Raw genomic sequence first — 68,757 nt, 5'->3', positions numbered from 1 at the left:
TTCCCAAAATATGGTCAATCCTTGAGAATGTTCCATGTGCACTTGAGAAGAATGTGTAACCTGCTGTTTTTGGATGAAGTGTTCTATATATATCTATTAAGTCCATCTGGTCTAATTTTTCATTTAATTCTATTACTTCCTTGTTGATTTTCTGTCTGGATGTTCTGTCCATTGGTGTTAATGGTGTGTTGAGGTCCCCTACTATTATTGTATTGTTGTTGATGTCTTCTTTTAGTTGTGTTAAGAGTTGCTTTACAAATTTTGGTGCTCCTGTGTTGGGTGTGTATATATTTATAAGTGTTATGTCTTCTTGGTGGAGAGTCCCTTTTATCATTATGTACTGTCCCTCTTTGTCTTTCTTTATCTGTTTTGCTTTGAAGTCTACCTTGTCTGATATTAGTATAGCGACACCTGCTTTCTTTTGTTCATTATTAGCTTGCAGTATTGTTCTCCATCCCTTCACTCTGAGTCTGTGTTTGTCTTTGGGGCTGAGGTGTGTTTCCTGGAGGCAGCATATTGTTGGGTCTTGTTCTTTGATCTATCCTGCCACTCTGTGTCTTTTGATTGGGGAGTTCAATCCATTTACATTTAGAGTGATTATTGAGATGTGGGGGCCTACCACAGCCATTTTATGTCTTGTTTTCCAGTTTTCTTCAATTTCCTTTGTTTCTTGTCCCATGGTTTAATCTGTTCTGATGAAGAGCTGCTACTCTCTATTGTTGTCCTTCTACTTATCTCCTCTGCTCTTGGTTTTGTAGCCCCTTTTCTTTTTTTGATTTTTCAGGAATGAGGGTTTTCCTGAGGATCTCCTGAAGAGGAGGTTTTGTGGCAATGAACTCCCTTAATTTTTGTTTATCTGGGAAAGTTTTATTTCTCCATCATATTTGAAGGATATTTTCGCTGGGTACAGAATTCTTGGCTGTAAGTTTTTCTCCTTCAGATTTTTGAATATATCATTCCATTCTCTTCTAGCCTGTAATGTTTCTGCTGAGAAATCTGCTGATAGCCTGATGGGGGTTCCTTTGTAGGTTAGTTTCTTCTGCCTGGCTGTCCTTAGTATTTTCTCCTTGTCGTTGACTTTTGCTAGCTTCACTACTATATGCTGTGGGGTTGGTCTTCTTGCATTGATAAAGTTTGGAGATCTATTGGCTTCTGTCACCTGAAGATCCATTTCTCTCTCTAGATTTGGGAAGTTCTCAGCCATTATTTCTTTGGATAGGCTTTCTGCCCCTTTCTCCTTCTCTTCTCCCTCTGGTATACCTATAATCCTTATGTTGCATCTCCTAATTGAGTTAGATAATTCTCGGAGAGTTTCTTCATTTCTTTTTAGTCTTAGTTCTCTCTCCTCCTCTGCCTGCAGCATTTCTATATTCCCATCTTCCAAATTGCTAATTCTTTCCTCCATATTATCGGCCCTACTGTTCAGTGCATCTAGGTCTTTCTTAATCTCCTTTATTGTGTTCTTCATTTCCAGTATTTCTGTTTGATTCTTCTTTATAGTATCAAACTCTTTTGTGACATAGCTCCTGATCTCGTTGAGTTGTCTATCTGAATTCTCTCTTAACTCATTATTTTAATGATGGCTGTTTTGAAGTCATCATCATTTAGGTTATATATTTCATTTTCTTTGGGATTGTTTTCTGTGTATTTGTTATTTTCCTTCTGTTCTGGAGATTTAATGTATTTTTTCATATTGCTTGATGTTGTAGATTTGTGCCTCCGCATAGAGATAGAGTTTAGTTACTGCTTCCACTTGTTTCTGCTGGTGTGGTGGAGGAGCAGCTGTTTATACTGCACCAACCAGGAATCCTATCTGCAGTTGCCAACTGGGCCTGGGCCCCTCCTCGTAGTCACAGTGGTCCTTTGGATTCCCTCTTCTGCCATGGGGTCCGTCACGGAGGGGCTTCAGGCTGCTTGTGCCTATTGTTGCAGCCCACCTAGATGTGCTCCCTCCTTGGGGTCTGCAATGGTGTTATGGACTTTTCCAGCAGCCCGGGGTAGGATCACTTATATTTGCCTCTCTGTCACTGTCAGCACCCACAAAATCTCACTTGTCCACTATGGGTCACAGCAGAGCTTTTGGCATCTTCTACAGCCTGTGGTTAGCTCACCTAGCTATGCTACTTTTTTCCTGGGGTCTTCCAGCCTTGTGGCTGCCAGATGGGTGCTCTCTACTAGTGCTGTGCAGAGGCTTTCGCTGAGGCTGCTGTGAACATATAGGGTTTCCCCCTAGTCTACGGAGCCGGGATGCTGGAACTCCACCCAGCCCCAGTCCTGTTCCCCAGGAACTCGGGGAGCCCTTTGCCCTATCTGGTGGATAGCCAGAGATCCTGATTTCAGTGGTAGCTGGTCAGCTGCTGCCCTGCCTGATATTCTCCTCTCTGGGACCCTCCTGGTGTTGTGGATGCTGGGCAGAGCCCCTCCACTAATGGCAGATGGAGAGTTTTGTCTGCTGCCCGGGCAGAACTCTGGAGCTTCACCCCCGGGCCTCGGAGGCGGCCTCTGGAGCTCCACCCAGCCCCAGTCCTCTCCACGATCTCCGGTAATCCCTTGCCCCACCGTGCAGGCAGTGGCAGCTGGGAGGCCGCTGCACCCTCTGTGATTCTCTCTGGGACCCTCTGGGAGCCATGGACACCAGACTGGATCTCCCCGCTGATGGCGGGGCAAGACTCTCCCCGCGGGCTCAGGTGTCTAACTCTGGAGTTTCCCTCTGTGTTTAGGAGTAATTGTGGGGGGTTTAGGTAGGGCTCGGGTCACCTGTTTCCACCATCGCTCCTCTGGTGTGTGTTTGCTCCTGCCTTAGGTGTGTGTTGATCTTCTGGGGGCGTCTGTTGGAAGAAAGCCGCTTGCAGCTACTAGGCTGTTCAGTCAGGGTTGGAGAGTTTTCACCTATCTCCCCTCCTCCTGGAGGGAAGTCCGTCCGCCTTCCGATGTATAGTCACATGGGTCTCTCAGACGTCCTGAGATGCTTCTGGATATCCTTTGTTAAGCGATGAGTGTCAAAATAATTGTAGACTCGAAGGGGGACAGACAAAGAGGACTACTCATGGCACCATCTTGGATCTTCTCTCCTGCCTGTAGACATTTTAATCCCTTGTTCTCTAGTGTGAGGTAAGGAGTTGTTGCTGTCATGGGGGCTTTGTGCCCTGGGAGTTCTGTGATTGTGTAACTCCCTCCTGGTTCCCGGTCTTAAACTTTTCAAGTGCCTATATGACTCCATTGGACCTTATATTAGAGGTACCAGGTCAAGTGCCAGAGTACCTTGACCATTCATTCATTCACCTAATTCTTAATAATTGCCTAGTAACAACGATGACCTTCTGCAGACTGAGATTTATCAAGAGCCTGCAATAATGACCAGGGAAATAACTTCAAATAATAATGACTTTGACTATGGTTGCAATGATCACCCCTTTTCAGGTGTAAAACACTACAGGGACTCTCTTATTTTCTCATGACAGCAGCAGTCTTTCAGTGGGCATGTTGTTGGAGGCTACCTTTCTAATACTTCCATTTTAGAGAGGAAGATATAGAGGCTCAAAGGAATTAAATGTCCTATGTGAGAAGAGAGATCAGCACATCTAACAATAGAATACATGTTAGCTACTTCCAAGGAAAATAAGTAGTTTTTCCCCGATATCTCTTCACTCTGGAGATGTTTTACCCTTTTGACTCAATGCTAAAGAAAACATCTCAACATGACATTTACTTTGTTTCATGGATCGAATTCATGATTTGAGACTTACATGTGAATGTGTGGATTTGCCTGTTGCATTGTTCAGGGAGCAAGGTAAACCTCTAGATCATATCTACAGTCTCTATGAATTTGCAGGGACAGAAGTAACAAGGAAAATGCATCAAGGCGGCCATTTCTCCCAGGTTCATCCCAACTCAATATTGAAGGTTTTGATCATTTTCATGTATCTGTGATTTACAACAAGGGAATATATGTCTCAAACACCATGGAAATCCTTAGGGAACATACGTATTTATCATGTGACAAAAATCAAAGAACAAGAAGACCTTGAGTCACTGCTTTGCCACGTATGAGCTTGTGTAACTTGGACTAGTTTTGAAACCTGTCTCAATTTTAGTTTTCTCTTTTGAAATATGGTAATATTAGCTATTTATGCTAATGCCAGGGTTTTTGAGAGTATCAAAAGGGGTTTCAATTTGAAAATTTGTTATAACCTGGAGAGCACATAACAACAGTAATAAAAAAGAGAAAGAATGAAGAAGAATAAATGAGGGGAAACCAGGCTATTAAACAAATTATAACAATGCGTTGAAGGAAGAGGTGTAAATATCACACAAAATGGAACAATTTATAGGAATGAGGAGATTTGGACTCCATTTATAATTCTGAAGATTTACTGGCATTGGGCACTCAGTTCACTATTAGATGAACTGACTGGTGGACTATAGTGTAAATGAGGTTATCTTCCCATCACACTCACCTGAGGAATTGAAAAACAATGCTCTCTGCTTGGGAATAGAGAATGAGAATATCCCATAATAATCATTAGTTTATATGTCTGTCTTCGTTTACTACACATCCTGAGGCTAAGGAATGTGTTTTGTATATCATTGTAGGCCTTAGAATTAGCATAAAACATGATACACCGTGAGCACTTACTTAGTACTTGAAGAGAGAACGAATGTTATATGAATGTCTGAACAGATTCCAGCCCTTTATTGGCTTAAGATTAGTGTTACTTAAAAACTATGTTCCTTTTAATTGTAGAAGGATTTTTTATTGGCGGGAAGGGAGAGGAAGTTGATTGCAAATATTTATGGATTTGGTTCTCATTCAGCTGGATTCAGAAAGAACATTATTTGCTCAAATTCACATTAGCTAATAAGTATATTTGATTCTCAAGACCATGATTTTTAATTCCCCACCTGGATCCAAATGACATTACAAACATCAGTCAGCCATGAATAAGGCAATATAATGAGTAACATTTTTGTGTCCAGGTCTGCGATAGGAAGTTTAGATTATATGTCACATATTATGGGAATATTTCTTAGTGAGTAAGCGCTCAGGCTTTGATTCAAAATGACATGGTTTCAAATTCCAACTCTGCTGCTTGCTAGCTTTCTGGTCTTTAGTGTGTCATTCATTGTCAGCAAGCTTCAGTTTTACCTTATGTGAAACAGTCATCTCTCACATGGTTGCCTGATAAGTTGATAGAAGTTATTATGCATGTGGTGCCCCCAAACTAACTAGTGCACAACAAATCCTAGCTATCATAGTTTAGGTCATTATTAAAGTTCTGATATCCTCTGACAGTGCTGATCATCTATGTAAGAAGACAAAGCTTAAATTAGATAAGGCAAATTATTATGAGTAACAAAGTGATAAATGGTTCTCTACTGATTATAATGGCAAGCCAGTGTCTAAGAGGGGAAGATACTGAAGACTGCATGGAAACTTTGAAATTTGTGCTAGTCTTTGAATAATAAAAATGAGATGTGTACTGGGAGTGCAGAGCATCTTGTCAGGAAGATTGCATTTTTGAATTATTTCCTGAGCACCAATATGTGGTGGTCTGATCCATAAAAAGTTTCCCATCTTGCAGCAAAGAATGATAAGAGATCAACAAATCCCTCAAGGGATTTTTATTCTTATCATTAGATTAATTTGATCACAGGAGTGTACCCAAAACTACTATATTTTCCCCAGGAAAATGCTGGATTAAAATAAACTTCTTCACTGTGTGGGGAAGAAAGATCGTAAAAAATAGAAACGCTTTTCAGTACTTTGTTTTTACACATTTAGGATCTTCTTGACAAGAGTATTGATGGAGGTAAGTAGTTGATGAGAGACTGTGAGAGACCACGAGTATGCTCCTTTCTGGATAATGGTGCTCTCCAGTGGCCTCCACACCACCAATAGCTGAAGTAAAGAGGAAGTGGGCAATTCTGCATGCTTCTATCAATACTTTTACCTTCCCTTTCCCACTCCCAACCTCATAGTCTGATTGTCGTCATCCACTTGGAGGCCTTAGGACTAATCTCATTGTTCTATTTCTAGCTGTGTCACTCACCATAAAGCTGAGAAACCTAAGATCAACCCTCAATCCCTATTAAATAATGTTCATATCTTTTCACATCCTTTTTTCAGACCTCAGCTTCCACTCCTACTCAACTCCTGAAACCATTCCACCATGCCCACTGGAATTTATAGGCAGTCATCAACACAACCCAAAACACACTTAACCTCTCCCCTGAGAGTTCTCTTTATCTACTGTTCCAACTGGAATCTGTGTCCTGGGATAGTGTTTCCCTTGCAGTCACCTTGAATGGTGGCAATTTTCCCTCTCAAGTTCCTCTTAACACTGTAATGCCTCATGTTCTTGACTTTGTAAACAGTATAATACTCTCACTTTTATTTTCTCTAAACTCTTTCCTTTGGTGATGTTATTTAGACTTGTGAGTTTCAAATGATATATATATATATGGTGAAAATTATAAATTACCAACAGAGTTCAAATTAATGTAATCTAATGCTGCCAGTCCTGTCCTCTGAATTCTAGACTTGTATACCCTATTTTTATGTAACACTTCTTCTTGGATGGCCAAAAGAGTTCTCAAACTCAGCATCACTAACCTGCAATGGTCTCTCATTTTTTCCCAAATATCTGTTTCTTCAATACCATTACTTCTATCACTACAAGAAAAATGGAGTTATCATTTTTCCCTCTCTCTAATGCTCTACATTCAATATACCAGAAAGTTCAGCCAACTCTACTTTTGAAATGTACCAAGAATTGCATAGTTTCTCATTACTTCTCTCATTACCAGCCTGATCCAAGTCATCACCATCTCTTGCGTAGATTAATGAGATTAATGCAAAGGAACATGTAATGGGTGAGATCACAGGATTCCAGATTTCATTTTCACTTGGAAGCCCTCCTAAACTTACCTACAATTTGGACCCCTGACACTAGATAGAGCCTGTCATTGTCTTGAAACATGATGTATTACTCTAGCTTTTAGATATAACAATATCTACATTTATAGGATGCTTTTAAAGTGCCAGACAGAATTGTTATCTCCATTTTAACAGGTGGGGAAACTGAGATCCAGACACACTACTTGATACTCAAGATGACTCATGAAATAAATAGACTCTTACTTGACATAACTGGACTGGCCAAAATATAGGTAGGAGAAGAATATTATGTGAAAAATCAAAGGAAGGTATGGAACAAATATGAGTGTGGAAAGAATCTGAAACAGAAGCAAATGGAATAAGTGAGGATATAGGACAAGAGATTTCACACTTATCTGAAATCTCTCTGTTACAACATCTACCCCTCTAATTCATACATAGATCAATAACTCTGTCCTATTTATAGTGTGTAAGAACTTACAATGTCAGTTTGCATTATCAATCCAGTGTGATGATGAGTTCAAGGGAAAATTGATGGCCGAGTGATATTGAGCAACACCCAAGGTCAGCCATCCAGTATATGGTGGAGCGAGAGTCCAGTCCCTAGTCTGGACTCATACTTTTAACTTTTATTCTCTAGATGTTTTTATTCCTTGTACATGAATTTCTATAGTATCCCACTGTGTGGTAATTACACATTCTATGGGTCCTATTATCCTGTGAGATATTGAAGACTATAACATGATATGTTAAACTATCTTTTGCTAGCATATAATTCAGAGCTTGACACGATGGAGATGATTGCAAAATGGTGATTCAAGTAAAACAAATTACATTATAGTAAACCCACTTTATTGAATGAGTAATCTGTGTTAGTGTTTGAAAATCTGAATTGAGAGGCTAACATAAACCCATCAGTGGTATTTCTGTGATTTTTGCATGTAAATCCATCTCTGCACTTTTGTTCAATTATTTGTAAGGATAGAGATATATTATCTCCAAAATACTTTTAGCTAGAACAACCTTTTAAAATTACAGTTTATTGTTATGCCCACGTTAAATTCAGAGAATACTGATAGAAAGCATACATTGGACATAATGATGGCTCTAAGCACAACTACTATCCAGATCCTCTTTTCTCATTGCTATAGGGCATTCACCTAATCCACAAATGACCCCAATCGAAACAGTACAGATGTGACTGAATTTATTCTTGTGGGGATAGCTGATGACCCAAAACTGCAGACTCCACTCTTTATAATGTTCACTCTCATCTATCTCACCACCCTGGTTTGGAACTTGGGGATGACCATGTTGATCCTGCTGGACTCTTGTCTCCACAGTCCCATGTACCTCTTCCTCAGTAATCTCTCTCTAGCAGACTTTCATTATTCCACAGCTGTCACTCGATAGCCGGATTCCTTGTAGGAAACAAGGTCATTTCCTACAATGCATGTGCTGCTCAGATAGTTTATTTTTCAGTCTTTCTCACTGTAGAAAATTTTCTCTTGGCTTCCATGTCCTGTGACCATGATGCAGCAGTGTATAAACCACTACATTACACCACCATCATGGCAACAAAGGTGTGTGTGTGTCTGGTCATAGGTTCCTATGTCCTTGGTTTCCTGGAGACTTCCATCCACACTGGGGACTTATTTCAGTCTCTTTTTCTATAGATCCAATGTGATCAATCACTTCTTCAGTGATGCTCCCACTCTCCTGGCTCCCTCATACTCAGACAACTGTATCAGTGAGATGGTTTTATTTGTTTTGGTGGACATCAATGTCCTCCTTACTATTTTGGTCATCTTGATCCCCTACCTGTTTATGTTTGACATCACCCTGAGGATACACTCATCTGAGGGATGCTAGAAGGCCTTTTCCACCTGTGCTTCCCACCTCACTGCCATCTTATATGGGACAGACATCTTCACATACTTACAACCCAGCTCCAGCCATTCCATGGACACAGACAAAATGGCACCTGTATTTTATGCCATAGTCATTTCCATGCTGAACCTGCTGGTCTACAGCCTGAGGAACAAAGAGTTAAAGAGTGCCGTTCAAACGGCTTTTGGGAAGGGAAAGTCCACTCTGATAGCCAATAGTGCTTGCATTCACAAGTCCCATAAGAGTGTAGCAAACAAAGAAACAATTTTTAACCAGCTATCCTTCCAGGGCTCAGTGCAGAGGGAACAGACAGAAATGCCCATCTCCCAGCCTTTCCTCCAAAGAGATGTATTTATATTCTTTAACACTGATGGTCAGTTTTCTAATTTAGCATGCATCTAGAGGATGACTGTGATTTTCCCCAGAGACTGTGGATGCCAGCAGATAGTACTTCTGCCTTCTCACTCGAGATAGCTACAAATTGTCAGTATCTCCCTGGAAGGAGCTGGTACTCATGTCTGGTACCCCAGCTATTGAAACTGCCACCCAAGGGACAGGTCCCTGGATAACCTGGCTCTGACAACCAGTGAGACTTGCACTCATGAGTCCCACATGACTATAGCAAAAAAAGAAGCAGTTATTCATCAGCGCAGGAGCATCTCCCACCCCTAGCTATACATCCAAGTCCAGCACAAAAGGAGCAGGCCAAAAAGCTCATCTCCAGTTTCTACCTGGAAGGGCCCTAACTATATACTTTTCCAGCTACTGCCTAAGGAATTGGCTTCCAACAAGCCTGCATCTAGGTTCTAATTGACATCCTCCCCTTTTGGAGACTGACAGATTTCGGCACACCAAGCATAACTAGGAACCACTAAGAACGAAGAAGGAAGCTTGGACTATCACAAGGTTTGAGAGACAACCAGGAGGTCACACTGGGCTGATCAATAAGGTTCATCTCCTACATGAGACCACCTGTCAAGATGAGGAGAGTTGGTTATTTTATCCTCTGTGTAGGAACCAACAAAGAGCGTCAGGGGAAATGATGAAATAGAGGAATATGTTCCAAACAAAATTAGAAGACAAAACTCCAGAAAAAGACCTTAATAAAATGGAGACAAGTGATTTACCTGATAAAGAGTTCAAAATAATGGTCGTTATGTTACTCACCAAGGTCAGAAGAACCATGAATGAACAAGGTGAGAATTTCAACAAAGCAATAGAAAATATAAGAGTGCCAAACAGAAATCACAGAGCTGAGGAATATAATAACTGAACTGAAAAATTCAATAGAGGGGTTCATCTGCTGACTAGATCAAGCAGAAGAAAGGATCAGAGAACTCAAAGACAAGGCAGTAGAATTCATCCAATCAGAGGAGAAAAAGAATAAAAGAATAAAAAAGAGTGAATATAGTATAAGGTACTTATGGAACACCATCAAGTGGACCAATATATGTATTACAAGGATCCCAGAAGGAGAAGAGAGTGAGAGAAGGGCAGAAAGCTTGTTCAAAGAAATAGTCACTGAAAAATTCTCTAACCTGGGGAAAGAAACAGACATCCAGATCTAGGAAGCTCAGAGAGTTCCAAATAAGATATATCTAAAGAGCCCCACATTGAGACACATTATAATTAAACTGTCAAAAGTGAAAAACAAGGAGAGAATCCTAAAAGCAGAAAGAGAAAAACAGCTTGTTGCAAACAAGATAACTGCCATAAGACAATAGGCAGATTTTTCAGCAGAAACTTTGCAGACCAGAAGGGAGTGGCACAATAAATTCAAATTGCTGAAAGAAAAAAATTGCCAACCAAGACAGTCTACCCGGCAAAGCTGTCATTCAGAATTGAAGGAAAGGTAAAGACTTTCACAGAAAAGCAAAAGCTGGAGTTCATCACCACTAGACCAGCCTATAAGTATTGGTAAGGAGACTTCTTCCAGGTGACACTTTATATTTGTATTCTTCCCTCCCACACATATCAGTTATCACTGACATTGCTTTAAGTTGTTAAAATAGACAGTTAAAAATAAAAGATATTTCAAGTAAGCCTTATGGTAACTGCAAAGCAAAAGCCTATAGTAGATACATAAATGATAAAGAGGAAGGAATCTAAGCATACCATTGCAAAAAATCATCAAATCCCTAAGGAAGAGACAAAGGGAAGAAAGGAACAAAGGAATTACAAAACAGCCAGAAGACAATTACCAAAAAGGTGATTGTAAGTCCATACTTATCAATAATTACTTTAAATATAAATGGACTGAATTCTCCAATCAAAATACATAGAGTGCCTGAATGGATTAAAAAACAAGATCCAAATTTATCTTGCACAAAAGAGACTCACTTCTACTTTAAGGATGTACACAGACTGAAAGTGAAGGGATGGAAAAAAATATTCCATGCAAATGGAAACCAAAATAAAGCTGGGTTAGCTATACTTAGAATTTTTAGGGCAGTGAAAATGCTCTGTAGGATACTATAATGATGGATACATGCCACTGTACATTTGTTCAACCCTACAGAACGTACTACACAGCAGTGAACTTTAAGATAAACTATGGACTTTGAATGATTATAAGTTTAGGTATGTTATGTCCTCATCTTCAATCATCTCAAAGTATTTTCTACTTTATCTTCTGATTTCTTCTGGTTATTTAGGAGATTGTTAATCAATGATACATATCTGTGCATTTTAAGGATTATTTCAAAAATCAAGAATAGTATTTACTTCATGGGAATAAGTGTGAGGGAATCAAGGAACGCTTTGATGTAATGCCCTATATTGGCTCTATTTCTGGAAGTTCAATATAGATATATATGCATATAGAGTTAAAATGCATATTTATGTTTATATATAAATTTTTTTGTATATATACAAATATATACATATATACACAGATATAATATATACATAGGTTAAATATAAACTATGTATATAATGTATATAGAGAGTTCATAAAACATATATGTCATATAAACATTTTATGTATCAATAGCTTAATTTTTAATAGATTTTATTTTTTAGAGCACATTTAGGTTCACAGCAGGGTTGAGCAGAAGGTCGAGAGATCTTCATATACCTCCAGTTCCCACACACGCATAGCCTCCTCCATCATCAACATCTTTCAACAGAGTGGTACATTTGTTACAAATGATGAACCTACATTGACCCATTTTGAGTCATTTTTGTTTTGCTGACAGAACCACTTTAGTATAGACTCGTTGGAAAATGGTTGTCTCAATTTTTGTTATCCAAGAAAGCTTTATTTTCTCTTCATTTTTAAAAGATATACTTTTTATAAGATTCTGGCTGCATTTACTTTCAGTTCTTTAAAGGCATCATTTCACTCTATTCTGTATTCCATCACATTTGTTGAGAAATTAGGTGACAGTGTCACTGCTACTGTTTTTGACAATACTATTTATTTATTCTGTGGCTGCTTTTTCGCTATTTTTAATTGTTACTTTTATGATGTCTTTAGGTGTATTTTATTTTTATTTTTGAGATTATTTCAATTATTGAGTTATAGTTGACTTGTAACATTGTTTAAGGTGTATGTGTTGATTTGATACATTTACATATTGTAACATGATTATCACAATAGTGTAACTTAACACTTCTATCACATCATACAATTATCATTACTTTTTTGTGGTGAGATCATTTAAGATCTAGTCTCTTAGCAACTTTGGAGTATATAATACAGTATTGTAGATTATAATCACTAGGCTGTGAATTACATCTCCAGAATTTATTCATCTTCCAGTTACAGGTTTGTACTCTTCAAACATAGACCTTCTTGAAAAATGCCATTTAATAAAGATACTTTTTTCTGTTTTGTTTTGGAAAAAACTTGGCAGGTACTCTTTAAGTATTGTTTCAACCATTATTATCTCTCCCCTATCTTTCTTAGTCTCTAACGCATGTACAAACAACCTTTTCACCATATCCCTTAAGGTCTTTTCTTTAATTTCTATCTGTATTTTGCTCCATTTTTTAGCCTGGATATTTTCTACTGAGCTCTTTACTAGTTTACACTTGTGTTGTATCTAATACAATTTAAGCAAAATATTGAATTCTTATACTTAGTAAGAAAGTAGGGAGTTTACCCCAAACCATTTATTTCCTCTCTAGTACTTTGACTCTTATATTCATGAATCCCTCAGTTATTCCTTAATGCTTTTACATGGGGCCTGCCTGGTGGCACAGCAAGTTAAGTTCGCATGTTCTGCTTCAGTAGCCTGGGGTTCACTGGTTCAGATCCCAGGTGCGGACCTATGCATGGCTTGGCGAGCCATGCCGTAGCAGGCGTCCCACATATAAAATAGAGGAGGATGGGCACAGATGTTAGCTCAGGGCCAACCTTCCTCAACCAAAAGGGGAGGATTTGGAGTGGATGTTAGCTCAGAGTTAGTCTTCCTCAAAAAAAAAAATACTTTTACACAACTTTTAAAGAAATATACTTAGTTTCTACAATTGTTCTTACTGGCTGAATTAGACTGTTTTCTACCTGGTTACAAGCCCTGATAGTCCTTTTTACTAAATTATATGCCAGATTTCTCAGCCATGAGATGACCCATGAAAGAGTTAAGATCACTGTATGTACATCCCATAACTCAATCTACTTCTCTTCTAAGTAACAATTATCGCAACTCTATGTACTGTTTCACTTATCTTATTAAATGCTGTAAATAGGATTGTAAATAGCTTCATGAGGACAATTAGTTGGTATGTCTGTCCACTGACTTTTGAAATGAGTTGATTTGAAAATTCCCTTACATCTGGAAGAGGAAGGAGAGATGGACATCTGTTTTTTTTTTTTCAGTTAACTCACTGGATGACTAAGTATTCCAGATTATCACCTTCTTTATTTAGCAAATATAAAGTTTCTGAAGTAAATCCAGACTATTTTATCATACTACTAGACTCTATATCTGTATCTATCTATATATTACCTATCTGTCACTTATCTATAATCTATCTTTTCCCAACCATATCTCATCTCATTCTAACTGTACTATATATTGTCACACTGTGACATAGATAATATCAGTATCCCAACTTTATCACAGGTAATTTTCAAAGGTGTCACAGATAAAAAATTGAAAAGTCTGGTATTTAAAACCAGATGTATTTCTTTGCAGTCTGTGTTCACAAGCATCACACTATACTGATGCTGGTAACAACATGGACCTAGAGGGAAAAAAGTTTGTGATTCATTTACAGTAGTGAGAACAGCAGGTATTCCTGCTGGGACAAAACAAAAAGACATTAGTCATGTGGGATGGTGATGACTGAGACATGAACAGGCTGAATACCTTGGTGTAGGAGTATAACACTCACTCACATCTCAATAGAGAAGAGGTTAATTATTCAAAACCTCTAGGTAAATCATAAGAACGACTCACATTAACATGGATTTTTAAACCCATAGGCTGTAAGTAATTCTTTAAGGATATGATAGATACTCCTTAAAATGGAAATGGCTTTTCTGACAATTATCCAGGTTCCCAACAGATAGTTTCCAATTTGAAGCTAATTTTGAATTGCAATGGTTATTACTTCTGGCAGGACAATATTTGAGCTATCCTTATAACATGCCTATTCTGGTCATGTGACCCAGACCAATAACCCTGATGATTTTTTTGGTATTGAGGATAGATGTTTTTGTTTGGTTTTATTCAAGTTTTATTCTGGGAGGATGCTGAAATGGAATATGCCAAGGAAGAGGGCTTGCTGCCTATTGGCTTCTTTTAGATTCTGCCAACTTTTTTGAAATTTGGGGTCGTTAGTACATACTTTTCATTTTTCTTGGAATGATCTTTTTCACACTGGTTCTTTGTCACTTGTAGGCCTGGCTAAAATGAAAACTCTGGACTTTTTCTCTTGGCTTGAGGTTCTCCTAACATCAGACAATGGCCACAGCTAGAAGCTTGCTTCTTTTTTTATTATAACTGTACAATTTTGTCTTCATAAATGTATTATACATGCAAATTTATATATGAAATGCTGTGAGTCAATTGTGATAATTTGAATCATATTTTAAGTATACACTAAACTTTTCAATCAATCATAAAGTTATTGATCCCCTCTTCAAAAAAAAAAGATTCCTGAGACTGAGAAAACATTATAAAAAGCCAATATAAAGTAAATTTCTTCTTTTCTCTCTCATTTTCCATGCAGTATTACGTTTATTCTATACATAATTATATATATGGAATTTTGTTCTACATATAATTACATGCTTCTTCAGATGTTTCCTCGTTCAGTGTCTATCTTCTGCATTAGACTTAAGCACCTTGATTTCAAGAATGATGTTTATTTTGTGTAAGTCTGTATTCTCAGGGCTCATGATTGTGGCTGAAACACATTTGGGATCAATAAACAGTTAAATGAATTCATACTTCTTTTGAATGGTACAATATTTAAAGGGAATTAAGGGAAGCACTAATTCTTGGGGTACACTCGTCTTGTTCAATGACAGAGCCCACATCTCTATCACCCAATATTTATGTCAAATTGCAGCTTTTAGGTCATACTGTGGTTCTATTTGTATATTACCAATAAGAATAACTGCAAATAGTGTAAATACACCCCTGATCTCCCTCAACAAGCATAGCTGGATCCCCCTAGATGCTTTAATCAGTTTTTCTCTAATTAGGTGAGACAAGGAGCTTTGTAGCCCTCATAGGGTATTTGTCCCATGAGAGTTCCATGACTATAACTCCCACCTGAATCCCATTAGTTAACCTTTGAAATCTCCACATGACTCAATTTGGCCTCATATTAGAGGGTGCAGCCCAAGAACCAGAATTACTTTGGCCATTCCTTTATTCATCTCATTTGCTAATAGTTGTCTAGTAGCAATAGGACCTTCCGCCAAACTGTGATATTACTAAGAGCATTTGATAATGTCCAGGGAAAACAACCTCAAATAATAGTGATGTAGATTGTGATTATGATGATCACCCCTTACCAAGTATAAGGCAATTTAGGGATTTCCTTATTTTTTAAATCATAGCAGCAGTCTTCAGGGAGGCTGCCGTTGGGGTAAATTTTTATCATTTCTCCTTTATAAATATAGATATTGACGTTCAAAGAGCTTAGAGGCTGATCTAAAAAGAATGAGCAGCAGATACAGAACTAGAATTCTCATTAGTTGATTCCAAGGCCAACAGTATTTATCTCTTCAATTTTTCCTGCATCTAAAGAGCTTTAAACTTTTTGGCCAAACACTAAAGAAAAATATCCCAGTAGGGTGCTTACTTTATTTCACAGGCTGAATTTCTGATTTGAGATGCACTCACATATGAAGGTGCTGGACTTGCATGTTGTATTGTTCAGGGAGTAAGGTAAGTCTACAAATCTACTAGGTCAGATCTACTGTCTGCATAAATTTGCCTGGATAGAGGTAATCAGGAAAATGCATCAAGGAAACCATTTCTCTTTCAATTAACTCAGAGCTTGGACTTGAATTTTTTGAATATTTCCTGTATCTGTTTTATAAAACCAGAGGTTATGTGTCTAAACACTGTAGAGATCCTATTAGAATATGTATATTTATCATGTGACATAGAAGAAAATCACGAGAAGAATTTGAGTCTCTGTTTTGCTAATTATAAGCTTTTATGACTTTGGACAAATTATTTAGACTATTTCAATCTCAGTTTTCTCTTTCAGGGAATGTGCTAATAGTAGTTATCTTGACTACCATGTTTTAACTTTATTTTTCCTCCAGGAAGATATTATATTGAAATCTAAGATTTTACATGTGGAAAAGAAAGTTGGCAAAAAGTTTTGAAATGATCCCCAGCACAGTGGGTTTTTTCCCCCAGAATTTTAGAAATCTCTATTTGTGCTATTGACTCAAGTGGGTAGTTTTTTACAGAATCAAGAGGGTGCCCTAGTCACCCTGCTCTGGATAAGTGACCCTCATAGCACTAGTATCATGAGTGAACTCTGCCCAGAATCTCCATGCTTCTGTCATGACCCTCACCTGTCTAATCACCTTTCCAACCCCTACCCTTACCTTGAGACCCAGCAGTCTAACCTCATTATTATATTTATTGCTATGTCACTCATCAAGAAACTGAGGATTGTCACATCGGCCCTCAGTTTCTACAAAATAATGTCCATACATCTCTGTATATCCCCTTTACTGATCACAACTTTCACTCCTGCCCAACTCCTGGAATCATTCCACTCTGGACTTTATTGTCAGTCATCAACATAACCAAATATACACTTTACCTCTCCTCTGAAAGTTACCTTTACCTACCTGGTCTAATTGAAATCTGACTGTGTTCTGGGACAGTGCTTCTCTTGTATCCATCTCAAGTGGTAGCAATTTTCCTCCTTATCACCAAGTCTCATTTTTTTGACCTTGTAACATTTGTCTGTCTAAACTCCTCCTCTGGTGGTGTTATCTAATCTGGTGGATTTAATATGATACATGTATGTTGAACCATTAGAAATTGCCAACATTGTTCAAAGTAATATAATATGAAGCAGTCAGCTCTCTCTTCTGAACTTAAGACTTGTATATTCAATTATTTATGCAACACTTCTACTTGGATGGCCAAAAGGAATCTCAAACTCAATGAAATAATCTCTTTTCCTCCTTTTCCCAAACATCTGCCTCTTCTACATCATTCCATGCATCACCACACAAAAGTAGGAATCAACACTGACCTCTCTCTTTCTCTAATACCAATATTCAATATATCAGGAAACTCAGCCAGCTCAACTTTTGAGATATATGCAGGATAGAGTAATTTTTCATTTTCTCTCTCAGTACCACCTTGGTCTAAGCAATCATCATCTCTTACCTAGAATATTACAATCACCTTTAATTTTATCCCGCTAAATTCAATTATGCAACAGATATACCAGAGTGATCTTTTAAAAAGAGAATTCAGAATATGTCACTTTTTCTCCAAATCTTATGAAGCTTTCCAATCTCACTCAGAATACAAGCCTAATAACTTAAAGTAGTGTATGAGGTGATGACAGTTTCACCTTGCTGTACCTCTCTGACCTAATCTTTCCTTCCCTCTGAAGTCTTATTGATGTTCTTGTCCCTGGAACAATATCGGTTCCTGGAACAATGTTCAAACACCAGAACCACGCACATGATGTTTCTTCTTCCTGGAGCACCGTTCCCCCAAATCTACTGAAGTCTTGCTCCCCTGCTTTCTTCAGGCATTTGCTCAAAAGTCTCATTTTTATGAATAGGTCTCTCCAAGACCACCATGTTTAAAATTATATGCACTTATTTCTAACCTTACCTATCCCCCAGTTAGCTTTTTAAAAGTTTTCCAGACATATTATATACTTTTCCTATTCATTTTATTCTATATCATCCTCTTTTTCTAAAATGCAGACTGTACAAATTGCTGCTTTTCCTTTTATTTCTAGTACATATGGCAATGTATAGTAGCCACTCAAGAATTATTGAATAAAATTTGTGACTGGATCAAATATTTAATTGCTGTAGTAGAAATTAATCTCTTAACTATTTAGCTAAAATTTTAGAGTGGATAAAATTTTCAGCCTCCATTCTGGGAAGATTCTTGATTTAGAAAAATAAGTGGAAATTTCCTAATAGGACTTTATATAGGCTTCAAAAAATGCCCTTATATAGTTTCTAACTTCAGTGATAACGTATTCATATTTGTATTTTTCTTATCTGTGATAGTGGAATCCTATGTTTTTCAGGTTCTGAGAATGGAAGGTTAATGGGACAAACAAACAAAAAAAAACCCCAACTCGTCTACACATTGAATTCTCCAAGAAAAGATACATTTATTGAATGCTTGTTTAGTGCCAGACAATAGTATTATCATCATTTTACAGATGGGAAAACTGAGGCCTGGACACATTAGTTAATCAAGGTGACTCAGAAAATAAATGGATTCTTGGTTGTCCCTGCTACCAGATAGACCGAATCCTCTGTCTGAATCATTGTATCTAGCAGCTTACAGAGTCAGAATTTGCATTATCAACTTAGTCTGATGGGAAAACCGCTAGCACAGTGATGTTACACATTACCCACTTCATTGATTCTGTGCATGATGGAGCCTGGATTTGCATCTTTTAATATGGCTTAAATATGGCTCCAGATCAGGGATATCTGAATGCAAAAGTTAAAAACTGTGTAAATGAAATAAAAGTTAAAAATATTATTTTATAAATGTCTTTATTCCCTGTACATGGATTTCTACTCTTTTCCCACTATGTGGCAAATTATGTACCCTGTCTACTGTGGACATGTTTTAACTATCTTTCGCTGTCATATAACACTGTTCATGACACAATGGAAAAGACAAAAATGACAATTGAAGTAAAATCAATTGTTTCACATTAATTTTACCAAGCTATTCTAGTTTAGTGTGAAGAATAATTTGTGATTACTTTGTAAACTTTGAATTGAAAGTCTAACCTGTTCCAGTTAGCAACTAATCTGATGATCTTGCATAAATACTTTCTTTTCTTCTCTTTACCTTAATTCAATAATCTATGAAATTAGGAGATTGGGATACATTATCTCCAGCTCCTTTTATCTGGGATATTCTATGATCTGTGAATAACTTAATATTGCATTTAGTTGTCATGGCCATGATTTAGATCTACAGACTCCTGGAAACAAGTTACTGCAATACTGAAATAAGGCACAGAGTGGACATGCTGATTGATTTCAGCAGTCTTCCTTCCATTTATCATTCTGATTCTGTTTTCTCATTGCTACAGGGGAGCCACATAATTCCTAATTCATCCCCATGGAGAACAGTACAGAGGTGACTGAATTCATTCTTGTGGGGTTAACCGATGACCCAGAATTGCAGATCCCACTCTTCATAATCTTCTCTCTCATCTACCTTATCACTCTGGTTGGGAACCTGGGGATGATCAAGTTGATTCTGTTGGATTCTCGTCTCCACACTCCCATGTACTTGTTCCTCAGTAACCTCTCTCTGGTGGACTTTGGTTATTCCTCAGCTGTCACTCCCAAGGTGATGGCTGGATTCCTCACAGGAAACAAAATTATCTCCTATAATGCTTGTGTCACCCAGTTCTTCTTCTTTGTAGCTTTTATCACTGTAGAAAGTTTCCTCTTGGCCTCAATGGCTTATGACCGCTATGCAGCAGTATGTAAACCCCTGCATTACACCACCACCATGACGACAAGTGTGTGTACACGTCTGGCTATAGGCTGCTACTTCTGTGGGTTCCTGAATGCCTCCATCCACACTGGGAACATTTTCAGGCTCTCCTTCTGTAGGTCCAATGTGGTTGACCACTTTTTCTGTGATGCTCCTCCTCTCCTGACTCTCTCATGCTCAGACAGCTACATTAGTGAGATGGTTATTTTTTTTGTGGTGGGTTTCAATGCCCTCTTTTCTATCCTGGTCATCTCGATCACCTACCTGTTTATATTTATCACCATCCTGAGGATGCGCTCATCTGAAGGACGCCAGAAGGCCTTTTCCACCTGTGCTTCCCACCTCACTGCTGTCTCCATCTTCTATGGGACAGTTATCTTCATGTATTTACAGCCTAGCTCTGGGCACTCCATGGACATAGACAAAATAACATCTGTGTTCTATACTATGGTCATCCCCATGCTGAATCCACTGGTTTACAGCCTGAGGAACAAAGAAGTCAAGAGTGCCTTTAAAAAGGCTATGGGGAAGGCAAAATATTCTATAGGATTCATATTTTAATTGTATTGATTCTACAATAAAGCAGCTTCATCCACTTCAGATCCATCTAGGAAAAATATTTTCATGTCCACCTCCCAAATTTCTGAGTTCCTGTAGTAATCGCCCCAGGTATTTTTTAAGTCTACAAAGCAAAAGTCTTAAAAATGTGAGACCTAGGAATAATAGGCTAAGTAAAATTACCCATAAGCATAGAATCTTATTTTAAAAATTCTTCTTACTAAACATGTTCACCCACACTCCCACATGAACATATGCAGTCATATGTATGCATAAGTATGTTCACACACGTATATCATTCATGAGAAACTCATGTAACCCACACACATATAGATGGAGACATACATGAGCTAGACCTATTGTTATATTAGAACTTAAAACAATTACTTTGGTGTTGGAGAACATATTATTAGTATAATTAGTTTGACATTTAATGGACGTAAAATAGATATGATATACATAAATATTATGTATTTGGTTTTTAAAAAATATATTTCAATTTATCCTTTTGCATATGAAAGTGCAATAGGTTTTATAGTTTTACAAAATAACCTTTATGAAAATAGTTCCAAAGACCTTGAGTGTAGAATTATTGTTCTTTGTTTTTATTTTTATTTATTTATTTTATTAACTTTTTTAAAGATTTTATTTTTCCTTTTTCTCCCCACAGCCCCCTGGTACGTAGTTGTATATTTTTTAGATGTGGGTCCTTCTAGTTGTGGCATGTGGGATGCCGCCTCAGCGTGGCTTGATGACTGGTGCCATGTCTGCACCCAGGATCCGAACCATGAAACCCTGGGCCACCACAGCGGAGTGCAGGAACTTAACCACTCGGCCACGGGACCGGCCCCATCTTTGTTTCTATTTTTAATGAAAATACATTTCTTTACATTGGCATCTTTTTCTTAGCTAAATTTCCGTCTTAATAAGTTATTATCTAAAATTAACGTTTATTTGCTAATTTTAATTGAGAAATATGTCACAATATAGGAAGAAGAAAAGGATGATAAAGGCATATTTTAATCAACTTAGAAATATACCGTTTAAGTTTTAAATTGCAAGCACCAAGAATTACAATAGTGTTAATAATGTTTATATGTAAATGCTATGAATTTTTTTAATGTATAAACCTATTAATATTTTGAGTCTCACTATGTTAAAATATTTAAATCTATTTCTATTCCATTCCTTTCCTCACCTCTTGGAAGTCTTTGGCCATTATTTCTTCAAATACTCTTTCTGCCTCTTTCTTTCTCTCCTTTTGGGAATCCCACTATACGTATGTTGGTACTGCTGATAGTATTCCACCTGTCTCTGAGACTTGCTTACTTTTCTTCATTCTTTTCTTATTTCTGTTTCTCAGACTGGATATTCCCAACCAATCTATCTTAAAGTTCACTAACTTTTTTATTCCTCCACGTTAATTTGCTGCTGATCCACTTTGGTAAATTTTATATTTCATTCATTTTTTTCTGTTCAAGAATTTCTATTTGTTTTTTAAAAATAATTTGTATATCTTTATTGATATTCTTTATCTGGTGAGACATTTTCCCATAGTTTCCTTCAATTATTTAGACATGGTTTTCTTTAGTTCTTTGATCAAATTTATATTATCTGAGTTAAATCTTTTTTTATTAAGTCCAACATTTGCATTTCCTCCAAGACAGTTTCTATTGATTATTTTTAAAAACCTTTGTATTGGCTATTCTTTCTTCTTTCTTTGTGTGTCATATTTATTTGTTGAAATACGGGGATTTCAAATAACAAAATGTAGCATATTCTGAAATAAGATCTTCCTTCCCACCTAGGATTTGTTGTTGGTAGTATGATATTTGTTTGTTTAGTGATTTCTTAACTTATTTATGTTAATTCTGTCTTCTTTGCTGTGTGTCACAACTGAAGTTACTATTCACTTAGCTTAGTGGTCACCTAATGATTGGATAGATTTTCCTAAACACTTTAAACCATTAATTCTTCCAAGCCTTGCACAGAGGTTTGTATGTGTGTGTTGGAGCATGCCTTCAATCATCTGGAAGTTTAAATTATACCTTAATCTACACTTCCTGCTTGTCCAGAATCTCAAAGTCAGTGGAAGATGAAAGATAAACTCTTTCTCAGGCCTTTTCTATGCATGCACATAGCCTTCCACATGTGTGTGATTTTTGTGATTCCTAGAAATATATTGGAACTTTTCAAAGCCCCTTACGGGTTTTTCATTTCCTTAAAAATTATTTTTAAGATTTTAGTCTGATTATTGTTTGCCCCATTGGTGCTGCTGTCATAGGCAATTACAGTCATAAACAATTGCCACTCGATGTTTCAGCTACTATGGTTCTGAGTCTGCTGGTTTTCAAGGCTACCATAGAACTGGGAAATAGGGAAAATTCAGATGCCACAAAGCTCACTATTATTACTTAGGTTCAGCCATTTTTCTTGAATAAACATTCCTTAGATTGTCACAAGCCTTTCAGTAATTCTAGTGTTTTGAAAATTTTTAATTTTGAAAGCTTTTGGCTGTGTTTTCAACTTTTATGAAGGAGCATATTTTCAGTGGCCCTTATTCTATCATTCTGGAATTGTTTCTCCCATCCTATTTAATGTAAACTTCCTTTCTTATACCTTTCAGTACATTGTTCTATTCTTTTGGTAATACATATTATAATTTGTAATTATATATTTATCTGTGAGTTTAAGTTTTTTTTTTTTGAGGAAGATTAGCCCTGAGCTAACTACTGCCAATCCTCCTCTTCTTGCTGAGGAAGACTGTCCCTGAGCTAACATCCATGCCCATCTTTCTCTACTTTATATGTGGGATGCCTATCACAGCATGGATTTTGCCACGTGGTGCCATGTCCGCACCCGGGATCCCAACCAGTGAACCCTGGGCAGCCAAGAAGCGGAACGTGTGAACTTAACTGCTGCACCACCAGGCCTAAGTTTTTAATGTTTCTCTCCCTATTACATCAAGGAATATTTGTGAATGAAACATATCTCTTTTTCTGCTCCGTATTCTCAGGATTTAGCACAATGGCTACCACCTAGTTGGGATGCAATGAGTACTTTATTGGCTTAATATATTTATGCATAGATGAATGAATATGTCTTCTTAATATCATGATAATTAAGTTCAGTTGTTGAAAGCGGTGCTGCTTGTGCCTTCCTGGAGAATTTATTGACCTTTCTCTCCTGGTGACCATGTGACGTTACTAACGAAGGTAATGTCAAGTTGTTGTTATTCTTAAAGATGTTCTGTGTTATCAAGAAGAAATGAGTTTTGAGTGTCTACCTAAAATGCATAAAGCTGGGATCAGCTTCACTACCACTCTTACAAAATAATTGCCAGAGTCTCTGCAATTTTACAACTTTTATTGAACTCACTAGAGAGCTGAGATCACAGGGCAACTAACTAAACCAAACTGTAATAAAAGACGGGCATCTCCAAAATGAGATAGGACAAGAGCACTTGTCTATTTGTGATAGATGCTTCTGGGTTCCAGACTCACTGATAGAATTCGGCTAGCTTTTTAAATTAATTACTAAAGGCTGAGTGTGTCCTAACATGAGAACACAAATCTCTTGTGAATGCAGATACAGGGGAATTTGCACTCATTTACATGTTGCTCTCCACAGACCTCTCTTGGTGCTTGCAAGAACGATTGGTGGCAGGGCGAGATTTTTGAGAATGCTTCTTTCATGGTGCACGCCTAGGAGAGGGGAATAGCAGCCACTGCCAAAAGAGCAAGAGACTCACCCAGATTCTTCTCCCTCACCTTTCCATGGAATAATCAATTTAAGTCACTATGGCCCTTATGTGCTGATAAAAATTTATTAGAATTGATATAAGAGAAGAGAATAAAACACTCTACTCATTGAGGACAATGTCCTGGGACAAGACCATAAGGGGTCTACTATACTCAGAGTGGGTCAGGATCACTGAAAAGGACCTCATCTCTGAGAGGTAGGGACAAAGTTCCCGTGTTAGATGAAGGCTATGTCAGCACAGTAGAGAAGGGACCCTACTATCCACAACCACACTAAAACCATAGACTAATAGGTAAACATTATTTAGCAAATAAAAACAGTCTCCTGCTAGGAGAGGGCCAAGAGCACAGAGATTCTTTGCGGAAAGACTTAAAACTGAGGGGGAAGCAGATATTAGGTAATATTTGTGGGTAATTCAACTCCCATCCTGAAACGTGGTAATGCAAGAGGTACATAAAGCCTCTTCATATGTGGTTCACTGATGGTGACTATAGAAACAACAAAATCCAAATCCAGTTCAACTCATAACCAGACTGACTCAACTGTCAACACAAAAGTTCTAGCGGAACAACAACGACAGAAATAGGAGTCTTATTTTCAGCCATAAAAAGATTTACTGTTTTATACAAGATGTTTGGCTTTCAAAAAAATTACAAGGAAATCAAAGATGCAAGAAAACATAATACACTGCTGAGAGACAAAGCAATCATCAGAATCAAATGCAAATATGACAGAGATAGAGATGCTATTTAAGAGGGAATACAAAATAAATATGATTAATACATTAAAGGTTCTTGTGGAAAAGTTGGAAAACATGCCAATCAGATGGGTCATTTTATCACAGGAATGAAAACCTATAAGAAATAATCAAATGGAAATGCTACAAATGGAAAAAAAAAAGCAGCAGAAGAATTTTTTCAGTATGCTCATTCTTTTTATTTCTGGGCCATCTGGTTTATTTTTTTCTTTTCCCCCCAACATTATTGAGATATAACTGCCATACAACATTGTGTAAGTTTAAGATGTGCAATATGATGGTTTTATACATGTGTATGTTGTTAAATATTTACCAAAATAAGATTAGTTAACAGATCCTTCATTTAACATAGTTGTCATTTTGCTGTTGTTGCTGTTATGGTGAGAACATTAAAGCTCTACTCTCATAGCAACTTTCAAGTATACAATACAGCATTGTTAACTATAGTCACCATGTCGTACGATAGATCTCAGGAACTTATTCATCATAATAGAAAGGTTGTACTGTTTAATCAACATCTCTCCATTTATCCCACTTCTCAGCCCCTAGAAACCACCACTTTGCTTTCTGTTTCTATGAGTTCAGTGATTTTAGAGTCCACATATGAGTGAGATCATACAGTATTTGTCTTTCTCTCTCTGGCTTACATCACTCATCATAATGCCCCTAAAGTCCATCCATTTTGTCACAAACAGCAGGATTCCTTCATTTTTATGGCTGAATAGTATTCAATTGTGTGTATATATACCTATATACATACACACACATGTATACAGATAATAACATATATGCACACATTTTCTTTATCCATTCATCCATTGATGGGCACAGATTGTTTCCATATCTTGGCTATTATTAGTAACGCTGCAATGAATATGGGAATGCAGATATCTCTTCAAGATAGTGATTTAATCTCTTTTGGATGTACACCTAGAGGTGGGATTGCTGGATAACATGGTAGTTTTGTTTTTAATTTTTTTGTGGAACCTCCATAACGATTTTCATTGAGGCTGTACCAATATACATTACCACCAACAGTGCAACAGGGCTACCTCTTTTCCACAGTCTCACCAACGTTTGTTATCTCTTGTTTTTTTGATAACGTATTCTAATGTATATGAGGTGATATCTCATTGTGGTTTCAATTTGAATTTCCCTAATGATTAGTGATATTGAGCACCTTTTCATGTACTTTTTGTCATTTGTACAACTTTGGCAAAATATCTACTCTAGTCTTCTGCCTACTTTAAAACTGAATTATGTTTTTTGCTATTGTGTTATATATTTTAGATATTAATCCCTTATCAGATAGACAGTTTATGAATATGTCATCCCATTCCGTATATTGCCTTTTCAATTTGTTGATTGTTTCTTTTGCTGTGCAGAAGCTTTTAAGTTTGATGTAGCCCACTTGTGGATTATTGCATTTGTAGCTCATGCTTTTGGTATCATATCCAGAAATCACTGCCATGACCAATTCAAGGAGATTTTTCCTATGTTTTCTGTAGGAATTTTGTGGCTTCTGGTCCTATGTTTAATTCCTTAATCCATTTGACTTAATTTTTTGAGTGGTATAAAATAGGAATCCAATTTCTTCTTTTGCCTGTGTTTACCAATTTTCACAACACTGCCTATTGAGGAGACTATCCTTTCTCCCTTTTCAAATATTAGGTGATCATATCTGTTTGGGTTTAGTTTTGGGTTCTTGATCCTGTTCCATTGGTCCATGTGTCTGATTTTAAGTTAGTAACATGGTGTTATTTTTTTTGTTGCTTTGTAATATATTTTGAAATCAGAAAGTGTGATGCCTTCAGCTTTGTTTTTTTCTCAAGTTTGCATTGACTACTTGGGGTCTTTTGTAATTCCCTATGAATTTTAGGATTGTTTATCTATTTATGTGAAAATTGCCATTAGAATTTTAATTGGGATTGCATTGAACCTGTAGATGGCTTTGGGTAGTATGGACATTTTAGCAATATTATTTTTTTCTCATCTATGAACACAAGATATCTTCCCATTTATTTGTGTTTTTTTCAATATATTTCATCAATGTTTTATAGTTACAGGTGTACTGATCTTTCACTTCCTTGGTTAAGTTATATCCTAAGAATTGTGTTATTGCTGATGCTATTGTAAATGAGATTGTTTTCTTTTTATGTTTGCATTACATAGCTCATTATTAGTACATAGAAATGCAGTGGATTTTTGTTATTTGATTTTGTATCCTGCAACTTTACTGAATTCATTTGTTAGGTCTATCAGTTTTTTGTTGATGTCTTCAGGATTTGCTATATACAAGATCATGTCATCAGCAAATGTAGACAATTTTATTGCTTCCTTTCTGATTTGAATGACTTTTATTTCTTTTTCATGCCTGATTATTCTGGATAGGACTTCCAGTACTATGTTGAATAGCAGTTGTGAGAGTGGGCAACTTTGTCTTGTTCTTGATCTTAGAGGGAAAACTTTAAACCTTTTACCACTGAGTATGATGTTAGCTGTGTTCTTGACATATACAGCTTTTCCTATGTTGAGGAATCTTCCTTTTATACGCAATTTGTTGAGAAATATTTTATCACAAAAGAATATTGCATTTCATCAAATGGTCTTTCTGCTTCTATTGATGTGATCATGTAATTTTTGTTTTCGTTCTATTAAGTGGTGTATCACATTTATTAATTTTCATATGTTCAAACATCCTTGCATCCCAGGAATAAATCTCACTTGATCATGGTAAATGATCCTTTTAATGTGCTGTTGAATGTGGATTGCTAATATTTTGTTGAGAATTTTTGCTTCTATATTCATCAGGGATATTGGCTTGTAGATTTCTTTTCTTGTAATATCGTTATCTAGCTTTGGTATCAAGGTAATGCTGGCATCATGAAATAAATTTGAGAATGTTCTCTCCTCTGCACTAGCTTGGGAGAGTTTGAGAAGTGATGGTGTTATTTTTTCTTTAAATGTTTGGTACAAGTCACCCATGCAATCATCTGGTCCTGGGCTTTAATTTGTTGGGAGTTTTTTATTTACTGATTCATTCTCCTCACTCATTCTTGGTCTGCTCAGAATTTCTACTTTTCATGATTCAGACTTGCTGGATTGTATGTTTCTAGGAATTTTTGCATTTATTTTAGGTTGTCCAATTGTTTTGATATATAATTGTCATAGTATCCTCTTATGATCCTTTTTATTTCTGTGGTATCACTTGTAATGTCTTCTATTTCATTTATAATTTTATTTGAGTCCTCTCAATTTATTTTCTGTTAAGTCTTGCTAAAGTTTTGTCCATTTTATCTTTTAAAAATCCCCTGTCTTAGTTTCATTGATATTTTCTGTTGTTATTCTATTCTCTCATTTATTTCTGCTCTGATCTTTGTCTCCTTTCTTCTGCTAACTTTGGGCTTAATTTGTTCTTATTTTTCTAGTTCCTTGAGGTATAAAGTTAGCTTATTTGAAATTGTCCTCTTTTTTTGAATGTAGGTGTTTATCTATGCATTTATGAATTGTCCAGTTTCCTTTCTGTTATTGATTTCTGATTTCATGCCATTGTGATTAGAAAAGGCATTTGATATGATTTAGATTTTCTTAATTTGTAAAGACTCATCTTGTTGCCCAACATATATGATTTATCCTGGAAAATGGTCCCTGTGTGCTTGGGAAGAATGTGTATTCTGCTGCTGTTGGATGGAATATTCTTCATATGTCTGTTATGTCTATTAATTCTATAGTGTTATTCAAGTTAACTGTTTTCTTATTGAATTTCTGCTTGAGAGACCTATACAATGTTGGAAATGGGATATTGATGTCACCTACTATTATTGTATTGCTGTCTGTTTCTCCATTCTCCTTTTGTTAAGATTTTTTGATATATTTAGGGGCTCTTATGTTGGTGCATGTATATTAACAATTGTTATTTCCTCTTGATGAATTGAATATTTTATCATTATGTTCTGACTATTTTGTCTTTTGTGAGAGATTTTGACTGAATGTCTGTCTAAGTATAGCCACCCTTACTCTCTTTGGTTACCATTTGCACAGAGTATCTTTCCCCACCCTTCTTTCACTTTCAGCCTCTGTGTGTCCTTAAAGATAAACAGAGTCTCTTGTAGGCAGCATGTTATAGGAAGATCATCTTTTATACATTTAGCCTCTCTGTGCCTTTTCATTGGAGGATTTAATCTATTTACATTTAAAGTAATTATTGATGGTAAGGACTTACAATTAAATTCTGTTAATTGTTTATTGATCATTTTGTAGTTCCTTTTTTATCTCTTGCTATCTTCCTTTGTGATTTTATTTTGTAGTGGTATGCTTTAATTTCTTTCTATTTCTGTTTTGTGTATTTACTAGAGGATTTTCTCTTTGTGTTTACTATTAGGTTTTCATAAAACATCTTATAGAGATCAAATTCTATTTTAAGCTGATAACTACTGCCTTCAATTGTATACAAAAACTCTACACTTTTACTCCCTCCCTCACATTTTAAGCTATTGATATCATGATACTCTTTTACATTGAGTATCCATTAACAAATTATTGTAGCTCTAGTTAAGACTTTCATACTTTAACTTTTAACCAGAGTTAAAAGCAATTTATACATAATCATTGCTGTATTAGAATATTCTGAATTTTACTGTATATTTACCTTTACCACTGAATTTTGTACTTTATGTTTTCATGTTCTTATTCATGTCCTTTTGTTTCAACTTGAAGAACTCCCTTTAGTATTTCTTGTAATGTAGATCTAGTGGTGACGAACTCCTTCAACTTTTTTGTCTTGGAATGTATTTATCTCACCTTCATTTCTGAAGGACAGTTTTGCTTGGCATAGGGTTCTTTGTTGGCAGTTTGTTTTCTTTCAGCACTTTGAATATGTTATCCGACTTCCTTATGGCCTGTAGTGTTTCTGCATTTATGCTTAGAAATTCACTGATAGCCTATTGAGTTTCTCTTGTATTTGATATTACTTTTCTCTTGCTACTTTCAAAAATTTTCTTTGTCTTTGACTTTTGACAGTTTGATTATAATGTGCTAAAAGTAATCTTCTTTGTGTTGTTCTTCCTTGGGCTTCCTTGTGTTTCATGTATATGGATGTTCATATCTGTCCCAAGATTTGGGAGGTTTTCAGCCATTATTTCTTTGAATAAGTTTTCTGCCCCTATTCTCTTTCTTTTCCTTCTGGGTGTCCCATAATCCATCTATTTGTTAATTTGGTGGTATCCCATAATTCAAGTATGCTTTCTTCACTCTTTTTTCTTTTTGTTCCTCTATCTGGCTTATACCAAATGTCTTGTCTTTTAGCTTGCTGATTCTTTCTTATGCATGACTAAGTATTCTATTGAAGCTTTCTTGATTTTTTTCAGTACTCTTTTTGTATTCTCCAGCTCCAAGATTTCTTTTCGGTTCTTTTTTTAATTGTTTCTATTTCTTTGTTAAACTTCTCATTTTGTTCTTGTGTTGTTCTCCTGATTTCCTTTTGTTGTCTTATTTTCTTGCCTCTCATTGAGCTTATTTAAGATGATTATTTTGAATTCTTTTTCAGGCACATCATAGATCTCCATTTATTTCAGGTCAGTTACTAGAGCTTCATTAGTTTCTTTTTTAGTGGTGTCATGTTTGCCTCATTTTTCATGAAACATATAGCCTTGCTTTGGTGCCTGTGTATTGGAAGGAGCAAACATCTCTTCTAGTCACAACAGATTGTTTTCAGTAGGTAAAGAACTTCACTTGTTGAGTCTCTTGCTGATAGTATGCGGTGGGATTATAGTCAAGCAGAATTGGAGCTGGGTTATGTGGTTGCTTCTGGTGTTATCTGTGGTTGCTGTGTCTATTACTAATGGATTCTGTCTGGTCCCTGGGTGCACTGGACTTCCTCCAGGATTTTGGCCAGTAAGGCTGAATGGTTATAACCACTCCCAGCCTGTGCCTTGGAACTGGGTGCATGCTTCTTTTACACTGCTAGGGTAGGGAGCCAAGGTTATAAGGGTAATTAAGGATACTTCTGAGGTGAGAGAGCATACACTTTGTAGTCCTCAGCTTCCTCATCCTTAAAATGTGGAGAATAAATATATGCTGTGTTTGTCATGAGGAGCAAATGAAAGCTCGTATATACTCTATATTCAGAATTATACAGAAAGCAGGGTTTTATGCATGTATGGGGCGTCTGGCTATGATCTGTAATTAGATGAGGCTGAGGCTTTGCTCTGACATCAGGCAAAGTTGCTTACTGGGCTTTTTGATGGGACAGACTGCTAGCTGTGCTGCCATTGGACAAGGTGGCTGGCAGGACTCCTTGGTCAGGTGGAGCCTCCTTCTGTACCTGCAGGTGAGTGGGCTACAGACTGTGCTTGTGGTTGGACAAAATTGTTATCTGGGCTCCCTAGTTGGATGGGGCCACAAATTATGCTTCACAGTGAGTGGGATCACTGGCAGACCTCGGTCTGGGTTAGACTGCAGGCTATGCTCAGCAATCAAGGAGGGCCATAGTATGGGCTCTGTTACAGGGCAGGCCTGTTGGCTGGATTCTGTAGCCAGGCAGTACCATAGTCTGGGATCCAAGGCTGCCCAGGGTCATTTTTCATGTTCCCTGGTCAGGTATGGCTGGAGGCTATGCTCAACAGTTGGGCAGGGTGCTAGTTTGGCTCCTGCCTGAGCAGGGTTATAGGATGGGTTCTGAAGCTTCCCAGGTTCTCTAGCCAGGCTTCCTGATCTAGTAGGGCTGCAGGCTATTCTTGGAAGTTGGCTGTGGCTGCTACCTTGCTCTCTTGCCTTGGTGCATCCCAGGATGTGTCAAAGGTTGCTTGGTATCTCAGGGCAGGCTTCTTGGTTGGGTGAGAATGGAGGCTACGCTCAGAAGTTGGACAGAGTTTATTATTTGCCTTCCTGCCTAGAAGGGCCATAATATGTGCTCATGACTGCCGGGTATCTGTGGCCAGGCTTCCTGGTGAGGCAGGACTGGAGGCTATGCTCAGTGGTTGAGTGCAACTGCATACTTGCTTCCCTTCCTGAGCAGGGCCATAGAATGGGCTCCATGACCAGTACAGCCCATTGGCTGAGGACCCAAACCAGGGAGAATGACAACAAAGATCTTTGTCAGATACGACCTCCTACCAGGCTCTGCAGGTGGGCAGAGGTGCTGGCTTGGATCTTTGAATGAGAGGTTCCTCCAGAAGGAAAGAACCCACCAAGGTACAAGTATGGATTGCTGTAAGCCCTTCCACTCTTCTCCACTGCTGTCTTATTCCCCTTGGTACAGCCCTCCTATTCCCACAAATTGTAATTCCCATGAATTGAAACCCAAGTAAGCCTCTCATGAAGCCTCCTGCAATGCTGAGGAAGTTAGATGTCCACCTTGAGCTCTCTTTTTCTCCCTTCAGAAACCATAGGCTGATGGGAGCCCCTCTCAGTGAGCATTGTGCTGGCCTGGGAGAAGAGTGATGTGCTCAAAGTGGAACCACTCTTTACCCTTTGATGCAATCCTGCTTGGTCTCTGTGGTCCAAGGAAGTGCTTCAGCCTCACCGCTGGGTTCTGGGATTTTTACAGTGGTTCATGTCTATGGACATTTGCTGGTTGGTCATCTTGTGAGGAAACAGAAGTTGGGAACCACCCATTTTACCACCTTGATGATGTCCATTCATTTTAACCATTTTAAGAGTACAGTTCAGTGGTATTAATTACATAATGTCGGGCAACCATCACCACTGCCCCATCTCCATAACTCTTTTCAACTTATAAAACTGTCTCTAAACCTATTAAATAAGCCCCCATTTCCTTCTCCCCCAAGTCCCTGGTAACTACTGTTCTACTTTCTGTCTCTGTGATTTTGACTACGTTAAGTACCCTATATGAATGGAATCATGCAGTATTTGTATTTTTGTGACTGACTTATTTCATTTAGTATAATGTCTTCAACATTCATCCATGTTGTAGCATACTGCGGAATGTCCTTCATTTTTAAGGCTGAATAATATTCTATTCTACTTACATACAAAATTTTGTTGATGCATTCACCTGATAATGAACACTTTTGTTACTTTCACCTTTTAGCTGTTGTAAATATTGCTGTTATGAACATGGGTGTACAAATATCTCTTTGAGACTCTGCTTTCAATTTTTTGGGGTATACCCCTAGAAGTGGAATTTCTATATCATATAGTAATTCTATTTTTAATTTTTTGAGGAATCACCATACTGTTTTCCACAGAGGTTCTACCATTTTACCTTCCCACCAACATTGCAAATGGGTTCCAATTTCTCCAAATTCCCACTAACATTTGTTTGTTTATGTTTTTCTCTTTTTATAGTAGCCATTCTAATGGATGCAAGGTGGTATCTCATTATAGTTTTGATCTGCATTTCTCTAATGATTCATGATTTTGAGCATCTTTTCTTAAGTTTCTTGGCAATTTGTATATGTTCTTTGGAGAAATGTCTATTCAAGGACGTTGCCTATTTTTGAATTAGATTGTTTGCTTTTTTTTGGTTATCGAGCTTTAGGAATTCTGTATGTTTTCTGGGTATTAATCCTTTATCAGCTATACAATTCAAAAATATTTCTTCTCATTCTGTGGATTGCCTTTTAACTCTGTTGATAGTGACTTTTGATGTGCAAATTTTTAAAATTTTTGTGAAGTCCAATTTGTCAATTTTTTCTTCTCTTATCTCTGCCTTTCATGTCATATCCAAGAAATCATTGTCAAATCCATTGTTGTGAATGTCTTACTTTTTCTTCTAGCAGTTTTATAATGTAAGTCTTAATTTTATGTCTTTGATCCAATTTGAGTTAGTTTTTATATGTGGTGTCAGGCAACTTCATTCTTTGGCATGTGGATATCAAGATTTCCGAGCACCATTTGGTGAAGAGACTGTCCTTTCCCCAGTGAATGATCTTGGTACTCTTGTCAAAAATCATTTGATCATTAATCTCCATAATATACAAAGAACTCACACTGCTTAACAACAAAAAAACAACCCGATCAAAAAATGGGCAGAGGACATGAACAGACATTTCTCAAAAGAAGATATGAATATGGCCAATAGACACATGAAAAGATGCTCATCATCGCTAATCATCAGGGAAATGCAAATCAAAACTACACTAAGATATCACCTTACACCCGTTAGATTGGCAAAAACATCCAAAACCAAGAGCGACAAATGTTGGAGAGGTTGTGGAGAAAAAGGAACCCTCATACACTGTTGGTGGGAATGCAAACTGGTACAGCCACTATGGAAAACAGTATGGAGATTTCTCAAAAAGTTAAAAATAGAAATACCCTATGACCCAGCCATCCCATTACTGGGTATCTATCCTAAGAACCTGAAATCAGAAATCCCAAGAGTCCCTTGCACCCCTATGTTCATCGCAGCATTATTTACAATAGCCAAGACGTGGAACCAACCTACATGCCCAGAAACTGATGATTGGATAAAGAAGATATGGTACATATACACAATGGAATACTACTCAGCCATAAAAAAAGACAAAATTGGCCCATTCACAGCAACGTGGATGGACCTCGAGGGTATTATGTTAAGCGAAATAAGCCAGTCAGAGAAAGACGAACACTATATGACTCCACTCATAGGTGGAAGTTAGTATATTGATAAGGAGATCTGATCGTTGGTTACCAGGGAAAAGGGGGGGTGAGGGGAGGGCACAAAGGGGGAAGTGGTGTACCCACAACATGACTAACAAAAATGTACAACTGAAATCTCACAAGGTTGTAATCTATCATAACATTAATAAAAAAAATCATTTGATCATACATGTGAAGGTTTATTTCTGAGCTCTCTGCCCTGTTCCATAGGTCTGTATGTCTGTCTTTTGGCCAATCCCACACTGTTTTGTTTACTGCAGCTTTGTAGTATCTTTTGAAGTCAGGAAGTGTGAGTTCTTTAGTTTTGTTCTTTTTCAAGATTGTTTTGACTATTTGCATTTCTTTGAGATTCTGTATGAATTTTAAGGTGGTATTTTCTATTTCTGTAAAAAACCCATTGCAATTTTGATAAGGATTTCATTTAATCTTTAGATCATTTTGAGTAGTATTGATGTTTTAACAATATTAAATCTTCCAATCCATGAACATGACATGTGAAATGTTTCCATTCTTTTATGCTTTCTTTAATTTCTTTCAGCAATGTTTTATAGTTTTCATTGTTCTAGTCTTTCACTTTCTTGTTTAAGCTAATTTCTACATTTTTTGTTGCTGTTGTTGTTAAAAGTGGAATTGCTCTTATAATTTCCTTTTCATAGTCTTCATTGCTAGCATATATTAATGCAATTGATTTTTGTGTATTGAGGTTGTATCCTGCTAGTATCCTGCTACTCTGATGAATTCTTTTATTATTTCTAACATTATTATTATTTCTATTTTGTGTGTAATCTTTAGGGTTTCCTGCATGTAAGATCATATCATCTACAGAGATAATTTTACTTTGTCCTTTCCAATTTGGATGACTGCATATTTTTTCTTTCCTAATTGCTCTTGATAGGACTTCCAGTACTATGTTGAATAGAAGTGGTGAAGACATCCTTTCCTTGTTCCTGATCTTAGAGGAAATGCTTCTAGTCATTCAGCATTGAGTATAGTGTTTTCTGTGTTTTTTCAGATATGATTTTTATTACATTGAGGTGGTTTTCTTCTTTTTCTAGTTCTTTTGAGCATTTTTATTATGAAAGGATTTTAAGTTTGTGAAATGGTAGTTCTTCTTCTGTTGAGATGATCATATGTGTTTTTTTCTTTCATTCTCTTAATGGAGTATAGTACATTGGTAAACTTTTATATGTTGAACCATCCTTACATTCTAGGAATAAGCCTTACTTGATCATAGAGTATAATCCTTTTAATATGTTGCTGAATTCCATTTGCTAGTATTTTGTTGAGAATTTTTGCATCAATGTTTACAAGGGATATTGGTCTATAGTTTTCTTTTCTTGGAGCATCTTTATCTGGCTTTGATAAAAGGGTAATTTTGGCCTCATAGAATGAATTAGGAAATATTCTTCCCGCTTCAATTTTTTGGAAAGTTTGAAAAGCATTAGTGTTAGTTCTTTAAATGTCCTGTAGAATTCACCCTTGGAGCCATTGAGTCCAATGCTTTTCCTTGTCAGAAGATTTTTTTATTACTGGTTCAATCTCCTTAATCATTATACATATATTCAGATTTTCTATTTACATGATTTAGACTTGGTAGGTTTTGCGTTTCAAGGAATTTGTCCATTTCATTTAGGTTATTCAACAAAAGAGTACAAGTGTTCATAATACTCTCATATAATCCTTATTTCTGCAGAGTCAGTAGTAATGTCCCAATTTTCATTTATCGTTTAGGTAATTTAAGTCTTTTCTCTTTTTTCTTAGTCCATATATCTAAAGGTTTGCCAATTTTGTTTATCTTTTTGAAAAACCAATTTTCGGTTCATTGATTTTGTGTATTGTTTTCTCATTCTCTGTTTCATTTATTTCTGCTCTAATCCTTACTATTTCCTTCTTTCTACTCGCTATTTCTTTTGTATATTTTCTAAAGCTATTTTCTTTGTGGTTACCATGGTCATTACATTTAACATCTAAAATCATAACACACTAACTTGAATTTATACCACCTTAATTTCAATAACACACAAAAACTGTTCTTTTACATCTTCATTTCCAGTGCTTTCAGTTTTTCATGCCACAAAATTACCTCTTTATACTTTATGTGCCCAAAAGCATTAACTAATAATTTTTTAATGTGTGAGTCCCTTAAACTATGTAGAAACAAGACTTGGATTTACAAAACCAAAGTTGCAATAATACTAGTTTCAAGATTAATCATTTTTGTCTTTAAATGTACATCACTTAAGTCCTGTAGAAAATAAGAATTGTAGTTAAAAACCATTGTTACAATAAAACCAGCTTTTATAATTTGCCACATATTTATCTTTATTGAGATATTTATTTCTCCAGATGGAGAAACAATAGAGAGGATCAATGAAACTAAGACCTGTTTCTTTGAGAAAATAAACAAAATTGACAAACCCTTGGCCAGACTCACTAAGAAAAAAGAGATAAGACTAAAATGTATAATGTTAGAAGTGAAAGAGGAGAAATTACAACAGACACCACAGAAATACAAAGGATTATAAGAGAATACTATGAAAAATTATATGCCAACAAATTGGATAACCTAAGAGAAATGTATAAATTCTTAGAATTGTACAACCTCCAAAAACTGAATCAAAAGGAACAGAGAATCTGAATAGATCAATCACAAGTAAAGAGATTGAAACAGTAATGAAAAACCTCCCAAAAAACAAAAGTCCAAAACCAGATGGTTTCTCTGGAGAATTGTACCAAACATTCAAAAAAGATTTACTACCCGTCCCCAAACTATTCCTAAATATTGAAGAGGATAGGATACTTCCCAATTCATTTTATGAGACCAGCATTACCCTGATACCAAAACCAGACAAGGATAACACAAAAAAGAAAAATTACAAGCCAATATCGCTGATGAACATAAATGAAAAATCCTCAACAGAACATTAGCCAATTGAATACAGCAATATATTAGAAGGATCATTCACTATGATAGAATGGGATTTATACCAGGGATGCAGGGATGGTTCCATATCCTCAAATCAATCAATGTGATACACCACATTAACAAAATGAGGAATACAAATCACATGATCATCTCAATAGATGCAGACAAAGCATTTGACAAGATTCAACATCAATTTATGATAAAAAAAAACTCTCAATAAAATGGGCATAGAAGGAAAATACCTCAACATTATAAAGGCCATATATGAAAAACCCACAGTCAACATCATACTTAACTGTGAAAAACTGAAAGCCATTCCTCTGAGGACAGGAAAAAGACAAGGGTTCCCACTCTCACCACTCATTCAATATAGTAGTGGAAGTTTTGGCCAGAGCAATTAGGCAAGAAAAAGAAATAAAAGGTATCCAAATTGGGAAGGAAGAAGTAAAACTCTCACTATTTGCAGATCACATGACTCTATAAATAGAAAACCATAAAGAATCCACCAGAAAACTATTAGAAATAATCAACAACTACAGCAAAGTTGCAGGGTACAAAGTCAATATTCAAAAATCAGTTGCATTTCTATACACTAACAATGAACCAGCAGAAAGTGAAGTCAAGAACATAATCCTATTTATAACTGCAACAGAAAAGAATAATATACCTAAGAATAAATTTAACCAAGGAGGTGAAAGACTATATACAGAAAACCATGACATTATTGAAAGAACTTGAAGAAGACATAAAGAAATGGAAAGATATTCTATTCTTATGGATTAGAAGAATAAACATATTTAAATTGTCCAGGTTATCTAATGCAATCTCCACCAAAATCTCAATGACATTCTTGAAGGAAATAGGGCAAAGAATCCTAAAATTTATATGGAACAACAAAAGACCCCAAATAGCCAAAATAAGCCTGAGTAAAAGGAACAAAGCTGAAGATGTCACAATCCCTGACTTCAAAATATACTACAAATCTATAATAATCAAAATAGCATGGATCTTGCAGAAAAACAGACACACAGATCAATGGAACAGAATTGAGAGCCCCAAAATAAATCTACACACCTATGGACAGCTAATCTTTGACAAAGGAGCCAAGAACACACAATGGAAAGTCTCTTCAGTAAATGATGTTGGGAAAACTGGACAGCCACATGCAAAAGAATGAAAGTAGACCATTATCTTACACAATACAAAAATTAATTCAAAATGGATTAAAGACTTGAATGTAAGACCTGAAACTACTAGAAGAAAACATAAGCAGTACACTCTTTGACATCAGTCTTCATATCATCATTTTTTCTTTTTTGAGGAAGATTAGCCCTGAGCTAACATCCCCCACCAATCCTCTTCTTTTTTTGCGGAGGAAGACTGGCCCTGAGTTAACATCCATGCCCATCTTTCTCTACTTTATATGTGGGACGCCTGCCACAGCATGGCTTGACAAGCCGTGCATAGGTGTGCACCCAGGATCTGAACTGGTAAACCCTGGGTGGCCAAAGCTGAACACGCAAACTTTGCTGCGCCACCAGGCCAGCCTCGTGTCATCTTTTGAATACCATGTCTACTCAGACAAGGGAAACAGAAGAAAAAATAAATAAATGGGACTTCATCAGACTAAAAAGCTTCTGCAAGGCAAAGGAAACCATGAACAAAATGAATAGACAACCCACCAAAGGTGAGAAAATGTTTGAAAGTGATATATCTGACAAGAGGTTAATTTCCAAAATATATAATGAACACATGCAACTCAACAACAACAAAACAAACAACTCAATCAAAAAGTGGCCAGAGGATATTAAGAGACATTTTTCCAAAGAATATATACAGATGGCCAACAGGCACATGATAAGATGTTCAACATCATTAACCATTAGGGAAATGCAAATCAAAACTACAATGAGATTACCTTACACCTGTCAGAAAGGCTATAATTAACAAGACAACAAATAGCAAATGTTTGAGAGAATATGGGGAAAATGGAACCATCATACACTTCTGGTGGGAATGCAAACTGGTGAAGTAACTATGGAAAACAGTGTGGAGATTTCTCAAGAAATTAAAAATAGATATACCATGTGATCCAGCAATCCTACTACTTTGGGTATTTATCCAAAGAACTTGAAACTGACAATTAAAAAACATTTATGTACCCCTGTGTTCATCACAGCATTATTCACAGTAGCCAACAGATTGAAACAACCCCACTTCCCATCAACAAATGAATGGATAGAGAAGATGAAGTATATATATATATACACAATGGAATACTACTCAGCCATAAAAAAGACAAATTTGTCCCGTTTGCAACAACATGGATGGACCTTGAGGGCATTATACTAAGAGAAATGAGCCAGCCAGAGAAAGACAAACACCATATGATTTCATTCATACATGGAAGATAATCAAACACATGGATAAGGAGAACAGATCAGTGATTGTCAGAGGGGAAGAGGGTGGGGGGAATGTGAAAAGGGTAAAGGGGCACATATGTATGGTGATAGATCAAAACTAGACTACTGGTGGTGAACAAGATGCAGTCTGTACAGAAACTTATATATCATAACGTATACCTGAAATTTACACAATGTTATAAGCCAATATGACCTTAATAAAATAATTTTGAAAAATACCAAAAAAGTCGTATCAAGAAACTATCCAAATATTTTTATTAATAAATTGCCTGACACATATTTATAACCTTTTTTTGATAAACTTTATTTTAAAACAGTTTTATGTCCACAGCCATGTTAAGCAAAAGGTACGGAGATTTCCCATGGAACCCTTGCCTTAACTCGTGCATAGCCTCCCCCATTATCAACATTCCTCAACAGAGTGGTACATTTGATACAACTGATGAACCTGTATCGGCACATCACTATCACTCAGAATCCATAGTTTACCTTACGGTTTACTCTTGGTGTTGTACATTCTTTGCATTTGGACAAATTTATAATGACATACATCCACCATTATAGTATCAGACAGTGGAGTTTCATTGCCCTAAAACTCTTCTGTGCTTCCCCCCTTTACTATCCTTTTAAAATATACTTTGCTGAGTTCTCTTTGATTGCCTCTTTATATGGCAATTACCTTGTAAGATCATTTTCTATAATGAAATAGAAAGATAATTCTGTCTTTAGCATGGATCTTGGAATGTTTAAAATTATTATTGGTAGTTTAGGAAAGTTTCTTTCAGCTTCACAACTTGTTATTGGTAATATTCTGTAAAGTTTTGACTGCTGTCTAATTTAGAAAACGTTCCTCTGAGGGAGCACTTTCGTTTTCTCTAGAATTCGATGAGAATAAAATCTTCCACTTATCATTTTTAAAAAAATTCTCTCCTTGGCTTTAGCTTTTAAAAGTTTGATTATAATATTTGGGTCTCTAAATTTATCTTACTTGGAGTTCTTTGAGCTACTTCGATATTTATATTCATATCTTTCATCAAATTTGGCAAGATTTTCATCGTTATTTTTCAAATGACCTTTCTGACCCTTAGTCTCTTCCCCTTCTGGGACTCGCACAATGTGTGTGTTGGTCTGCTTGATGGTGTGCCTCAGGTCTATAGGATCATTCACTTTTCTTCAGTCCTTTGTTTCTGTTCCTCAGAATCAATAATCTCCATTATCCTGTCTTCAAGTAGATAATTCTTTCTTTTGCTTGCTCAAATCTTCCTTTGAATCCCTCCAGGGAATTTTTAATTTCTGTTATTGTTCTCTTTAGCTCAAGAATTTCTTTTTAGGTTTGCTTTCTCTTTACTGATATTTCCGTTTTGTTCATATGTTCTTTCTTGACTTTCTCTACATCTTCTTTTAGTTTTTTGAGCTTTTTTTAAGACAATTGTTTCAAAATCTTTATATAGTAATCTGCCATCATGTCTTTTTCAAGGATAGTTTATGTTGATTAACTTTTTTCCTTTGAATTGGACATACTTTCCTGTTTCTTTGTATGCTTTATGATATTTTTGTTTAAAACTGGACATTTGAATCTAATAATGCAGTATTTCTGGACATCAGGTTCTCCCATTCCCCAGGGTTTGCTCTTTTCTGTTATTTTTTCTGTTTTTTTGATTGTTGTAGACTATCTCTGTGCTGAAGATTGGCCTAACATGTAAACTTAAGGTCTTCTCAGGCTTTTTCTGAGCTTTTCCCAGGGCATGTGTGGTCACTTTCTAATTGTCCCTATATGTACAGTTGTTTTTCAGTGTCCTAGACTTTCATGTCTGGCTCCTACGAGGGAAAAAAAGTGAAAATTGAAGAGGGGAAATAAAAAAGGCACTAGCCTTTTAAATCCTTTGGAAGTGACTTCAGCTAAGTGTTGGGGGGGGCATGCTCAAAACAATAGTGGAGGTACAACAACAATGGCTGCCTACCTCTTTGTTTGTACCTCGGTGATCAGAAGCAGCAATAAGAGCACAAATTCCCAGCATTTGGAGGACAGAGTTCTTTTTGCCCACCCTGGCTTTTGCAAGTTGTGTGCAAGCTGTTCCAGGAACATATGCACAGCTGCTTACCACGTGGCCGAGGGTGGGAAATGTGGCCGAGGGTGGGAAATGGGTAGGTGCTACTGTACTAAGAGCTGACAATGACTAAAATTAACTATAATTTATCATCCAAGTCTTCCCCTGGAATTTTCAAGCCTTCAACAGACTCCAGAGTTCCAAAATAGTTACATCAGACAGTTTCTGCTAGTGTAATTGTCTAGGTGAGAAGAAAGATTTCTGGTGCTCCCTCTTCCAGCATCTGCCAGATCCAAAATCCTATCCTCTCTGACTCCTTCCTATAAGAACATATGGGATTTTATTAAGGGTATACACAGATAATTCAGGATAACCTCCCAATCATAAAATTCTTAATTTAATCACATCTGAATAGTCCCCTTTTTGCCATATAAATTAGTATTCACGGCTTCCACACATCAGGCCATGGATCTTTGGCAGGCTATTTTTAGCCTGCCACTAGATTATATGGAAACACTCTGTGCTATTTTTGAAAATCTTCCATAACCTGAAATAGCCATTATTATTGAAATAGTTAAAATTAAAGAATCATTTAAAATAATAATCAGAAATGGCTCCAAGAGAAGAAATATTACTATAAGGACCAAAATGAATATTTGTGTTAAACTATAGTTACTCACAAGTACCACCATAAGAATCAGCATATTCAAGCACAGTCTTACAAATATTGAGATGCTGAAGTCTCTTATTTTATAGAGACAACAAATTAGACATTGGTGCACTTCCTATGGGTAGATATTGTATAGTATTGGACTCCCCAAGAATCAAAACTAAAAATGTAAAGATTGTGCATTATACTAGCATATTGAATGCATATTGTCTTTATTACTGAGAGATACTGTCATGTTTATATTTATATGCACATTTAGAATAATTTCAGTTAATTATAATTTGTATGTATGCAGTAATTTTCCAATTAGAAATGTTTTTATTTTCCCTCTATTTTTCTTGTACTCTGGCTCTTTTATTCTTTTGAAAATTGTAATGTGAGCATGTTTGTTGTATAAAATCACTCAGTCAAGAAGTAAAAGTTAGTTTATTTGAGGTGCTATATTTATGTATCTCTAGATAAAATGTGTCAGTGAAAAAGCAAATACTTTCATTTAAAAGTTTATCACTTTATTTTCAAATTAGGACATTTACAACACTTATCCAACAAAATAAATACATAATATTAAACATAAATTTATGCTGTAATACTCCATTTAATTATTTAAATTGTTAAAATAAAAACCCAGCCACATTTCATCACATAAGGGAAATTTCCCATTCCCATATGTAAGCACCCACACAAGGTACAGGCATGCACTTGTGCTCAAAGGCCTGTTTGTGTCCCTGTTTTACATGTATATTTATAGTGGCATGTGGTAGAGGAAATGCATGTAGAATGAGTGAATGAGTCAAATATCTTTAATAAGGTTTTTGCTAAGCAGAACACAAGACATCTTATGATTCACCTTGGCCATTCTCATTCAGGTATTATATTTCTCAACAAACTTTTGAAGAGGAAAGGGTATTACTTCAGGAACTGAACTTCAGTGTGGGCCTAAAAATATGACTCAGTGCATAGAGGAGTTCTGAGAGAAATGAAATTGATTGCTGCGAATCCTACAACATTAAAATCACAAATCTAGAGGCAATTTTGACTCCAAAAGAACCTTCGTGAATACCCTGTTGATCTTCCTGTTTCTCAGGCGACAGACCACAGAATTGAGCCTGGCGATAATCATACTACAGATCATGGATGCCATTTTCTCTGTGTCTATGGACGACTGGAGCTGGGATGTAAGTAACAATGACAACTGTCCCATAGAAGAAGGAGACTGCAGTGAGGTGGGAGGAACAGGTGGATAAAGCCTTCTAGTGTCCTGAAGATGAGTGCATCCTTAGGGTGGTGATAAATATAAATAGGTAGGATATCAAGATAATGAGAGAGCAAAAAGGATGCTAAAGCTGGTTACGTAAACAGGGACCAGCTCACTCACATGCTATCAGAGCAAGGCAGAGCCATGACTGCTGGAATATCACAGAAAAAGTGATGGACCACATTGGACACACAGAAAGAGAGAGGGAACATGTCTCCAGTATCGATGGAGGCATTCACGAAACCACAGACATAGCAACTGTAATCAGACGCACGCACATACTTGTCTTCATGGTGGTGATGTAATATATGGGTTTACACACGACTGTGTAATGCTCATAGCCATTGACGCCAAGAGGTAATTTTCCACAGTGACAAAGACTGCACACAAGAACATCTGAGCAGCACATGCATTGCACGAGATGACCCTGTCTCCTGTAGTAAACCCAGCCATGACCGTGAGAGTGATGGCTGAAGAGTAAAACAAGTCTGTCAGAGACAGGTTACCGAAAAAATAATACATGAAAGTGTATAGATGAGAGTCCTTGAGAATCAACAGCATCATCTCCAGATTTCCAACCACATTGGTGAGAGAAATGAGAGTGAACATTATAAAGATGGGGATCTGCAATTTTGGGATACTGATTAGTCCTACAAGGATGAACTGTGTCACTCTGTCCTGTTGGTCCATAGATGTTATTTAGGAATCATGAGATGTCCTGTAGCAAAGTGAAATAAGGTACAAGAGTATGAAGTGGAATTAAGATTACAGTGAAATTGAAATTTTTATATATCATGTGCATTATTTCATTACAGTAATAATATATATTTCAAGATTCTCCATATCTAAAATATGAGCTTAACCACAAAATTTAATATATTAATTATCTATAGAGTTAAAAACTGTTGAGCTGGAAGAATCTTTATGGATCATCTCCCCAGTTTTTAAATTTTTTATGTTTGTAAATTGAGATTTGGAAAATTTAATGACTTGTCCAAGATGACATGTCTGAGTACTGGTCCCCCTCACCTCCAGGGTTTCCTGTTGAAACTTAATCATTTATTTGTTCAGTGACTTTCTGGAAAATTTTCTTGATGTATATACTCCCCCATAGTATGAAGTCTTTGATAGAGAATGCTTCTTTTAGCACAAGCACAGTCACCTGGGGGAGACAGTGGTTTAAGCCTCTTTGTGACTTTTAATTTCCCTAACCATACTGAGCTGCTAAGATCCACTTGTTGCTGATACATTCCTCTATTTTTTCCAACAGTGTTCTGCACAATAAATTACTCAACAGACAGATGTGATTGAATTAGGGGTAATTTTAAGACCATTGTTTGCATCACCTATATTATTTTTTTATTATCTTTGTTAGAGGAGCAGCGTGATGATGTTTCACAAGTATCATCTACCTTTCTACCGATGTAACATTTGACATTAGTCCACAGCTCCAATTTTTAGGAAAAAAGTTCAAAACATCTATTTCTGTGCTCAATACGTCATAGTAGGTACAGCTACCCCACTACTTTTGCACAAATTACAGGTTTCACTAAAAGTGTTTATTGAATATGGAAGCTTATCTTGCTGCTTGAAGAGAACTAACAGTCAATCCTGAACAGTGTGTTGAAAGTAAAAAATTTGGCTGAGAAATAATGCATAAATACTATCAGAGACGCTCTCTCAAATAGTGGTCAAACGTTCCGAGGTCTCCAAGGCAGATAATGACGGAGAAAAAACCACTAACATGGATTCAAGTCCTGAATCTAGCCTGCATTCTTTCTGTGCCCTTGGAGGGGTGACTTTCCTCCTCATAATTAAAAAAAATTACCTCTCCCACATAATCCACAGAATTGCATTTGTAAATAACAAATAAGGAATATAAAACATCTTGGTGATCTGAGGGATTATCATTTTAAAGTCACTCAATATAATTTTACTTTGGAGTGTTTCATTGGCCATGGCTGCTGGCTCATAGGCAATCTTAAGATTGAGACAAGGGCTGCATGTGCAAACAACTATCAACATTCAGATGAATACATGATGATCAAAGAGGCTAGGATCAAAGTCTTGTCCCTCCAAAATAGAGTCACCTGGAGTCATGTTAGATTTCAGAGGCTAAAGCATGGAAACCCAGAGTGAATTATAGAGACATGGAGCTCTCAGGAGATGTCCCTCATGAGAGCATCTACAGCTTCTCTTCTCACTTCCCTAGGGAAGAATTAATTAAACTGTGTGTGGTGAAAAAGTTGGATATTTTGAGTGTATACATATGTTTTTGTATTGTTATTTCATATTATTTTTATTTTTAATTAATATATAAGTAACAAACTGTAATATGTACATTTTTAGTATATAGTTCTAATAATTGGATCATTAATTTTTATGTATAGTCATGTAACCACTATCACAATCACCCATAATAAATTTCCCCGAGCTTCTGTATATTCAACCCTGTCTCTGACTCACTGCCTCTCATAACCACTAAACTATCTTTTTTCCCATATAATTCTGCCTTTGCAAGAATGTCCCTAATTAGATTCCTATAATACTTAGTCTTTGATTCTGGCATCTTTCTCTTAACATAATTCAGTTGGAGTCCACCCATTTTGTTACCTCTATCTATAGCAGAATTTTAAAAACCTGAGCAGTATTCCATAATGTGAACTTTCTATATCTTTCTTGTTTCTTTCCTCAGTTGAGGACCTTTTTGTAGTTTCCAGTGTTTAGTGATTATAAATAAAGCTGATCTAAACAATGGCTAAAATTTTTGTGTGAAATAGGTTTTTATTACCTTTGAGTATATACATACGAGTTGGACTGCTGGGTCATTTGGTAAATATGCTTAATTGAATAGAAACTGCCAAAGTGTTTATGGAAGTGGCTTTGCCTATTTGAATTCTCAATAGCAAATGCATTTTAATTTCATCACATTTTTGCAGCACTTGGTACTTTAAATTTTTAAAACTAGATTAAATTTATATTTTTGTTTCTGCTCTTTCTCAAAGATGTATCAATAAATCTCTTTAGCAAAATATTTTTATTTTTTATCCCACTTGCTTTACCCCCACAGTTATGGCCTGGAGGTTTTTTTTCCCCAACAAAGGAGACAGATTCATTCTTTCCTCTCTATAGTCCCTTCTGGCCCACATTTCCGAGAAGAATTATACTTTTCCCATTGCAGGCATGTGTAGCAGTGAGAAGCTTGTTGTGTGTCCTAAAGTGGCTTGGCCTCAAAATAGGAAAGTAATTTACCCTCATCAAACTTCAGCTTCTTGTCTGTAAGGAGAGAAATAATAATATCACTACATCTCAATAGAATTGTCAAGAAGATTATCAGTTCACGTACATACAAAGCAGAGAACAATTTCTAACACATATCAGGTATTCTGTAAGGTTAAATAACAATATTCTATTATTTACAAACATTGATATAGCATGAGTCTCAAAAATAGTGTTCCAACATTCCATCTGCTTCCTCACAGATGCCTTCCCATTATAGGTGGGCTGAGACATGTATTTTCAGTTGTAGAGAGTGAATTGTAGAAAGAATTGATACATCTCTTTTCCGGGTAAGTTGAAACATACACATGACTCTATTGTTATCTTTCTCCTGCCATGATAGTTGTGGAGTCTTCTGTTTGAGCAGTTGCAGCTATAGATGGTGAAGCCTTCACCATCCTTGAGTGACCACATAGAGTTGGCTCTAGATTCACCAGACACATGTGTGAGGGATATGTAGTAGCATAAGTGAGAAATAACTCTGTAGGGGACTGAATAATGATGCCCAAACATTTCATGTCCTAGTCCCTGGAATCTGTGAATAATTCCAATGGCTTTACAAGTGTAATTAAGTCAAGGGTATTAAGAGGGGAGATTTACCTGGATTATTTGGTGGGTCTCAAATATAATAGTCAGTGTTCTTATAAGAGAAAGGCAGGAAAAATGACAGATTAGAATATTTCAAGGGACCACTCCTCTATAAAAACATTGAAAAATCAAGCAAACTTTCTCAGAATCAACTTTTTTAGAACTCTAGAAAATAGGAGAAGGTTTACAAGTGAGTGCGGAATCAAAAATAAAATAACCTAAATGTGATGTTTAAGGAAATCTCTGTCAAACTAATATTTGACTACAAGTAAAGTTGCAGGGACTTCAGACGCTGCACCTGACAAAGAATAAAGTTTTAAAAACTATTTTAGAAAACTCACTGAGTAAAAAACTACATCCTACAGCAGGCAACAAGAAAAAATCTTGGGAAGAAGGAAGAATCTGATTTTCATTGTCATGAACCTATAATATCCAAATGTGCACTTTTCAACAAAAATTGAGACACGCAAAGAAACAACAAAGTCTGTAGCATTCAAATGGAAAAATAAAGAAATTGACAGAAAATCTCTCTGAAAAAGCATAGATATTATTTTTACAAAACAAATATTTTAAATAAACTATCTTAAATATTTTTAAAGAGGCAAAGGAATATTGGACATATAATGAAAGGAAACTAGTAGAATGAATTTTCATCAAATAGGGAGTATTAATAAAGAGATGGAAATTTTTAAAAGGGACCAGCTAGTGTTTTTAGAACTGCAAAGCACAATAAATGAAATGAGAAATGTGCTAGATGAATTCAACACTGATTTGAACAGAGAGAATCAGCGAATTTAAAGATGATTAATTGAAGTAATCCAGGATGAGGAGCATAAAGAAAGAATGAGGAAAAACTGAAAAGAGCCTGAGGGACATATTGGATGCCATCCATTGTGCCAACTAATGCAAAATGAGAGTTCCAGAAGAATAGGAGAGTTAAGGAAAGGGCAGAAATGTAACTGCATAGGTAAATACAAAAGCAAGTATTTTTTATTTTTTGGTCTGTAACTCCTATTTATTCTATATGATTTTAAAAACAATGTATAAAACAGTAATTATAAATCTATAGTAATGGTACAAAATGAATAAAGATTTGTGACAATAACACTATAAAGTGGGAAGGAAGTAGCTATATAACAGAGGAGTTTTTATAATATTGAAGATACTTTGGCACTATTCAAACTAAGTTATTATAAATTTAGTTGTTAAGTGTAATCCCAGGATAATCACTAGATAATTAATAGGAAAATGAGAAGAGAATCAAAGGGTTCACTAAAAAACTCAATTAAAAACAAAGGAAGGTAGCAATGGAAGAAGTAAAGAACAAAAAATATGAGACGTATAGAAAGCAAATATCAAAATGGCAGGAGTAATTTATTTCTTAACAATAGTTACTTAAATGTAATTGAATTAAACTTTCTAATAAAAGGAAGTAGTTGGCAGAATGTATAAGAAAACATTATTCAACAGTATACTGTCTACTTGAAATCCACTTACATCTAAAGACGCTAATAGGTGAAAGGAAAAGAATAGAAAAAGCTATTTTATACAATAGTATCCAAAAGAGAGCTGGGTTGGCTTTGCTAGCATCAGACAAAATAGACTATAAATGAAAATTTCTTAGAAGAGACAGAGAAGGATATTATATCTTGACATGAGTCAGTTCATTAAGACACAAATATTATAAATATAAATATACCTAAAAACAGAGCCCCAGGATTTATGAAGCAAAAATTGACACAACTGAAGGAGGAAATTGACAGTTCTACAATAATAGCTGGACGTATCAATACGCCACTAGAATAATAGGATGACTAGAGAGAAGATCAATAAGGAAATAATAAGAACCACACTATAAATTAACAACATTCCACCCAAGAACTGCAGAGTACACTTCTTCTAACTTGCATAGGAAACATTTTTCCAGTATAAACCATATATTAGAAAAAAACTTACAAGAAATTTACAAAGATTGAAATCACATGAAACATTCACTGAACACAATGGAATGGCACTTGAAATCGATAATAGAAAGAAATTTTGAAAACTTACATTTTATGGAAATTAAAGAAGACACTCTTATGCAATGCTCATAGGGAAATTTACAGCTGCAAGTACTTAAATTAAAAATGAAGAAAAATATCAAGTGAATAACTTAATTTACACATGAACAAGAAATAACAGTATGACTAAATCCAAAGCTAGCAAATAAAAGGAAATAATATAATTACAATCAAACAAATAAAAACACAGAAATAAAAAACACGTAATAAAAAAGTAACAGAGAAAATCAGGAAAACCTAAAGATGATTCTCTTAATATATCAACAAAAATGATGAGCATTTAGACACTCACTGTGAAATAAAGAGAGATTCAAATTACTAAAATCAGAAATAAAAGTGGAGACATTACTACTGACCTTAAAGAAATAAAAAGGATTATAATAAATACTATGAACAACTGCACACCAACATATTATATAACCTAGATGAAATATAAAAATTCTTGGAAATACAGAAGCTACCAAAACTGACACAAGAAAAAGAAAGTCAGAAGAGGCCAATAACAAGTGAAGAGAATGCATCAATAATAAATAAACTCTCAAAAATGAAATCTCAGAAAAAGATGACTTCACTGATGAATTCTACCAAACATCTGAAGAAGAAATAACACCAATTCTTCTCAAAATTTTCCAGAAAAATCAAGAAAATGAAAATACTTCCTAATTCATTCTGTGAGGCCATGATTACTGCTATACCAAAGTTAGAAAAAAATTAAAGAAAACTGCAGACCAATACCCCTCGTGATAATAGATGTGACAAACCCAATTCAGCAGCATATTACAAGCTATATAAACCATGACAGAGGATTTGTCCCAAGAATGCAAGGCTCTTCAAAAATCAAAAATCAGTCAGAGTGATGTCATCAAGATGAAACATAGGTTGTTCCTGACTTCAGTCTTCCTGACAAGAAGACCAACTAGCAATTATCCTTGGACAAGACACCATTGTGAAAATCCCAGAACACATGGTTGAGGCTTAAGCATGCCCCTGAACCACAGATACTGAGAAAGATGACATTAGAAGGGTAAGAAGAATGGCTACACTCTGACTGTATTGTACCTCCAGCAGGTTGGTACAGTGCTGCACTGAGAGAGCTTTTCTGAGCCTGTGGTTACACCAGTGGGAAAAGGAAACCAAAGGTGAGGATTCAGCTCCACCAATGTTGCAGGATGCTTCCTAGGAGGCCCACTTAGTTCTCACAGGATCACAGGGAATCTGCAGGGCTTGACTACTGGAGACTGGATTGGGACAGAGAAGGGAGCACAAGACTTAACAGACACCAGTGCTCAGATCTCAGCTGATTGAGTTTCTCCTTGCATCAGTGCCTGTGTAGAGATATCAGTCAGTATTGATGTCTATCTCCAGAGCCATACTGGTAACATCATCTGGCCAGGGGCTTGGTGCACAGTCCTGACTGATATGAGCCCATAGCCAAGGAGCAGTACAGGCTTTGGAGCCTCTTCTATCATACTGCCTGGGAAGAAAAGCAAATTTGTAGCCCCATCTAATGCTGACTATAGTCCTCAGCCCAACTCAACATGAAGTCTAAGTAGAACACCCAGGAAGTGGTGTAGGCCTCTCCATACCCCCGCTTATTGTGGCACTTGAGCAGAAAGCACAGCCAGAAACTCTGCCCATCTACAGAGGTGAGCTGATGGCCCTGTATGGACAGGGAGTTTGGTGCACGGTTCTGCCTGATTTGAGCCCATAGCCAACAAACCATACAGGTCTTAGAGCTTGTTTTACTACCCTGCCTGGGAAAGGAAGCAAATTCATAGTCCTGCCTATTGTTGAATATAGACCCTAGTTCTGTGCAGACCAGAAGCCTAATCAGAACACCCAGGAAACTGCATAACCCATCCTACATTGCCATTTAGCAGCACTGAAGAGAATCTAGCCAGCCACTCTGCATATCTGCAGTGTTGAACTGGTGGTTCTGTCTCCCCAGGGAGCTTGGTAGATAATTCTGCCTGATTTGGGTTCCTAGCAAATGAGCTATACAAGCTGTGGAGCCAGTTTTATGGTCCAGTCTGGGCTTGGAAGCCAATTTGGAGACCCTTCTATGGCTGAATATAGCCTCTAGCCCTCTCTCACCAAAAAGACTAATCAAGGCCCACAGGAATATATACACAAATCATACATCCCAACTTACATCAGCAACCAAGTAGAGACTCTACCAATCTTGCTGGGGAGAGTGGGGGACAGTTCTGCCTGATTTGGATCCACAGTAATCAAGACATAATGACTGTGAAGCCTCTTCTATGCTCTCTCCCAGGCAAAGAAGTAAACTGACACCTTGCCCAACTGCAGATATAGTACCCAATCCCACCTGACTAGGAAACCTGAGCAGAGAATCTGGGCAACCACAGAGTCCATCCTAAAGCAAGGCTTGGTCAAGAACCATGTCAACAGGCCTATCATACAGTTCCCAGTAAGCAGCATCCACATCCTTGACCTCAGTTCTCAATCAATGGCCTTGCCTGCATAGAGATTCCAATAGCAAACCACATCTTCCCAAGGAGGCTATCAGCTGACCCATCCAGAACTCCAAGCTAAGCTGACTGATGAAGGATTATCTCTGCCAAAGCAAACCTGTAAAATTTAGAAAAAGAGACCATCTGCTCAGATGTGCAGATAGCAATGCAAGGATCACAAAGAATAAGCTAATTATGATACCACCAAAGGAAACTAATAAAACTCCAATAACTGGTGCTAAAGAAATAATGATAGATTAACTGTATGGCAAAGCATTCAGAATAACAAAGTTAAAGAAGTTTAGTGAACTACAAGATCACATAAACAACTAAATGGAGTTAAGAATGCAATGCATAAATAAAATGAGATATTCAACAAATGAGTAGAAACTACCAAAAGAACAAAGCCATAAATCAAGATATCCTAGAGCTGAAGAACATAATTCCCGAAATGAAGAATTCACTAGAGAGTTTCAACAAGAAGACTAGGCCAGGTAGAAGAAAGAAGCAGTGACTAGAAGATAGGTCATTTGAAATTATCCAGTCAGAGAAGCAAAAAGAAAAGAATGAAAAAGAATAAAGAAAGCTTAAAAAAACAACAGTGTATGTATTATGGAAATCCCAGAAGGATAAGAGAAAGGGATACAAAGTCTATTTAAAGCAATAATGACTGAAAACTTCCCAAACTGGAGAGAGAAATGGGTATACAGATTCATGAGGCCCAAAGGACCCCAAACAGGTTGAATACAAAAAGGGCTAACCAAGACACATTGTAATCAAACTGTCAAAAGTGAAATACATAGAGAACTTTAAAAGCAGCAAGAGAAATGTGACACATCGCATACAATGACTTTTATATCCCCACCCCACCCTGAGACTACAGGTAAATTTCCAAAAAGAAACTTTGCAGACCAGGAGAGAGTTAGAAGATACAGTAAAATATTGAAAGAAAAAATGTCAACCAGAATACTTATATCTGGCAAAGCTATCCTTTAGAGATGAAGGACAGATAAAGACTTTCTCATACAAACAAAAGACACAGATGTTAGCTCAGGGGCAATCTTTCTCAAGCAAAAAGAGGAATATTGGCAACATATGTTACCTCAGGGTTAATCTTCCTCATCAAACAAAAAAAAGATCAAAAACATAAAATGTGTGTAAGGAGAGTGTAAAAATGTAGGGTTTTCATGTGCTTTGAAGTTATTATCAGTTTAAAATAGACTGTGGTAAATGTGTTTTCTGTAAACCTCATGGTAACCACAAAAAAAAAAGCCTATAGTAGAAATAAAAAAGATAAAGATAAAGGAATCTAAATATACTATTACAGAAAATCATCAAAACACAAAGGAAAAGAGCAAGAGAAGAAGAAAGAAACAAAGAATTACAAAGCAGCCAGAAAATAATTGACAAAATGGCAATATTAAGTTCATACATATCAATAGTTACTTTATCTATAAATGGACTAAATTCTCCAACTAACAGATATAGAGGGTACCTGGATTAAAAAAAGAGATCCAACTATGTAAAGCCTAAAAGAGACATACTACAGCTTTAGGGAAACACATAGGCTGAAAGTGAACGGATGGAGAAAGATATTCCATGCAAATGGAAGCCAAAAGAAAGCAGGAGTAGCTATACTTCTATCAGATAAAATAGTTTTAAGTTAGAAAATTTCAAGAGACAAAGAAGGTCATTATATAATGATAAAGGGGTCATTTCATGAAGAAGATATGACAATTGTAAATATATATGCACCCAACATAGGAACACCAACATATGCAAAGAAAATATGAATAGATGTGAAGTAAGATATAGAAAATAACACAGTGATAGTAGGGACTTCAATGCTGTCAACAATGGATACAGCATCCAGACAGAAAATGAACAAGGAAACATTGGGCTTAAACTACACATTAGACCAGATGGACTTCACAGATACTCAAAGAACTTTATATCCAATGGCAGTGCAACATACATTTTTCCCAAGTACAGATGGAACATTCTCCAGGATAGGTCATACGTTTGGCCACAAAAATGTTTTCATAAATTTAAGATTGAAATGATATAAAGTATCTTTTCTGATCATGATATAAAACTAGAAATCAATTACAAGAAGAAAACTGGAAAATTCACAAATAAGTGGCGATTAAACATGTTGCCAAACAACCATTGTGCCAAAAAAGAAATCAAAAGAGACATTAAAAAATATTTTGAGAAAAATGAAAGAGCAAACACAACATACCAGAACTTCTGGGTGGCAGCAAAAGCAGTTCTAAGACGGACATTCATAGCAAAAAATACCTACAATAGGGGGAAAAAAGATTTCAAATAAGCAGCATAACTTTACACCTCAAGGAACTAGAAAAAGAGGAACAGCCTAAGCCAAAAGTGAGTAGAAGGAAAGAAATAGCAGAGATGAGAGAGGAGATAAGTGAAACAGACACTAAAGAGAAAACAGAGATGATCAATTAAAGTAAGAGCTGTTTTTTGAGAAGATAAATAAAATAGACAAACACTTAGCTAGACTTAACATTAACAATAGAGAATTTAAATAAAATTGGAAATGAAATAGGAGACATTATAACTGATAGCACACAAATACAAAAGATCACAAAAAACTATTATGAGCAATCATATGCCAACAAATTAGACAATCTAGAATAAATTTCTAGAAATGTAAAACCTACTAAGACTGAATCATGAACAAGTAGAAAAACAATTACTAGAAAGGAGATTGAATCAGTAATCAAAAACTTCCCAACAAACAAAAGTCAAGGACCAGATGGCTCCACTGATGAACTCAATCAAACACTTAGAGAAGAATTAATACCAATCCTTCTCAAACTCTTCCAAAAAATTGAAGAGGAGGGAATACTTCCAAATTCATTTTATGAGGCCAGTATTATGCTAATTCCAGAAACAAAGACACTGGAGGAAGAGAAATCCACAGGCAATATCTCTGATGAATATAGCTGCAAAATTTTTCAACGAAAAGGAAACCAAATTCAACAATACATCAAAAGGAGCATATATAGTGATCACGGGGGTTTACTTCAGGCATGCACAAGTAATTCAACATCAGCAAATCAATCAGTGTGATACACCACATTAAAAACATGAAGGATAAAATCGTAGGATAATCTCAATAGATGCAGAAAAAGCATTTCCTAAAATTCAACATGCTTTCTTGATGAGAACTCTCAACAAAGTTGATATAGAGGGAAAGTAACTCTTCATAATAAATACCATAACAAGCTCGTAGCTAACACAATAAATAATGGTGAAAACCTGAAAACTTTTCCTCTAAGGTCATGAGAAAGGCAAGAATGCCACCTTTTACAATTTTTATACAGCATAGTCCTTAAAGTTCTAGTCATAGGAATTAGACAAGGAAAAGAAATTGAAGGCATTCAAACTGGAACGGAAGAATAAAATTGTCTCTATTTTCAGCTAAGATGATATTACATTAGGAAACCCCAAACATTCCACAAGAAAACAGTTAGAACTAATAAAGCAGTTCAGTAAAGTTGCAGAATAAAAAATCAATATATCATATGATCCAGTGATTACACTTCTGAGTGTATATTGAAAAGAAATGAAATTCCAATCTTGCAGAGACATCTGCACCTTCGTGTTCGTTGCAGCAATGTTTACAATAGCCAAGGAACAGGAGTCATGAAAAGAACCTAAGTGTCCGTTGATGGATGAATGGATAAAGAAATTGTAGTCTCTGTTTATACAGCGGAATGTTATTCAGCCATAAAAAAGAAGGAAATCTTGCCATTGACAACAACATACATGAAACTTGAGGGCATTACACTAAGTGAGATAAGTTAAGCAGAGAAGTAAAATTCTGTATAATCTCACTTATGTGTGGAATCTAAGAAAACCAAACTCATAGAAAGAGAGAACAGATTGGTGGCTGCCAGAGGGAATTAGCAGGAGGGGGAAACAGGTGAAAGTGCTCAAAAAGTACAAATTTCCAGTTATAAAATAAGTTCTGGGGATATAATATACATCGTGATTACCATAATTAAAACATTGTATTGTATATTTGAAAGTTTCTGAAAGTAGATCTTAAAAGTTCTCTTCACAAGATTAAAAAACTGTAACTATGTGAGGTGATGGATATTAACCAAACTTATTGTGGTAGTCATTTCAAATAATTTGTTGTACACTTTAAACTTACACAATGTAGTATATCAATTATATATTAATAAAACTTGAAAAAACGAAATTTGAAATCAAGGTAATTAACCACTTTAATAGAATGAAGGGAAATACATGATTATCTCATTCACTAATTCAGAAAAAGTATTTGACAGAATCTCCCATTCTTTCATGATAAAAATAACAAGAAATCTAGGAATAGAAGTGAATCTCCTCAAACTGATAAGGAGCATTAATGCAAAACCCACAACTAACATCATACTCAAATGTGAAAGACTGAAATCATTCCCTGTTATATCAGATACTAGACAAGCTTTCACCACTTTTATTCAGATTTCTACTGGAAGTTCTATCGAGACCAATCATACAAGAATAAAAGGATTATAAAGAATACAAATTGGAAAGGAAGAAGAGAAACCATATCATTTTCAGATGATATAATCTTTTATATAGAAAATTCTAAAGAATCTACAAAAGACAATTAGCTAATAAACTTATTCGCCAAACAAAATCACCAAACAAAAATAAGACATGCTTACATACACTAGTTACATAATATTGTAACCCAATGTTACCGCTATAAAAACAAAGATTAAAATTTTAAAAATAAATAAATAAAATGGAAAAAAGAAACAAAAGAGTTTAGGCAAGACAAAAGAAGTGCATTAAAGTCCATGGCTGGTGACAGATTCACAAATAAACAATTGTATTGGAGAAATTTGATAGTTTTTCCAGTATATATCCTCATCCCCTCCCAAACAGCATCCAGGTTGTCTTGTGAGACTCTCCCTGTATCCGTTAGGGTAAACACTATTAGGTGCCATACAAGAAAATTCCAAAATTGCAGTGGCACAGCCATAGAGGTTCTTCTTGCTCTTATATTGTTCAATTAGTTGTTCTATGAGAAGTTACACAGAGATTCAGGGAATCAGGTTCTTTCCCTTTAGTGATTTTTGTCATCTCTTATGGTCTGAGTTCTCTCCAGCCACCTTGTGACAAAGAAAGAGAAAGGACAGAAGATCACATGAGGAGTTTCATGGGCCAGACTTGGAAGTGACACATATAACATACATTTCATTGAGAAGAACACAAGCACATGGCCACAATTAACTGTTTGAAGGCTGAGCTACAGAGCCTACACATATTCCCAGGAGTAAAATGAAAATAGCTTAGAAAGTGGCCAACCAATCTTTTTCATTGAAATTTTTATGGTCATCAAATATCCATTTTATGTTTCCTCTCACTCAGAAAACTTATTATCCACCTCCAGTAGGGTGACAACAAAAATCCCTACTAACCAATAAAGAAGCTCAGTGCCCAGGCTTCAAAGAGATTAAGTGATCCTCTCCACCCAGTCCTGTTGTGGCTCCTTGTTGTCGAGCAATTTATGCACTAAAAAGAAAACTTAGATCATTCTATATTCACACTCAATAAATAATGTTGGACCAGAATAAAGATAATTAGATTGAAATAACTCCTATTCATAACTGATAGTAATAGAAGATACACAAGATTTCAGTTTAGAAATCTTATTGAATTGGCATTATGAATGTTCTTCAACCTTGCTGATGGGAAATATTTCTTTATGAGACTTATTTTTCTCTTCTGATTTTTATTTTTGGTGAAAACTCCATTTTCCATTATTTTTCTTGATGCATTGTCCAATCTCTTAAATATTTTTTCCTTACTCATTATACTGCATTGCCTCTTCTGAAGTATATCAAATAAAAAGCTACGTCCAACACAAAATTAACACAGAAAATTTATTCATAAATTTGCAGCAAGGGAAACCATCTTCCATCATTTTCATTTCAGCAGGAGTTTAAAGGTGTTAGAAAGGAGTGTAAGTTTATTGAGCAAAACAATAAATATTGAGTCAGTGTATGACTGGGAAACATTTTATTGAGATGTGATTTGAGCAAGCGGGAAAAATTATTCTAACTGTTCTTCAACTATATTTGTCAGTCCTTGTTAGGCTACCAGGAAGAAAGCAAACAGTTTGGAGAATTTCAAAAGAGGAAGGATTGTTCAACATTTTTTGTTGTTCGTGCTGTCAAGTTAACTCTAACTCCTAGTGACTCTGTGTACAGCAAAGCAGAAGCCTGTTCGATCTTTTTGGGCTGTCTTCTCTCCTTCTGGCATTTTATCAGATGATGCTCCACTGCTATTCATAGAGTTTGGAAATGGATGGCCAAGTCCTTCTTCCTAGTCTGTCTAGTCTGGAAGCTACACTGTCCAGCATGAATGACCCTGTTGGTATTTGAAATAGCAGTAGAATAGAATTCAGCATCACAGCAACACCCAGCTGCCACAGCATAACAACCAACAGATAGGTGGTGTGATTCCCTGAACCAGGAAACAAATTCATGCCAGTGAGCTCTTAACCACTATAATACCAAGGTTGGTATTATGTTCAATATTAGGGGTGGTATTATGTTCAATGTTAGGGGTGGAGAATTTTTTGAAGAAGAAGACTAGCCCTGAGCTAAAGTCTGCCACCAACCCTCCTATTTTTTCTGAGGAAGACTGGCCCTGAGCTAACATCCAGGCCTATCTTCCTCTATTTTCTATGTGGGATGCCTACCACAGCATGGCCTGACAAGCAGTGCACAGGTTCACACCCAGCATCCAAACCAGTGAACTCTGGGCCACTGAAGTGGAATGTGCACACTTAACTGCTGTGCCACCCAAGGGGTGGAGAATTCTTTGAGAATGTCAATTTATTGCAAAAGTTGGAATCACTATCAAGTGGATGTTAGGGAGTATTCTCCCCTTGAATTTTATAGTTTTTACAGCTTAGATAATAAAACTTGGGATTTCTTGAGTTGCTTAATGCTTGGTAAAATAATTTTTAAATCAAGACTCAAAGCATCATTTCCAGTAAAATACTCAGGTTAAGCTACTGCTCACAGGGAGTTTCCATTCAATTTGAGGGATATAGATGAACAGGCGAACAAATAAATACAAGAGCTGAATGTTAGTAACAACGACGCGGAATGAGCAGACTGAGGAACGATAGTCAAAGAAGAATGGAGTAACTATTTTATAAAGTAGTTCAGGGAAGTTCTGTATGACTTCCCTGAGCAAGTAACATTTTACAAGCAACCTGAAATGATTGTGAGAGTATTCCAGGCAGAGGAAACAGCCAATAAAAAAGCTCCTGAGACAAGGGCATGCATGGAGCTGTCCAGGAATAGCAAGAAATCAGTGTAAATGAAGTGGTGTGAATTGGTGGGAGAGTGATAAGACATGATATAGCTCAACAAAACTATCAACGGTGGAAATAACATTTCAAAGCATTTCTGATAAAAACAGAAAATAGCAGTATTAATATCAGTGCACTAATTTTAGCATAATGTGAAGAGTTGGTAGTCACAAGGTCAAGGTTAAAAATGACTTACTATTCTCCCCACTTTAGTCTAATATGGCATTAATCTTTTAGAAATAGTCATATCAACATGCTTTCTTTTGTAAAACTGATCAGTAACATGTGAAACATTAATTTGTTAAGATACTGTAGCTATTTATATCTGGATAAAATGTTCCCCCAAACCACATGTACTTTGTTAAACAAATTTTATTAAAAAGATATTATATTCCCCTACATTTTGGATGCTTGGACCTGTTCCAAAACTAAAGAAATAAATAATATTAGACAAAACTTCATGTCCTACTACCCTCCATGGCTATGAATATTGAGTTATGACATAGAGTATATCTAAGAGGGATGAAATAACTTTTGTGGGTTCTACATCATTAAAAGACTAAACCTAGAGGATATTTTGCCTTCTCCACAACCTTCTTGAATGCATTCTTGACCTCTTTGTTCCTCAGGCTATAGACCACAGGGTTCAGCATGGGGATGAGCATAGTATAGAACACAGATGCAATTTTATCTATGTCCATAGAATGACTGGAGCTGGGCTTTAAGTACATGAAGATAATAGTTCCATAGAAGATAGAGACTGCAGTGAGGTGGGAGGCACATGTGGATATAGCCTTCTGATATCCTGCAGCTGAGTGCATCTTTAGGATGGTGATAAATATGAATACATAAGATATCAAGATAACCAGGAGAGCAAAAAAGATGTTGAAGCTCACCACATAAACAAGAACCAGCTCACTAACATGTCTATCAGAGCAAGAGAGAACCACGAATGCTAGAATATCACAGAAAAAGTGATGGACCACATTGAGCATACAAAAAGAGAGACAGAATGTGTCTCCAACGTGGACAGCAGCAGTAAGAAAACCAAAGACATAAGAACATATGGTCATATGAGTACACAGAGTTGTCATCATCATAGTGGTATAATGCAGGGGTTTACAAACCGCTGTGTAGCGGTCATAGGCCATAGAGGCCAAGAGGTAACTTTCCACAGTGGCAAAGACTACAAAAAAGAACATCTGAGCAGCACATGCATTGTAGGAGATGACTTTGTCTCTGATAAGGAACCCAGCTATCACCTTTGGAGTGACTGTTGAGGAATAACAAAAGTCCACTAGATACAAGTTAGTGAGAAAAAAGTACATTGGAGTGTGGAGATGAGAGGCCAGCAGGATCACCATGATCAGGCCCAGGTTCCAAATTAGAGTGATTAGGTAGATGAGGGTAAATATTATAAAGAGTGGGACCTGCAGTTCTGGGGCATTGGTTAGTCCCATCAGGATAAATTCTTTCACCTCTGTATTATTCCCCATGGATGTGATCTGAGAATCACAAGATACTCTGTAGCAAAGAGAAGTAAAGGAACACATGGATGAAAAAAACCCAGTTGCACAGAAATTGAAATGTACAAGCATTATTTTATTAAAGTAACAATTTGTTCTTCAATATTCTTCATTTTTAAAGCATGGGCATGACAACGGAATTTAGTGATACTTATCTATACAGTAATAGACTTTTTGTATCATCTTCTCAACTTCTTGACTTATTATCTAAGTAAATCAAGTTGCAGGAAGTGATAATGCATTGCCCAAGTTCACATGCCTGGAATAAATCTGTTTCCCATATCAGGCATTTTGAATCTTCTAAGAACTTACCCTTCTATAGTGCTCATGTGCCAGGTGCTTTATACACATATGTTCATTTAATCCTCTTGTCAACTATATTAGATTGATTATTCCCATTTATATATCTGGTAATTTGGCCACAAAAAGATTGAGTAATTTATTCAATGTCACACAGGTATTAATGGACAAAGCCAAGCTTTAGACCAAATCAGAGTGGTTCTCAACCTAAATGCTGTTAATGAATTTGAATTTATTTTAATTTCATTCAATTTATATTTAATTGTCTCTATTGTACCGAAATTAATGCATGGAGTTGCATAGTTGATTAATTGACAAGTAAATGCATAGTAGATGCAGTGGGCTAAATGTGGCATTAGAGGCGTGTACAACCAACAAAGTCAATTCTGAAAAGAAGGTATAGCATTGAATGTAAAAGCTTTGGCTCTGAGAAGACAAGTGTATGCATTCACATATCAGCTCTACCATTGACTACCTGGGAGACATTGTTCTAACTTAACTTCCATGCGTCTCATTTTATCCATCAGCAAAATGAAGGTGGTGTTGGGACCTAACTCAAGGGATTACTGTAAGAGTTAAAAGTAATGATACATAAAAACAGCACAATGAGCTAAGCACAATCCTGATGAGTACTAGTTATAATATTATTATTAGCATAAGATGTGGTCTCTATATTGATTTAGGAAAGTTAGGTGACAGATGCAGATGGGTGATTTTCGAAGTGGTAGACTTAATCTTTCAAATCTCTTTTCCTACTGTCCACTTAGATATTTTGTTTTTCCCTATATTTCTCACTCTATTTTCATGGCTGTGTCAATAATTTTGCATGAGAACTCGGATCTTCAAATCCCCTTTTTCTTAATATTTTTTCTCGATATCCACATTTTAGGTTGTGTTGACTACTCCTATTAAGATAGAATGAGTCTAAGAACTCATTTTTACTGTCATTCCTATCAAGACTTAGCTGGATGAATCTAAGGACTCGTAAAATATATCCATTGTCTGGTAACCACTATTCTCTACCATCTTACTCCTGGCCCCTAAGCACGTTATTATACATGTCTGCATCTTAAATTATTTGCGTTTGTCAACATCTCACCACATAATAATATAATTTATATATATGTAAAATATATATATATATTTATATATAAAAATAAGTTATATTTTATATAATATATTTATATATATTAATGTTATATTTTATATATTATATTTTATATATATATATATATATACTTGTTGTTAGTGCCTCTGAGTGGATTCCAACTCCTAGTGACCCTGTGTACAGCAGAGTGGAATCCTGCCTGGTCTTTTTGTGCCATCCTCTCATCTTCTGGCACTATGTTAGACAATGTTCTGCTGTTATTCATTGGGTTTTCATAGCCAATTTTTTCATAAATGTGTGGCCAGTTCTTTCTTCTTAGTTTGTCTTAGTCTAGAAGCTTTGCTGAAAGATGTCCACCATGGGTGTCTCTGCTGGTATTTGAAATACCGGGGGCATAGCTTTCAGCATCACAACAACATGCAGCTGCTGCAATATGACAACCAACAGACATATATAGATGTACACACACACACACACACACACACACACATCAATTGCTGTGTTCTATGATGACCAATATATCTCCTGAGGTTAGTAACAGCTTCTACAGACTGCTTATATGTAGTTTGTCTCATAGATGGAGAGATAGATATATAGGCAATAGATGATATTGATGATGACAGATGGGTAGATAGATATTGAAGAGGACGAAGGGATATATATTGTATATATATACACACTCTCACACACAAATATACAAGTAGTATAATTTACAATTAAGAAAATGGAGGATTTGAGAGGTTATGTGCCTGCTTAAAATTCCACACCTAGTAGGAGATATTTAAGATATAAACCCATGTCTAACTGATCCCAATGCCTGTGTCTTTAGTCACTGCACTGTCAGATTTTCTAGATAAACATGTAAAGAAAGACTTAGATTGTGGGGAAATGATAATGAAAATAGAGTAAGTGTCTTGGTAGCATCATGATCCTCCTTCTGTTGTCTAAGTCATTTCATTCTGGTTAGCTGTGCCTTCAACAATAAGTCAACACATAGTAAAGAGGAGGAATTTATTACCTACTCAATCTGAGTATCATTTATCATAGGTTTTTGCTGTCCTCTTGAGGAAAGCAGCATGAAATTTCATACATATGAACTCTTCTTTCTTCTGATTAAAATGTTTTCAATTTGAATCCTATACTTATGCCAATGTTTCAGAAAAGGTGTCCAAGAAACTGGATTTGAGCTCAAAACCTCATAGAACATGTAGCTTCCCACTGCTTCTGTATCAATTACATTTTTCACTAAAGGTGTATGTTGAATATAGAAGCTTACCTTGCTCTGGAAAAGACGGGAAAGACAACCCTGAATTGCGAGTCTGAAATCAGAAATTCCTCCTGAGAAGGATGTATAAATAATATAGGTGAAATTATCTCTTATGTACTGGTCAAAAGGTTCCAAGTTCCCTCAAGCACAAAGAAATGGAGAAAAAATCAACATGGATCTAGGAAACCAGGGTTTAAGTATTCTCTGTATCAAGGACTTTCTGTGCATTCAAAAAATTATTTACCTTTTGCTGATCTCAGTTTCCTTATCTGTTATAAAGAGATAATAAAATTATCTCTCCATGTACTTTACAGAATTGTATCTGTGAATAGCAAATGATGGTAGATATATTAAAAGACCTTAGTAAGGGTTTAAGTTTTCAACATAAATCAATTTAATTTTTATCATAGGGTGTTTTCTCTGCCTGTGGTTGCAGTCTCATTGCAAATACTCAGTTTAGAGAGAAGCTGGGGTATACTAAAAGTATATATCATTTCAATAGATGATGACAAAATTGGCTGTGCTGAGTTTGGTCCTTTTAAAATAATATCATGCAGCATCATGATGGGATTTTGAAGCCTAATAATGCGAAGAAAGAGAAATTTCACAGGCATGGAATTCTCGGGGGGACAGAGCCCCTGAGAGAGCAATTACTTCTCTTTGTCCTACTTATACAGAGAACAAACAAACTGTGGGCAGGGACATAATTTGATATATTGAGCACCATATGCATATATTTTCAGTCTTGCTGCATTTTCTTTTTTCCCCCATCTTTAAAATTAAGGTGCTTTTTATATACATCGAGCAGTTTTATTTAATTAATTCACATTTATTATGATTTTTGATATTTGAAATATATTTCTAAAAATTAAGTTTGTTTTCTATCTGCCACAATTTTTATTATGGTTTTCTCCTTTCCATTTGTTTAGGTGTTATAATTGAATGTTAAGTATTAGAAATTTTAAGAAATTGATAAATACCATCCATATTTTCTCCTCCTGAGTTTACAAAGAACAGAAAAATATGACACCTGTGCCCAATGAGATGGAGATTAAATTCTTCCTTAGTTCTGATAAGTCAAACTGAAAGTTTGGTTCAGATCTGCAGGCCAGTGGACTTCTTTTCTCCTCCAAATTACCCTCTTATTGCCAATGCTGGTGGTACTCTACCCGCATCTCCTTGGCACTCAGTGTCCTTGTATAGACCAATGCTTACTATGAAAAAGACAAAGGAGTCTGAAACTTTTAGACTGAGGACTTATTTTACTGCAAGAGTATGTTTAGCCCTGTGTGGGTCATTTAACTTTTCCAGTGGCAACCATGATTAAATGTCAGAAAAAGTAGAATGAAAAATACCCCAGTTTCCCAATCTTTCAGGTGGTACAACTCTGAGTCATGTTTTATACATTGTTTCCAGTACAGTTGAACTTCAGTCGTCCACAGATGTAACCTACTTGCGAATGAAATCACATATTGGCTTCTTTCCTTTCCTTGTCTCCATTTCCCACTATCCTGTCAGTACATTCTCTTGTTAACTCTCACACGAACTACTTGAACTCAAATCACTGACTCCAGAGGTCTGCTTCTGGGGAATCTCACCTGATATGTATCCCAAGATTATAGATGTCTCCTTTACACACCCAGGGAGGATTCTGCCACATTATCTTTATCACACAAAGGGAGAAGGACAGAATGACAGAAGACACCCTTGTTGCAGATAAGCAAGACCAAAAGAGAAAGAGAAAACTAAAAGAACAAAATATGCTCTATTCTGTCTTCCAAATTCCTCAGTCTGATATACTGTATCTCTTTTTTCTTATTGAGACATTTTTGCTCTACTTCTGCACCTTTGGAGACTAAACAAACTATTGCTTTTTGTATATCTGATAGTGTCTTGATTCATCATCTCACTCAAATGGTAGTTTATCATCTCACTCAAATGGTAGTTTATCTGGGTATAGAAATATGGAATGATACTTATTTTGCCTCAGCCTTTTGAAGATATGTGTCTACTGCCTGCTGGCTTTTATTCCTTTCTTATGATGATAAGTCTGACACAAGGCTGATTATTATTACTTTGTATCTTTCTCTGGCATGGTAAAAGTGTCCTCATCCTTGTTTTCCCACTTGCACAACAATATGATCCAACACAAAAATTTAAATGTTTCACAGAAATTAGGGTGATTCTTAAAATGGGTGCTTTAATTTATTCAAGTTGCAAATTTTGAAACATTCTCTATTTGAAAATTTATTTTGTCCTGATCACTGTATTCTTCCACTATGGAGGTCATACAACTGCATCTGTGAAGAACAAATGTATGTTGGAGTTTCTCGATCTATTCAACCTGTTTCTTAAATCATCTTGTGTGTTTTCCCATCTTTGTTCTGTAAGCCGTATTTTGAATATTTTTAAGTTCTACCTTCTATTCATTGATAAATACTTTATATAATACATACTATTTTATTTTAGGTTTTATTTGTATTTTATTTTATATTGTAAATATTATATCTATACATCTTTTTAAAGAGAAGTTTTAAGTTTGCAGCAAAATTTAGAGGAAGGTACAGAGATTTCCTATAGACCCCTTGCCTCTAACGTGTACTACCTATGCCATTATCAACATCCCCCAGCAGAGTGGTACATTTACAATTGATGCACCTACATTGACACATCATAATAAGCCAAAGTCCATAGTTTACCTTAGGCTTCTCTCTTGCTGGCGTACATTCTATGGATTTGCACAAATGTGTAATTAATTGTATCTGTTATTATAGTATCATACAGAGTGTTTTCATTGCCCTAAAAATCCTCTGTGCTCTTCCAGTTTACCCCTCTCCTCCCTCAACCCTGGCAAGCACTAAGCTTTTTATTATCTACATAGTTTTACATTTTGCAGAATAACATATGGTTGGAATTATACACTATGCAACATTTAAGATTGGCTTCTTTCATGTAGTAATACACGTTTGTTTCTTTCACGTCTTTTAGTGACTGGATAGCTCATTTCTTTTTACTGTTGAGGAATATTTCACTGTCTGGATGTACCAGTTTCTTAATCTATTCACCTGCTGAAGGACATTTTAGTTGCTTCTAAGACTTAGTAATTATGAATAAAGTAGTAATAAGCATCCATGTGAAGATTTTTGAATGGACATAAATTTTCAACACCTTTGAGTATTTACCAATGAGCAATCACAAGATAGTATGGTAAAAGTATCTTTAGTTTTGTAAGACCACCAACTGACTTCCAAAGTAGCTGTACCAGTTTACATACCAACCAGCAATGAATGAAAGTTCCTGTTGCTCCACATCCTCACTAGCATTTGATATTGTCACAGTTCCATATTTTGGGCATAAATAGATGTGTAGTAGTATCTCATTGATGTTTTAACTTACATTTCCCTGAAATATGAGGAACATTTTTCCGTATGTTTATTTGCCTTGGGTATATCTTTTTTAGTGAGGTATCTGTAAAGACCTTGTCTCTCTTTTTTAATCAGGCTGTTTGTTTCTTATTGCTGAGTTTGAAGAGTTCTTTGTATATTTAGATAAAAGTCCTTTGTAAGATGTCTTTTGCAAATATTTTCTCCCAGTCTATGGCTTGTATTCTCATTCTCTTGACAGTGTCTTTCATAAAGCAGAAGTTTTTAATATTAACGAAGTCCAGCTTTTCAATTATTTCCTTCATGGATTGTGCCTTTTGTATTGTATCTAAAAAGTTATTCTCATACCTAAGATCATCTAGGTTTTCTTCTATTTTATCTCATACAAATTTTGTAATTTTGTATTTTACATTTAGGTCTAGGATCTATTTTAAGTTAATTTTTTGTGTAGGAGGTCAGGACTGTGTCTAGATTTATTTTTTTGCATGTGACTGTCCAGTTATTCCTGCATCATTTGTTGAAAAGATTTTCTTTGCCCCATTGTATTGCCTTTGTTCCTTTGTCAAAGATCAGTTGAGTATATTTATGTAGATGAATTTCTGAGCTCTATTTTCAGTTACAATGATCTATTGGTCTATTATTTTGACAATGATTCCACACTATCTTGATTACTGTAACTTTATTGTAAATCTTGAAGTTGAGTGGTGTCAATCTTCCAACTTTATTTTTCTCCTTCAATATTGTGTTGCTATTCTGGGTCTTTTACCTTTCCTATATAAGCTTTAGAATCAATTTGTCAATATCCACAAAATAACTTGCTGGGATTTTGTTTGAGATTGCAATGAATCTATAGATAAATTTGAGAGGAACTGACATCTTGACAATATGGAGTGTTCCTATCAATAAGAATGGAATATCTCTCCACTTATTTAGTTCTTTTTTGGTTTTGTTCATCGGAGTTTTGTAATTTTCCTCATTAGATCTTGTACATATCTTGTTAGATTTATAACTAAGTATTTAATTTTGGGGGTACTAATATAAAAGACCTTTTGTTTTTAATTTCAAATTCCACTTACTCATTGAGAATATAAAAGAAAGTGATGGGGGCCGGCCCCATGGGTGAGTGGTCAGGTTCACAGGCTCTGATTCAGTGGCCCAGGGTTTCGCTGGTTTGGATCCAGGACATTGACATGGCACCACTTGTCATGCCATGCTCAGGTGGCGTCCCACATGTCACAACTAGAATGACCCACAACTAAAATATACAACTGTGTACTGGGAGGATTTGGGGAGAAAAGTAGAAAAAAAAAGAAGACTGGCAACAGTTAGCTCAGGTCCCAATCATTAAAAAAAAAAGAAAGTGATAGAATTTTGTGTATTAACCTTGCATTCCTACAACCTTGCTATAATCACTTATTAGTCCTGGTAAGTTTATTTGGTCTATT

General features: G+C 36.0%; 2 protein-coding genes and 1 pseudogene across 2 annotated transcripts; 2 read left to right on the top strand and 1 right to left on the bottom strand.

The window, feature by feature from the left end:
- The first annotated feature begins 8,068 nt into the window (after positions 1 to 8,068).
- LOC124229066 (olfactory receptor 5B12-like) lies at positions 8,069 to 9,190 on the top strand (annotated as a pseudogene).
- Positions 9,191 to 19,563: 10,373 nt separating this feature from the next.
- LOC124229254 (olfactory receptor 5B12-like) lies at positions 19,564 to 20,508 on the top strand. The gene has a single exon (XM_046644389.1). The coding sequence runs from the start codon at positions 19,564 to 19,566 to the stop codon at positions 20,506 to 20,508; it is 945 nt and encodes a 314-aa protein (XP_046500345.1).
- A 39,771-nt stretch (positions 20,509 to 60,279) lies between these two features.
- Positions 60,280 to 61,227, bottom strand: LOC124229330 (olfactory receptor 5B3-like). The gene has a single exon (XM_046644491.1). The coding sequence runs from the start codon at positions 61,222 to 61,224 to the stop codon at positions 60,280 to 60,282; it is 945 nt and encodes a 314-aa protein (XP_046500447.1). The 5' UTR covers positions 61,225 to 61,227.
- Between the last annotated feature and the right edge of the window lie 7,530 nt (positions 61,228 to 68,757).

The sequence above is a fragment of the Equus quagga genome, chromosome 17 (genome assembly GCF_021613505.1).
Source record: "Equus quagga isolate Etosha38 chromosome 17, UCLA_HA_Equagga_1.0, whole genome shotgun sequence".
Classification (NCBI taxonomy): Eukaryota; Metazoa; Chordata; class Mammalia; order Perissodactyla; family Equidae; genus Equus; species Equus quagga.
This window is presented reverse-complemented; position numbering and strand designations above follow the sequence as displayed.

What these genes read in the sequence shown, in the direction of transcription:
- LOC124229254 (XM_046644389.1), top strand. Translation starts at nt 19,564, where the DNA reads ATGGAGAACAGTACAGAGGTGACTGAATTCATTCTTGTGGGGTTAACC.
- LOC124229330 (XM_046644491.1), bottom strand. Translation starts at nt 61,224, where the DNA reads ATGGGGAATAATACAGAGGTGAAAGAATTTATCCTGATGGGACTAACC.